This window comes from Polypterus senegalus, chromosome 7 (genome assembly GCF_016835505.1).
Source record: "Polypterus senegalus isolate Bchr_013 chromosome 7, ASM1683550v1, whole genome shotgun sequence".
Taxonomy (NCBI): Eukaryota; Metazoa; Chordata; class Cladistia; order Polypteriformes; family Polypteridae; genus Polypterus; species Polypterus senegalus.
Window position 1 is genome coordinate 105,578,812 of NC_053160.1, and position 72,089 is coordinate 105,650,900.

Consider the following 72,089-nt stretch of genomic DNA (forward strand, 5'->3'; position numbering starts at 1 on the left):
ATTGGCGTCCTTCAACATCTGCAATAAGGTGCTGCAGATGTTCTACCAGACGGTTGTGGCGAGTGCCCTCTTCTACGCGGTGGTGTGCTGGGGAGGCAGCATAAAGATGAAAGACGCCTCACGCCTGGACAAACTTGTTAAGAAGGCAGGCTCTATTGTAGGAGTAAAGTTGGACAGTTTAACATCTGTGGCAGAGCGACGGGCATTAAGCAAACTCCTGTCAATCATGTAGAATCCACTGCATCCACTTAACAGTGTCATTTCCAGGCAGAGGAGTAGCTTCAGTGACAAACTTTTGTCACTGTCTTGCTCCACTGACAGACTGAGGAGATCGTTCCTCCCCCACACTATGCGACTCTTCAATTCCACCCGGGGGAGTAAATGCTAACATTACTCAAAGTTATCGTCTTGCCTTTACATGCATTTTTATTACTATTTAATTAAATATTGTTTTTTGTATTAGTTGGATTATGTGAATTTCCCCTTGGGATTAATAAAGTATCTATCTATCTATCTATCTATCTATCTATCTATCTATCTATCTATCTATCTATCTATCTATCTATCTATCTATCTATCTATCTAGCTATCTAGCTAGCTAGCTAGCTATCTTTCTTTCTTTCTTTCTTTCTTTCTTTCTTTCTTTCTTTCTTTCTTTCTTTCTTTCTTTCGGCTGCTCCCATTAGGGTTTGCCACAGCGGATCATCTTTTTCCATATCTTTCCGACTTCTGCATCTTGCTCTGTCACACCCAACACCAGCATGTCCTCTCTCACCACATCCATAAACCTCCTCTTAGGCCTTACTCTTTTTCTTTTGCCTGGCATCTCTATCCTTAGCATCCTTCTCCCAATATACTCAGCATCTCTCCTCTGCACATGTCCAAACCAATGCAATCTCGCTTCTCTGACTTTGTCCCCCAACCGTCCAACTTGAGGTGACCCTCTAATGTACTCATTTCTAATCCTATCCATCCTTGTCACACCCAGTGCAAATCTTAGCATCTTTAACTCTGCCACCTCCAGCTCTGCCTCCTGCTTTCTGGTCAGTGCCACCGTCTCCAACCCATATAACATAGCTCGTCTCACTACTGTCCTGTAGACCTTCCCTTTCACTCTTGCTGATATCTGTCTGTCAAAATTCACTCCTGCCACTCTTCTCCACCCATTCCACCCTGCCTGCACTCTCTTTTTCACCTCTCTTCCACAATCCCCATTACTCTGTACTGTTGATCCCAAGTATTTAAACTCATCTACCTTTGCAAACTCTACTCCTTAAATCCTCACCATTCCACTGACCTCCCTCTCATTTACACACATGTATTCTGTCTTGTTCCTACTGACCTTCATTCCTTTCCTCTCTAGAGCATATCTCCACCTCTCCAAGGTCTCCTCAACCTGCCCTCTACTATCACTACAGATCACAATGTCATCAGCAAATATCATAGTCCATGGGGACTCCTGTCTAATCAGGTTGACTGTCTAGTCTCGTCTGTCAACCTGTCCATCACCATTGTAAATAAGTAAGGGCTCAGAGCCGATGCTTCTTACAGTTAAATTTAAATAGTTAAGGGATAAATATAACACTGTGATAAAAACATCCCTAAATATTTAAAATACTTCTGAAACAATCAGATTAGTAAGATTCAGTGAAGTACAAGTGTTCAAAAATACACCCTTCTTAGACATAGTTTTTAACAAATAATAGAGACAAAATCAGAGAGGTTAAATTGCGTTTTTCTGGACATGTGCAGAGGAGAGATGCTGAGTATATTGGGAAAAGGATGCTAAGGACAGAGAGGCCAGGTAAGAGGAAAGGAGGAAGGCCAAAGAGAAGGCTTTATTGATGTGATGAGAGAGGACATGAAGGTGTTGGGTGTAACAGAGCAAGATACAGAGGACAGGAAGATATAGAAAAACATGATCCTCTGTGGCAACCCTTAACGGGAATGGCCAAAAGAAGAAGAATGGAAATCTTTAAGCCTGTAATATGGTCCTTTCAAAATTTTATTAAATGCTGGAGTGCTGAATTGTCCTACAGCCACTTTCTCAGGCAGTTCCTTCAGTTACTTTACAACATTAAATATGTAATAAACTATGTTCTTTCAGGTTGACTGAGTCTCACAACAATACTTACATCCACCTTCTCCATAGCAGTTTTTTGGCCGAATGTTGTCTGATGGAAAACAGAGTTAAGTTTCTTGGTTTAGGACAGAAACACAATAGTAGAAAATTCACATTTTGCAAAGTTTTCTGCCTCACTCAGCACTGCCCGTGCAACGCTGCTGCAGAGAGCTTAAACAACTTGGCACATCCACATAAAAAACGACAAGGGTTGAGTGAGCTTTCTTGAAGGCTTTTATTGGATGGATGTACCTCGTTGTAAACTGAAATATATACAAAAGAAACATACAGATATATACAGGTGTACAATCAAAGAAAATAAAGCATGATTTACAAGGCAATACATAACAGACAGTATACATTAAACAATAAAACTTTAAAAGACACTTACAAGGCGAGTGATTTTCACGGTTGGATCAAGACAAAGAAGTGCATAGACAGAGGTTCAAATTGCTGTGTACCACAACTAACCAGACCTACTGGTTTATATACCTTAAAGATACACTTCGTACTTGACCGAAACAAGAAATAAAAGGGGGGCCTACGTGAGACACACGGAGTGTATTGTATTCAAATGCTTATTATGGGACTTACTGTATGTGCTTTACGTGAGTTTCATAGACTTTTATAGCACCATTGTGAGTGTGGGACGTGACTGACTGGTGTGTTAATAAATGACAAGATGAAGAGGGAGCATAGCTCAACAAATAACAGCTAACAAGATGTGGGGCAGAACACAAAGGGTTACACAGGTGATGTATTTCACTTTTATATTAGCATTTTCTTTTGTCTAATAATCAATACTAGCTAACCACATAATCAGGCCGTTTTTTAAATGATTTTTAAGCACAGGGAGAAAATTAACATTTGAAAAATCGGTAATTTAACAAATCAGCAAGAAATGCAACATTGTAACAATGCACGGAACGAACCAACACATAATCGTCCGTGACTGAAAACTGGCGGACCAATCTTGTTGATGTGAGCGAAGGTAATGTAGATGCTCGCCTTCTGTTCTGACATATGCATCGACGATGTATTGCTGGAAGAGTTTTCCACTGGAATGCAAGACACTAAATGAAGATCTCATGGCAAGCCTGAAAGCATAACATTGGAGCCGTGTGACTCGCTTTCTTTTCGCGGTTTGCTTTTACTCATCATGGGTTAATTGTATGTGCCAGCCTGGATCTCCGAAAGGGAATAGCAGTAGAAAAACCATGGGGTCACAGTTCATATGGAGAACAGAGATACGCTTGCAAGCATCTCCCTTTGGATATATGCATATGTTGTGTTGTGCAGGAAGTTCCCCGTCTTCACCTACAAAGCAGCAACATCAGTTTGACAGGACGGCGTTATACCTTCTCATATCCTGACCTGGATTTTCCTTGAACACCATTCGTACAGCAGTAACAGAGTAAACGTGAGTGATAATGTCATGCATTTGCATGTAAGACTTTGCGAAGGGATTAACCTGGCGTATCATGTCTAGTTGAAGCAACAAAATGTCACTGCAAGCGCTATTACATTCCTTTTGCAAACGTTGACTGGTAGCCTCAGCAGAATCGAAGATATATAGATGACCATATTGTGGTGACGTGGCAGGATTGTAATATAAAGGAGAGACCTGGTGATAAATTTGACCGTGGATTCTGAAAGCATACGGTCCTTGTCCAGATAGTTGAGCGATGTGTGCGCACATTGACGCGAAAGCTAAAGCAGAGTTGTATTCCCTGATATGATCACAGTAATTTCGGGACAGCGGGTTTTTGCCAGTCAAGAGGTCTTCAAATGAAAGAGGGGGCGTGGATAGTGGTGGCAAAGACACTTTGCCGGCATGACAACACCTAGTGTAATGTCCAGATTTGTTGACCTCTGCTGGCCAATGAAGAGCATTGCAAGAAGCACATAGTGCGGTAGGTAGGCCAATGTTATGTTCTTGGACGTGAATGGCGGTATCTTATTGAAAAGCTGCAGAAAAGTGAATATGATGTTTGTGCATGAACGATTTAGTGCTGTGTTGACAGTGAAGGGAAATGGAATGAGTTGTGTCGAAGCATTGCTGGCAATGTTCACATTGCATTATTCGTTCAGTGGAGTGTGTTTTTAAATGCATGTTGAGAAATCTCTGCACTCGGAACGTTTTTGAACAAATCGTACATTCAAAGATCTTTTTGGAATGTTTTCGTTCAGCGGAGTGGGTGTGTAAATGTGCTTTGAGATATTTCTGGCGTGTGAAGGTTTTGGAGCAGTGTTGACACTGAAAAGAATTCATCAGGGAATGTGTTTTGAGATGGTTAGTAAGGTATCTGCGTGCGTGAAAGTGTTTGTCGCAAATTTTGCATACAAATATTTGCGTTGAATGGATCTGCAAATGGTTGTGGAGATCCATCTCACCTGTGAAGTCCTCGTTACAAAATGTGCAATTGAAGGTGAGAGTGGAATGAGTTCGTAAGTGTTTTTTTGAGAGCACGAGTTGTCTCAAAGCATTGTTGGCAATGTTCACATTGCATCATTCGGTTAGTGTTGTGTTTTTTCAAATGTGCGTTCAGATATCTGTGCACTCTGAAGCTTTTGGAACAAAAGGTGTATTGAAAGTCCTGTGTGTAATGCGTGTGTTCAGAGGAACAACAACATTTATTTATATAGCACATTTTCATACAAACAGTAGCTCAAAGTGCTTAGTGTTAGGAGGGTGTCTTTAAATGTTTTTCAGGAAGAGGAGAGTGGGCAGGTGACGTCACATTAGTGTTGCGAGCAAGTGGGTGTGCACGCTGTGTACACATACCGACAGAGTCAAAAGATGTCACCAGAAGGTAATCACATGGTTATTTGAGAGGCATGAGAACCTCGTAATGCCCATGATCCAAAGGAACGCTAAAGAGCAGGGATATGAAGAGACGCTGGGCCGGATTGTAAACTCGAGGAGAGGCATGAGGACGTTCTTGAAAGTAAATGCTGATAGTAGCTGGAAGGATTTGGGACATTGCCACAATTTCTGCCTCGCCACCATAGACTCCGATTATTCATGTAATCAGCGTATTGTTGAACAGACTGTATAACAATGCCTCTGTGACTAAGAACAACGGACACCACGTCACTGAAGTTATCCCAATGTTTCCAAACAAAGCTAACAGCCATGTTACGAAGTGTGAGAGCAATAGTTTCGTCAATGACATTTCTCCAAAAAAACCCGACTGACAGAAACAAACAGTTACCTGAAGAAGGAATTTCTATAACATTGAAAGAAGTGTTGTTTCCATAAGATACATTTGAAACAGTAGCCATGGAGGGCAAAAGAATAATCAACGTGGCGCAGAGCTGGGTTTGGACCGCAGCACAGACCAAAGCGAGTGAGTATGTGTTTGATGAGCTGTTTGATTTGGCGGGCAGTGATCTGAGGTGCGTTCCTGAGCACGTGGGAGGAGGGGTAGAGTTTCTGGGTGGGGTTCGTTGTTCCTTTCACATGGTTTTTCATGGTGGATGCGGTTGGGTGTCGAAACCGAAAAGAATAATGAAAAGTCAACGTGGCTTAGACGTGCATGTGGACTCCTAGCACAGACGAAAGGGGCTAACTGGGTGGTTAGTGAGCTTTTGCGTCCGGGCACATGGGCAGGCAGTGTGAATGCCTAGAGAGCGAGGGTAGAAGCGGGCCGGTGAAAAAGGAGTGTTAGTGGGCAGGGAAACGTTTTCCGTATTTCTACAGGAGCATCTAAGAAGACGCATGTTTGTCGCGGGTGCGAATTGCTGTATGTAGCGTGGAAAACATTAAACATTTTTCCATGGTGCATGCGGTCGTGCGTTGTAACCGAAAACTTGGTTTTTAAAGACTGCTTACTTCATTGTGTTTTAACCTCAGTTGTAAAGGATTGTTTTAAAGATCCCATGGGATACCCCTCGCAAACCGTTTTACACGCTGCATATGGCGATTTACCTCCGCGAGAAACATGCCTCTATGAACAGTCAACAGTCACCTGCCACAGAGGCAGGGGCATGTGGCCTCTACGACAGACGAATATAAATGACGCTGTTTCTTCTGTGTCGTCACGTCCAAGTTGGTGGGCATGGCTCTGCGAGTTATCGTCGTATCCAATGGTCTTGGAGTTGGTGGGCGTGGCTCCTTCCTGCGTGCGCCATAGGTGTCTTGTCGGCGGCTCAATGAATCCATGCCCCTTCCGGCGTGCTTTCCATGGTTGTCTTGCCTTAGTGAATTATATATATAGATGTTTTGTTGAAATTCAGTACATGTGTAAATTTCAGTCAGTCAGTTATTTTCCTACTCATTATATCCTAACACAGGGTCACGGGGGTCTGGTGCAGCCAATCCCAGCCAGCACAAGGCAGAAACAAATCCAGGGTAGGGCGCCAGTCCACCACAGGACACACACACACACACATACCAAGCACACACTAGGATCACTAATGCACCTAACCTGCATGTCTTTGGACTGTGGGAGAAAACCGGAGCACCCGGAGGAAACCCACACAGACGCAGGGAGAACATGGAAACTCCATGCAGGAAGTACCCGGGAAGCAAACCCAGGTCTCCTTACTGCGAGGCAGCCGCACTACCACTGCACCACCGTGCCGCCCGTATGTAAATTTCTTTGTATAAAATGTCAACAAACCTCATGCTTTGTTTTAAAAGTCTGTTTAGAAATTTAATTTGCAGTACATACTGAGCTTTAGTCCCTTATCCTCTGTGGAACTTTTCTTTAAGGCTATCACCTTGCCTAGAGAGTTGTGTATTCAATTAAAACATTAGAACATTACAACAATCTAGAAGAGAACAGGCCATTTAGCTCAACAGAGCTCACCAGTCCTATCCACTTCAAAAATAACATTATGTCAAATTTTGAAAGTCCCTAAAGTCTTACTGCCTACCACATTACTTGGTAATATTCCAAGTGCCTATCGTTCTTTGTGTAAAGAAAAACTTACTAATGTTTTTGTGAAATTTACCCTTAACACGTTTTCAACTATGTCCCTTTGTTGTTGATGAACTCATTTTAAAATAACAGTCTCAATCCACTGTACTAATTCCCTTCATAATTTTAAACACTTCAATCATGTCCTCTCTTAATCTTTTTTGCTTAAACTGAAAAGGCTCAGCTCATTTACGCTATCCTCATAATTCATCCCCTGTAGCCCTGGAATCAGCCTAGTTGCTCTTCTCTGGACCTTGTCTAGCGCTGCTATGTCCTTTTTGTATCCTGGACACCAAAACTGCACACAGTATTCCAGATGAGGCCTCACCAGTGCATTATAAAGCTTGAGCATAACCTCCTTGGACTTGCAATCCACACATAGTGCTATATAACCTAATATTCTGTTTGCCTTCTTATTGGCTTCTGAACACTGTCACACACAGTCCACTATGACTCCTAAATACTTCTCATAAGGTGTACTCTCGATTTTCAGACCACCCATTGTGTATTCAAACCTAACATTTTTACTTCCTATGTGTAATACTTTACATTTACTGACATTAAATTTCATCTGTCACGAATCTGCCCAAGCCTGTATGCTATCCAAGTCCTTCTGTAATGATATAACAGATAACAAATTGTCTGCTAATCTACTTATCTTGGTTCTAGCAAAATACCCGTGCTTCGCAGCAGAGAAGTGTGTTAAAGAAGTTATGAAAAAGAAAAGGAAACATTTTAAAAATAACATAACATGATTGTCAATGTAATTGTCGTAGGCTTATTTTAATATTGAAAGTGAATTTGATGATTGTAAAGAGTTTAATTTATGATTGTAAATGTTGTTTATGAGAAATGCAAATTTTTAGGATGTAAGGATCTCTTTGTAAATGACAATTGCAGTTTTGCCCTCTGGCTGTAAAATGACAAAGCTGTTTGCTGAGCTTACTCTTGAACGTTGGCCATGTGAGAAGCAATCTTGTGTCAAGTCAACACCAGCCTTTTTAAGAGTCTGGCCTTGTGACTTATTTATTGTCATAGCGAAACAGACCCTTACTGGAAATTGGAGGCGTTTGAATTGGAATGGGAGGTCAGGGGGTATGAGAGGGATGCAAGGAATAAATACAGCCTCCCCTGAGCCAATTCCAGTAAAGACCGTTACCTCAATGAGGTTCTTGTGCAGAGATTTGATCTGAAGCCTGGTGCCGTTCCAAAGTTTTGGTGGTTGTAAGTTTTGTAGTAACATAAATGGTGCACTGACCTTCAAAAATAGAGTATGTGGAGGCATGCCTGGAGGATTAAGGGTATGAAGAAACTCTTATCGGATAGTGCACCATGTCCTCTAGCTCTACAAAAGAGTCACAATAACAGGCTTGAAGCGGTGGAATAAAGAAGAAGGGAGCATTGAGCATGATGAACAGCTGAGGAAAGTAAGGAAGCGAGTCAAGAGGCACATGAGTGCGGGATCTCATTTATGTATATAGGCAGGAAGCCAACCACGTGGTAGGTGTGTGGACAGCATCCATGCGGAAAAAGGAAGGGGGACTGGGGGTGGCCCTTGTGCGTCTCTGCTGTGAAATAAATTGTCTGTTAATGGAAATAACGAATGGAACCGCCAAAAGAAGAGATCAGTTCCGAAAGTTCCTTACGACATTATGGTGAGAACCACCAAAGAGAAGACGTTATTTTTGAACGTTTGTAATAGGGCACATTGCAAAATGAAACATATTTAACGTGTTTAAGTACAGTGTAAAGGATGAGCATGAGAAATTTGGGCTTCCTACGTATATTGGAAGTCGCAGAAATAGTGAGGAGGGGTTTCCCCTAAAGGAATGAAACCGCCAAAAGGAAAGGTCAGTTCCAAAAGTTCCTTACAGCATAATGGTGAGAACTGCCAAAAAAAAGACATTATTTTCGAATGTTCGTTATGGGGCACGGCGTGAAACGAAACATACTTAACGTTTTTAAGTACAGTATAAAGGATGAGCATGGGAAATTTGGGCTTCCTAAGTATATTGGAAGTTGCAGAAATAGTGAAGGAGGGGTTTCCCCTATCTATATATACAGTTTAGGGGGTATGCCCATTTACCCCCCTTGAGTGTTGCAATAGGACATGAAACATACCTAACTTTTGTAAGTACACTGCAAGGAATCAGCACACGGAATTTCAGCTTTCCACCTATATGGAAAGTGGGAGAATTAGTGATGAGTCAGTGAAGGCTTTGCCTTTTATATGTACAGATGATCAACAAACTTAACCAGCTTATTACTTATTTTCCTATCTAAATCATTTATATATATTAAAAATAGCAGCGGCCCTAGCACTGACCCCTGTGCAACACCACTCAACATCAGCCAATTCTGATGAGGTTCCTCGCCCCATCACCCTCTGCTTCCTGTGTCTGATCCATTTCTGCACCCATCTAAAAACATCACCCTGAACTCCCACTTCTTTTAATTGTAGGCTAATTCATTCTCTTTTCACACACCTCTTTGCCACAGTCTGGTGCACATCTCCATAGTGTAGTATTCTATCAGGTTTTCAAATCTAATTACGAACTAGGTCTTAACGATGGATACTGACATCATTTTGCCAATTTTTTAAAAGACAATATTCCGAATCTGTGTCATTCTTTATCTTGAATAGTAATGAATTATTCTTGAAATTCAACATTTAGATATAGGTGGTTTTTGGTATGAGTATGGTAATGCTGCAAAAGACACTATAATAAAAAACATTTTTTTTTCTTTTTACACTCAGCCTGGTGAAAAGGGAAAAGTTCCTTTAGAAGTGGGGCTACTGAAGCGGGTCTGTGCTGTACCTGCCGGTCCAAACATTATCCAGATGTCTGAATATATCCTTGGACGCAGATACATGTTCATATTCATGGAGCTCCTAGAGTCCTACACGAGCCTTGAAGATGTTATATACAAAAAAACTGGACCTTTGAGTGAAGAAAAAGCAAAACATGCTTTCCGCCAAATTGTGCAGGCAGTTTTGCACTGCCACTCACGTGGGGTGTTTCACAATGATATCAAGCCCAATAATATCATGTATCAGACAACCACTGGCCAAATTAAACTAATAGACTTTGGTTATGGTGATTTACTAAAGGAGAAATACTATCCACATGCACCTGGTAAGTTTGCATTCATAAATATATTTTTGCCTAATGATACAATGCATATAAGGATTGTTTTTATGACTTTTATATTTTTCAGGCACACCTGCATACTGGCCTCCAGAGTGGTATTTATTCAGGAAGTACAAAGCAGAACCTGTTACTGTCTGGACTCTTGGTATCACCCTTTTTGAGCTTTTGTGTGGAAACAGGCCATTCAAAGAAAAAATGGAAATTCTAGAGTGCAAAATCTCATATACCAATGAGATCTCGGGAGGTAAGAAATAAATGTTGTTGACTCATTACTGAGGATTTACAATATTGCAAGCATGGCTTTTTAACATTATAAGAATATCAAAATGACCACTTCATATTATTCTGTTTCTAGAATGTAAAGATTTGATTGAGAAATGCCTATGTTCTCATCCTATTGATCGCCTCACCCTCAAAGACATCTCAATGCATTCATGGCTGCGCTGAAACACAAGAGGTGATTATAGTATTTTTGAAAAATATGCATGAAATATAACAAGTATGTCTTTGTCAGTAACACAACATACCACCATAGTCTTGTTTATGTTCTTTTTTAAAGATTATATTATAATAAAATAATTAGATTCAACTTTATCATCATTGTACACAGTACAAATACCATGACAAAAATTTACAGAGCCAAAAAATAAAAAACTTCATGTAAGACTTGAGCGCAGGTTTTCGTTTTTCCTTCATAACTCTTTTTTCGTACTCTTTACCAAAGCACATGCAACTGTTAACGTAAACAGAGTACAGACAATCATACCATTATATAGTTTCTGCCCTCTTGAGAGTTGAGAAAACCTGCCCTTATTACACATCTGCCTGTTTTTCTTTCTTCTCTTTCTCTCTTTTATGTAGCTGTCCCTGTTTAATAGCTTTCGAGGGCATCTAACACTCTTACTGCTGCTTAGACAGTCATTGTCCCCTTGACAATATTTGACCTCTTCCCTATAATTATTCAGATACGCCCATGTTGACTTGACTCCCCAGTACCTGAATGTAAACTGTACGCAAGCTGTTGAATACCTATATTCATAATATTCTCATTATTGTCAGCTATCAAACAAAAATACTGCAAGTATTTTTTATGCATACAGTGTGAAAGGTAAAAGTACTGGGCAGGACATGACACAACACATGCCCGAAGCATAGTGGCAACCATATTGTAGGACGCATGTGAGAAACTTCTGCACGTGGCTCATACGGCTCTGTGATGTAATGCTGGCTTTGCAAAGTATCATGAGGCATTCTGAAAACACTGTTCGCTTAAGCCGGCCACATGGCAAATTTTGAGGAAAATATTTGGGAACAGAGTTAACAGCAAATACAGCATATTTGCTTCAAAAAACACTGGCAAATTTCGCCGATCATTAATAGTGATAAGTAAGACCATTAAAAGAACTGAAGTGGAAGACTAGTTAACCTTGTCTTAACTATAAAAGGCACCTACCATCAAAACCAATAACAATTAAGGTTTTCTTAAATAAACTGATGGTGTCAGCTGTTCAAATGAATGTAAGGAGCTCATTCTACTATTGAGTAGCTACGTATAACAAGGTCTTGAACTGAAATTTAATGGTATGTAGAGGTGGCATCTGACCTGAATTGACAGGAAGGAACATAGAACCTACCGTAGTAAAAGCCTCAAATTAAGTAGGTTTTAAACGACTGTCTGCCCTGTAGGCAAGCATTAAAGCATTAACTTGATGGGTGCTACTACAGGGAGCCAATAGAGCGACCTGAGAAAGTGAGTGACATGTTCCTGTTTCAGCTGGTTGAAAAATGAGTATAGAGATATGAAGTCCCTGAAGAACTGTGGTTGTAATTTTGAAAGTGGATGGATGCTTTCAAAGTTGTAGCTTATTCAGGCTATGGCAAATGTCAGTGACATGACCCTTCATATATATATGCAGGATGTTAGATCTATATCTATCTATCTAACACTGTATTTGCCGCTGGGGTAAATACTGTATGGCCTGTTACATAAGCTCAACAAATACTTAAATTAATATTATGATAATATAAAGATGAAAGTGGCTATGAAATCACTATACAGATAAAAAAATTACTTTTGCCCTGCACATAGTAGATGTCTTAAACGGTATGGTAAATTTATAGTTTGTTAGTATAAAATCTGTTTAGAGGGCTTAAAGTGAGTTTTACCCTAAGTGTATATAAACATCTGACCTCAACTGTACATATTCTAATATGGGTAGCAACTTTGGCTGTACTATTTCAAAATTAGAAGCTCTGAGTAATTCAGTGGAGGATACTAATTTTAGTAATAATGCTAACTAACAAAGGAAATTTACAACTCCCTCAATGAGCTAGGAATTTGAGGCCTTGAAATCTCAAACTCCTATACAGATGTCCAAAATCAAAACTATATATATTTCCAATCACAATAAGCAAAGTGCCATATTACACTAATTTACATTTTACATTGTTTACTAAGCTGCTGCTATTATTTTCCATATGGATGTTGAATGAATTGGCTTGTAGGAATTCTAGATCATATCATTGACACTAGATGGCACCAGAGTCAAAAATAGCAATAATTTGCTATTACCAATGCCATCTGTATATTCATATTATGATCCATGTATCCATCTGTGGGTTGTGGAGTGTAAGTGGCTCTCACTAATATTTTAATCACAGTAAAAATCTGAATTCTCAGAGAATTTGATATTTTATCTTGCATATGTTATCAATTTATTTGTGTCTCCCATGCTGCTTATCCAATTGCTTAATTAACATTACTTTAATGCAGGATTGCAGAATTGCATTCATGAATCCATAAAAAAAACTTTGGGACAGTCAACCATTTGAGTAAATATATTTTAAGTATTTTAATATTGTGATGTCAGTAGAAAAATAGTTGTTTTCCAAGAAAATGTTAAAAATAATTAAACAATATAGGGTAATAATTGTAAGAAAAAGACATATTTACAGATATATCCCTTTAGACCAATACAATATGAAAGTACTAAAATTAATAAAGCATTGCATGTACATTATGTCTGTTTCAAATTTAAGCACCCGTTAGTCACTGATCCTATGCAGTCATGCTGCCACTGGTTATGTCAACCCTTTTAAGAGGAGAGTGTGCTTAAATTCTTCAAGTTCTCATTTTATTTTTTTGTTTTCAATTAGCTTTGAAAGAAACATATAACAATACTTCTTCAAAACTAAATCCTAATGCTGACAACTGAACTAAGCAAATACATTTTGAAAAATACACATATTTCCAGGAAAGTTAGAAGAGGTCAGAAGGGTTCATTGTACCTAATTTGACTTAAATGCCCTCTTTGTTGTGACTATAAATTCAATTTACACTGCACAACTCAAAGACAGACAACTGGTATTATGCATGCTTAAAAATCATTTCCTATATAATATACTTTCGTACTGTACTTGCTTCAGTGGCAATTAAAATATACTGTGAAGTGAGGGTATCTGATCTGATTTGAGTAAATATTTGATTGGTTTGTAACCAAAGCATTGTAATGCAATTTTTTCTAGCAATAAAATTAAGCAAGAACAAAACAAAATTTCTATAGAAATTTATGTTGACATTTTTAAGCGAAATCTAATTGAAACCTCTTTCTTGCACCGACAACCAAAACATGATTCTTTTGTGCATCACATGCCAAACTGTGAGGAGATAAGAATATTTCATACAGTAGAATCATATGTCCATGTTACAGTGGATGTATACCTGCATCACTTTAAATTGGTAAAAGAGACCCAGAAGTACCAATGAGATAATCTTTATGATAAACTAATATTGATAGTGACTCACCATGTGCCATGTCTTCTTCTTTTAGCTGCTCCCATTAGGGGTTGCCACAGTAGATCATCTTTTTCCATATCGTCCTGTCTTCTGCGTCTTGCTCTGTCACACCTATCACCTGCATGTCCTCTCTCACCCATTCATAAATCTTCTCTTAGGCCATCCTCTTTTCCTCTTGCCTGGCAGCTCTATCCTTAGCATTCTTCTCCCAATATACTCAGCATCTCTCCTCTGCACATGTCCAAACCAACACAGTCTTGCTTCTCTGACTTTGTCTCCCAACTGTCCAACTTGAGATGACCCTCTAATGTACTCATTTCTAATCCTGTCCATCCTCATCACACCCAATGCAAATCTTAGCATCTTTAACTCTGCTACCTCCAGCTCTGTCTCCTGCTTTCTGGTCTGTGTCGCTGTCTCCAACCCATATAACAAAGATGGTCTCACTACCGTCCTGTAGATCTTACCTTTCACTCTTGCTGATAACCGTCTGGTCACAAATTACTCCTGCCACTCTTTTTCATACATTCCACCCTGCATGCATTCTCTTTTTCATCTCTCTTCCATAATCCCATTTACTCTGTACTGTTGATCCCAAGTATTTAAACTCATCCACCTTTGCCAACTCTACGCCCTGCAAACCTTTACCATTCCACTGACCTCCCTCTCATTACACACATGTATTCTGTCTTGTTCCTACTAATCTTCATTTCTCTCCTCTCTAGAGCATATCTCCACCTCTCCAGGGTCTCCTTAATCTGCTCCCTACTTTCGCTACAGATCACAATGTCATCAGTAAACATCATAGTCCAAAGTGGGCTACTGTCTAATTCTGTCTGTCAACCTTTAACTATCTGGTCACAAATTACTCCTGCCACTCTTCTTCACACATTCCACCCTGCATGTATTCTCTTTTTCATCTCTCTTCCATAATCCCCATTACTCTGTACTGTTGATCCCAAGTATTTAAACTCATCCACCTTTGCCAACTCTACGACCTGCAAACCTTTACCATTCCACTGACCTCCCTCTCATTTACACACATGTATTCTGTCTTGTTCCTACTAATCTTCATTTCTCTCCTCTCTAGAGCATATCTCCACCTCTCCAGGGTCTCCTTAATCTGCTCCCTACTTTCGCTACAGATCACAATGTCATCAGTAAACATCATAGTCCAAAGGGGGCTACTGTCTAATTTTGTCTGTCAACCTGTCCATCACCATTGCAAATAAGAAAGGGCTCAGAGCCAATCCCTGATGTAATCCCACCTCCAGCTTGAATGCTTCCGTCAGTCCTACCACAGACCTCACCACCGTCACACTTTCCTTGTACATATCCTGTACAACTCTTAGATACTTCTCCGCCACTCCCGACTTCCTCATACAATACTACAACTCCTCTCGACTCACCCTGTCTTATTTTTTCTCCAGGTCCACGAAGATATAATGCAACTCATTCTGGCCTTCTCTATATTTCTCCATCAACACCCTCAGAGCTAACATTGCATCTGTTGTGCTCTTTCTTGGCATGAAACCATACTGCTGCTCACTAATCATCACCTCACTTCTTAACATAGCATCCACTACTCTTTCCCATAACTTCATGCTGTGGCTCATACATTTTATCCCCCAGTAGTTACTACAGCTCTGCACATCCCCTTTATTCTTAAAAATCGATACCAGTACACTTCTTCTCCACTCCTCTGGCATTCTCTCACTTTCCAAGATTCCATTAAACAATCTGGTTAAAAACTCCATTGCTATCTCTCCTAAACACCTCCATCCTTCCACAGGTATGTTTTCTGGACCAATTGCCTTTCCATTCTTCATCCTCTTTATAGCTGTCCTTACTTCCTCCTTGCTAATCCGTTGCACTTCCTGATTCACTATCTCCACATCATCAAACTTTCTCTCTCTCCCTCCCTCATTCTCTTCATTCATCAGCCTCTTGAAGTATTCTTTCCATCTTCTCAACACACCCTCCTCGCTTGTGAGTATGTTTCCAATATGCAGACAACCATGTGCCATGTCTATTTTAGAAAGAAATTATTAGGAAAACAGTTCAAATACAAATCAGAAATTTGCACGGCTAACCATTTTTAGTGTTTTCTCATGTAATTAATACATCAACAATCTGTAATAGATTAATAAAAAAACTAATAGATTCTAAAGAACACAAAAAACTAAAAGTTGTAACATCACTATTTCAAGAACAGGATACACATAAACCACAAAGCACAAACACAGCAGTGAAGAAAGATTATACATGTTCTACACTTAAGGAGCAACATTTGGAATACTGCATGAAACTTTGGTCTCTATTTTACCTGGAAGACATTGTAACATTAGATAATATCCAAAAAATGTCAACTCAATTGATTCCAAACAGTCAGTCATTTTCTAACTCGTTTATTCCTGAACAGGGTCACGGGGGAGCTGGACCCAGTTCCAGCTAGCCTATGGCACAAGGCAGGAACAAACTCTGGACAGGAAAGCAATCCATTGCCTGGTGAACACACACACACTATTCATATACTATGGTCAATGTAGTAACAGCAATCCACTTCTCTTTGGACTGTGGGAGGAAACCAAAGCACCTGGAGAAAATCCACGCAGCCATGGGGAGAACATGCAAACTCCAAACAGGTAGAACCTAGGAAACAAATCCTGGTCTCTTTACTGCGAGGCAATACTGCTACCATTGCCTCACTGTGCCACCCTGATTCCAAATGGGGAATCTAAAAAGGTATAAGCAAAAACTGAAGTAGCTGATTAATTTCAGCCTAAGCAATAGAAAATATAATGAAAAACTTTAAAATTACGAAGGACATAAGGGTAAGGCAGCTATTATTTAAAAATCTGATCTACAACAAGAAAAAATGCACAGTAATAAGTTAAGAGTAAATTTCACAGAAATAAAAGTATAATAGATGCTTGGGAACCTATTGTATATAAGTCAATTTGCCATTTTGCCTTAGGAATAATACAAGGTGAATAGGAATTAAAGACCTGTGCTATGCTAAGCCATCTGTATCTCAAATTGTATGTGGTTGACATTGCACCCTAACAATGTCATAGCTTTCTTATTATTTTAACTGAGCTTTTTTGTAAACTTGACAAAAGCTTAGTGGCAATTGAGAAGACAGACAAAAATATCACCAGAATGATATACTGCCTAGATAAAAATGCCTAGATATCTTTGGTCACTGTATAATGAATTTAATAATTTTAATTTAATAGCCGGTTAACAGAAAGCTGGCAACTAGTGTAATATTATACCCAATAATAAAAAATAATTATGTCTAGGTTAATTTTGAATAAAGTATTTTTGGTCATTTTCATCTTAGACAGCTGTGTTAGAAATTTTTTTAATCCCAATTCCACTTTTGTTGCAATGATTTCATCATGTTCATTTAAAACCAGAAACCAGCTTCATTGTTGACCACAGCATTCAAATTACATTTTTCTCTGTGCAGTATATACAGTATGTTGATAACCATAACTGGGGGCATGGATTGATTGACATTCAATCCTAAAGTGTAATGTCATTGATCCGCAAGTCAAGGAGCAATTCTAGAGGAATGTCACACTTGTGAAACTGATTTATGTCCATACTGGATAAATTTGGTTTGCTGCAGGCAACTTGTAAAGGCAAATAAGTACTTAATCCATAAGATTCACATATAGCCTATGTTATAATAATAATAATAATAATAATAATAATAATAAAACATTTTATTTATATAGCACCTTTCCAATGCTCAAGGCGCTTCACAGAGTCTTAGAAAAACAGCAGGGTATATGTAACATTGGATACAAATGTTTTCCTGAATAGAACAATTAAACAGATAACAAAGCATTAAATAGAATAAAGAACAATAAAATACTAAATTCAGTACTAAAAGAAAAACCTAACAAATAACCTAATTTGTGATATAACAGACACACAAATTATCCTGAGCACCTGGACAAAGAGTTAAACTGAAAGAAAGGGCAGAATGTTATGTTAAAAGCTTTCCTAAACAGATGAGTTTTAAGTTGTTTTTTAAAAGAATGAATGTTGTCAGCTGATCTAATTAATTTCAGGATGTCATTCCAAAGTCTGGGTGCTATGGTGCTGAAGGCCCTGTCACTCATAGAGTGCAAGTTATTGTGAGGCACAACAAGATTACCAGAATCAGAGGACCTTAGTAGGCGAACAAGAGCATAGTGATTTAGAAGGTCACTGTTGTAGTCCGGTGCAAGGCCATTTAAAGCTTTGTAGATTATTAATAGAATTTTATATTCATCCTGTAAGATACAGGGAGCCAATGAAGGCGAAGCAGGATGAGTGTGATGTGCTCACTGTTGCTGGTTCGGGTAAGGACTCTTGCAGCAGAGTTTTGAATGAACTGGAGCTGTGATAGAAGATTAGAATGGGCACCTGCCAGCAGCAAGTTACAATAATCGATGCGGGATGTAATAAAAGCATGGACAAGTTTGTCAGCATTAGAAAAGGAGAGGAATGAGTGAACACAGGATATGTTACGGAGGTGAAAGTAACAAAGTTTCTTAATGAGGTTTATGTGGGCGGAATAAAAAAGGGAGAAATCAAAAATGACACTTAAGATTCCTTGCATCAGAAGGTCTGATGAGATCACCGTCAAGAGTGACTGAAAAGGAGCTCATTTTCTTAAGTAGCGCTTTAGTGCCAATTTGCGGGAGTTCAGTTTTGTTGCAATTTAATTTTAAAGAGTTCTGCTTCATCCAGGTTTTAATTTCACAGAGGCAAGTTGTGAGCTGAGAAAATTCTGATGAAGTTGCACTTTTGACATTGAAATAGAGTTGAGTGTCATCTACATGAAAATGATAACCCAGTCCATAGCTCTGAATAATATGGCCAAGGGGAAGCATATAAATACAGAAAAGAAGAGGGCCGAGGACAGAGCCCTCAGGAACTCCTTGTGTGGGTGGCGCTGAGTTGGATCTGCTGTTGCCAAGACTAACAAACTCTTGCCTATCAGTCAGATAGGACTTGAACCACTGGAGGGCAGTGCCAGAGATACCCAGCATGTTCTCCATTCTGGACAGTAGAATGTCATGTCTGACAGTTTCAAATGCTGCACTGAGGTCTATCAGAATTAATATGTTGGTTTGTCCAGAGTCTGCTGCCATAAGCAAATTATTGGTTACCTGAAGAAGAGCGGTTTCACAAGTGTGCTGCGCCCTGAAACCAGACTGAAAGGGTTCCATCAAATTATTAGAGGTTAAGTAATTGGTGAGCTGGGAGGCTATAACACTCTCAAGAACTTTTGACAGAAAAGGTAAGTGAGAAATAGGCCGAAAAATTGTTTAAGATTCTCACCATCAAGACCAGACATTTTTAACATGGGGATTACAGAAGCGATTTTAAAAGTGGCTGGCACGAACCCAGTGTTGAGGGATGTATTGATTATTGTCATAACAGTTAGGTTTATGGCATGAAGGCAGGATTTAAAAAGTGTGGTGGTGATGGGGTCCAGTACACAAATAGTTTGCCTCATCTTGCAAAGCAGGTCATTAACAAATGCTGATGTGACTGGTGAAAATTTAGAAAAGGAGCTGGATGGAATGGGAAGACAGGGAAGGATATAAATGGATGACAGATTTGTATTAGTTGAATTATTTAGATGTTTAATTTTATTGCGGAAAAAGTGGAGGAATTTTTTACAGACTTCAGTAGAGGAGGTAATTGGGTCAGATGCAGGTTGAAGTAACTAATTAACTACAGAGAATAAAACTCTTGGGTTTTCATGGCCACTTTCTATTTTTCTGCCATAATGTGTTTTCTTGGCTGCAGTTAGTGCATCCCTGTAAGCCCTTTGATGGTCAGAGAAAGCCTGGATGTAAACAGTGAGGCCAGTCTTACATGACATTCTCTCAAGGCATCAGCCAGTTGCTTTTATAGATCGTAGCTCTGAATTATACCATGGGGCTGAATGCTTAAAGGAAACCTCCTTATGTTTTAAAGGAGCTGTTTTATCTATTGCTGAATGGAGGGCTGAGTTATAGTAGTCAACAAGACTATCTAGTGTTGATGGAATAGATGTAGACAGAAAAAGATTAGAAATGGATCCAACAAGAGGGACAGATAGAAGTTTGACGTTTACAGGTAAGAGGAGGCAGAGGTAATGAGACAGTGAAAAGCACTGCTTTATGGTCAGAGAGTCCAAATCACTGCTATAAGTGCTGCTGACAGATAAGCCAGATGTGCAGATCAGGTTCAGTATATGAACACCAGACGGTGAGAAAATCAACATGCTGCATCAAGTCAAAACAGTCCTGTAAGGATAGGAATTCATTTCTCAGTTTACATGTAGTAATGTCAATATGGATGCTGAAATCACCAAGAAGAATGACTCTCTGGGAAAGTGAACTTAAGTGAGTTAATTCAGTCAGATCAGATAAAAAAGACGCATTGTGTTTCGGGGGACGATAGACAACAATAAGTGAGACAGGACCAGATTTTGTTAATAGCTTAAAAACCAGACACTCGAAAGACAATGGACCGTCAGTGGGGATTCTTTTGATGTTTAAGTTCGATTTAGCAATTACTGCGACTCCTCCACCTTGTCTTGAGCTGTGAGGCTCCATGAAGTGAATGATTCCGGGTGGGGTCACCTCTGTGACAGATGTAAAATCATTTGATTTTTACCAAGTTTCTGTTAAGCGTAGCAAGTCAAAGTTTGAGTCTGTAATGAATTGCCATTAAGAGATCTTGAGTTAAACGGTGCAATATTAGGATATAGCGAGTTGGATGATGAATATTAGCCGATGTGGGTTTGTTGTGCGCAGATCCATGACCAGAGTTTATTTTAACATATTACAGATTTGGCACACTGTGAGTAGGATGGCATATTCCTGAGCAAATGCTGCCGGTGAATTTTTCATTCGCAGCCTGGCTGTGGCGGCATCCTGACCTGCGATGCAAATATTTCGGGTGACGCACAATACCATTGTCTTTTAGGACATTCCAGTCTGACCATTTGCTCTGGACAAACTGTTTAATATGAAGGAGTTTGTCACAAGAGTATTTTATCAAAGTAGAGAGCAATACTTACCTGATAGTAGCAGAGAAGCAGCACAGCGGAGAAGGTGAGACAGGAGGTGCAGATGAGCGGCCAGCAGCAGAAAAAGCGTAGTAGGAGATATCACAAAATGCACAAGAACATACCAATATTCGGAAGTTCCAACATACAGCCACATACATACTGTATAATGCTGGCAATTACAGGCGGGATATCCCAGCTGGGTGTAAACCTCAGATCATTTCTTAATCATTAAGCACGTATAGAAGGGATCAAGAGCAGTCCAGTGTATAAAATATAATCAAGAAGACAGACCATTCCCAGATCATAGATCGTCACGGTGCAAAGAAATGTCCATAGGGCTCATCCAGTGTGCCACAGAAAGATTTGGTTGTTGCTGAGGCTACAAACCCAGTCAAGGCAAAGTCCATAAAAGTAAATCCAAATCAACACAGTTCGAGTCAACTGCATCCATGAACTATACATACAATAAAAGAAAGTGAACAATTGCAAAAAGTTTAGGTTTAATGCAAATTTTAACGAAAAGTGTTGATGACAGGGAAGAGCAGCAGTAACATGTATGCGCCAACGTCCCCTCCACAGTCAGGTAACCAAGGTAACAGTAATATTGTAATCTAACCAAAGCAGCCCCATAAGCCGTAAACATGAATTTGTTTATTTGAATGTGGCTTCTGTCTTCTGTGGTTTATGTTAATGTTTGGGTTATAACGCCTGTTTCAGAATAGGTTTACATAATGCAGGGTCCGTCTTCCACAGTGTCTCTCACCCATGATAACAGGGTGTGTATTTCTGTCTTCTTTAGAACACTTAATACTCACAATTCCTTTCATATCTTCCCGTAAATGACTGCTCAACTGGCTGTGTCGTAAATGAGTTCTTAAAATGGTTGATAGTGTTTCTCAAAATAAATGCTCCAGGCATAATCTTTAGAGAGTCAATATGCATGGAACTGTTACCTGCATATCTTAACACTGGTGAGATGAGGAAGAATTCAGACCTTATTGTGCTCATGTGTAGAAGAAGTTCTTTATGCTGAAAGCGCCTTTCCTGTTTTGCAGTGGGCAGAGTTATTGAAACCCCCCACCCCTTAGTTTTTACTGTGTTGGCATCTATTTGTGGTCTCTATTTGTGATGTTGGTCAATTTTGAGTTTGAGATGTTTTACTGTACCCTGCCAATGGATGTCTTTGTTAAACATGGTGAGATTTTCAGATGGGACTTGGTGTCTCCTGCTCACCAAAGATGCTGAGCTTATGTCTGGATTTATTTCTAATTGGCACTCATGCAACCAGGTTTCAAGAGCATCCACCACCTCTTGTAACCTTTTGGAAACTACCCAGAATTTATTGGATTTCTGTTGCATTGCTTTATCATTAGCATATTGAACAAACATGATTCCTCCTACTTGTGCCATATTGCTGTCATAAACAGTGAGATCGTGTTTTCATTTGAATAGATGACATCCAGTTTAACTTGGAAGGTTCTTCCTTAAAGGAAAAATCATATTAGGCAAGCAAGATATGAGGGAATCTTCTTGAGATACATTTTGTGCACCTGGCCTGTTAATTTGTTTGTGTTTAGTCCTTCAGTGTTTAGTTGACAAGGTCTCAGAAACCATGCCATTCATCATTGATTGTTTCCTTCTCCGTTACACTAGCAGAGTGAAATGCCCATCTATAATAATAGGCACAATTGTGCAATAGTAAGCCTGTCTGTTTTGATCACTATATGCATCATGCATTTAGTAACCTCTGTTCAACAAACATCCCTCTTTCTTTGTGCTTCTTGTTGCCTTTGCTTATCTGATATTGCAGGTCTCTTATAGATGCTACAGAGGCCAGGCATTTTGAAGTTTTATATAAATAGATGTTTAAATAGACATTGTAGCATAGATTGTATATTTAACCTACAATTTTTCACAATGTACTCATCAACGTGTGGGACAACTAATACATCTGCATTTTTCCAGCACATTGGAATATGTCCAAGTCTCATCAAAGCATTAAGAATATTACAATATCTTTTGCAGGCAAATATCTCAAGGCTTTGCTGGGAATGTTGTTGAATCATGTTGTTTTCTTAGTGTTTGTTTTCTGAAGTACTTTCTTGGTTTCCTTTGTTGTGGCAAAATTGCAATATCTCACTAAGTGCCAGTATTTGCGGTGAGTAACACACAAGTGGGAAATAATGAGCAAAGTTTAGCTTTTTATTTCTGTATCTCCATCTAAAAAAACTTTCTCTTATGTATTATTATGCAGGCAAAACCTTCAAGGACTGCATAACAGCAACCTGTGAGGGTCAAAATATATGTGAATACTTAACATATTCCTCCACATACAGAGAAATTGAAATTGAACTGTTAAAACACTAAATGAAATAATAATCAAATTCAACAAACAAAACTCAGGGAAATAGGGTAGACTGCCTCTATTCTCAGACATAACCCTGGGGATTATTCTGCCCCAGTGCAGAGAGTTAGTCGATAACTAATAAACGAGAGAATCAATCTTCCTCGAGGTCACCTGTTTCTGAGAGGACACTGGCAACTTGATGATATCAACAAAATACATTTATCGCTGTTCAGTGTTTGTGCAGATCTTGACTCAAATAGTGCTATGTCATCAAAGAGCATCCTCGAAGGTGATAATGGGTGGCTCTATAGCTATTGTCTCAGTAGTTTTTTTTTCACTACTGGATTTAGATTTCTTTGTTGATTTTGGTCTTCCATATTCATCAAAGTGAGAAGTAATTGATCAACATGCCTTCTCTATATATTTTGATATTGCTGTAGTTTCCACTGTGTAAGATACTGGACCAGTTTGTGCAACAGTAGTTATAGGCATGGACATTGTGTCAAACTGTCAATCAAAATTATCAATGACCTCTAAGCCCCTATGACGTCATACTGGAAGTCCCACCCCGTCGCCCCCTGATGACGTCACACTGAAATTCCTCGTCCCGCCCCTTCACATGACCCTGCCCCACCCCCTGGCGGTGGATTGGTGGACACAAACGGATGCACCGCCCAGACTCCTCCTTGAACCTCCCCCCCTGATTGGTTCACCAAACTGTCAAGGGCAGTTTGATGGATGTCTGCCCCCATCCTTGAACTGGTTCACCAAACTGTCAAAGGCAGTTTGATAGATGTCTGCCCCCATCCTTGAACCCGCCCCCAGCACCTGATTGGTTCACCAAACTCATTTGATGGATGTCTGGCCCCTCGTTGAACCCGCCCTGCACCTGCTTGGTTCACCAAACGGTCAAGAGCCGTTTGATGGATGTCTGCCCCCTCCTTGAACTCACCACCGCCCCCCTCTCCCCAGGACAAGCCCGGGCATGTTACAGCCTTTACCTCGACAAGCCCAGGGTCTGCCTTGGCCTCCCTCTTCCCGGATCCCTTCTCCCTAACACAAGCCCAGACATGCCCGGGGCATGTCCTGACAAGTCCAGGCAGATTGCTGCCTTGGCCCTGCACAAGTCCGAGTACGTTCCTATCTGTACCCTGCCGACCTGAAGGGCCTGCCTCGGCCTCGGTGAGGCAGCACCTGACGGTCGGCCTCCCCACACTTCCCAGTCCTCTCTCCGGAGGACGTGTGCTCCTTGCCGAAAGCCCTTCTGAAAGGGCGGTATAAAAAGCGAAGCATTTTGTTCTATCTATGATTTTAATATGAACATGAAATTAAAAAATCTCATCTTTGCTTTATGACTTGCGGCTCCAGGCTTTTTTCCAGACCGCGTCTTTGATCTGACAGTTTGTCATCTTGCCGCAGCAATAGGCACATCCAGAGAGAAAGAAATGAGGCACACCAAGACCTGCTTACAGGGGCTGTCAGGTGGATGAAAGCAGGTCTCGGTGTGCCTCATTTCTTTCTCTCTGGATGTGCCTATTGCTGTGGCAAGATGACAAACTGTCAGATCAAAGACGCGGTCTGAGTCAGTCAGTGTGATTGCACCCTGTTTTGGCCCCCCGGGGTCAGGCCACACTTAACGGGTGGCTTTCCACCACTTCCCAGCCACTTCTGAAAGGGCTGTATAAAACAGTGAAGCATTTTGTAAAGACTCTGACCAGGAAAATGGAATCTAGGACCAAGGTCCCAGCATTCCAGCCTGGGCGAGTTACCTTATAGCTTCTCCTGCTTTGGGTAAGAATCCCTGTATCTATTATTTAAAATATCTATCTAACCTTTGCTTAATCTAAATCAAGCTGCCTTTCCCATATCCCTGAAAATCCTTGCACAGAAAGGTCTAATCAATCAGCGCGCCCGTTCCTGCCCCCTTCAGAGCGCTGACACGTTGGGACGGTCTCTCCCTCCCCAACCGATAACCCCACATACAGAGCGCCCCAGTGCCTGTGTAATCTATCAACTCTGCAGACCGCCTGGAGCTGTGTATCTTGTCACTTCAGTTGTGCAACTGCCCCAGGCCACTTAGGAAAATTTTTTTTTTTTTAGGCACATTGAAGCCGGCGGTGTCATTTTTCATCTCTTTTGATGCCCGTTCCTGCCGCCTTGAGAGCTCTGACATGTTGGGATGGTCTCTCCCTACCCTCCCGATAACCCCACGTACACAGCGCTCCAGAGCCTGTGTAATCTATCAACTCTGCTGACTGGGTGGAGCTTTTTAGCATCTCACTTCAGCTGTGTGCTGTAATCTCCTACACAAAATGCACCCATGGCACTCAGGAAATTTTTTTCAGGCACTTTTCATCTCTTTTGAAAAAAAAATGTGCTGATCGCCCCGAGGGTCTATATGAACTTCTTAGAAAATTTTTTTCTTTTATCTTTGTATAGGATTAAATGAAATATAACTATTCTTCATGCAGACTATTCATGATTATTATAGGCGCCAAATTAGTATGTTTTTAAGAAAACGGATGGCTGAATACTTAATATCAATATTTATAAAGTTGATAAAAAAATAGTATGAAGAATGTTAATATTGCATTTTAGCCATTACAAATTACAAAGTAACGTTAAAATGAAGACAAACCATTTTGAGAGAAATTCATCTTGTCTTTTCTTGGCGGCTTGCAGACATGTGATAATGAGATCTAGTCGCGGTGTTATTATATACGACAGCACAGGAATTTTTTGAAGTTTGAACGGTCATTTATAATCACAGATATGCCCCATCTGCCAGACAATTTACACAGGCAGTTTATGGAATATGCCTGCTCAAAAGGTACTCTCTGCATCTGTAGTAATTTTAAAACAGCTGTCTTTTCTCTGTTTAGACAGAAATTTCATATTATAGATTTTAGGGGTCTGTTTAGATTTGAACATTCCATCTTCGTGTTGAGTGTCCTGGCTTCATCCCGAGTAGTATGGGCTTGGTTTGGGTCATCAGTTAACTTTTGCATGAGTTTTGAATTTTGGCGTAGTTCTAATGCAGTGCTTTTATTGCTAGTGTGTGTGCCGACCATCTAGTGTCTGAAAAGCCTTTCAAAGTCTTTATCCTGTGGATCAGCATTTTGTTGCTGACTGGATGAAGATTTGACAGACTTGAAATATCCAGTCAATTTAGAGATTTTCTTTAGCTGTTCTTGGTTACGCTGTGCTTTCTAGTTGTTGTGCTTTTCATTTTTGTGCTCTGCTATCATATTTTCTTTCGGGCATTTTGCTGATATGCTGTCCAGTTACCCAGAATAACACAGTAGTGTAGTATGAACTCAAAACAAAATTAACCTTAACCTGGTCACATCTACTCAATGTTTCTTATTGGCCAATGGGCGTCAGGGAGGCAGTTTTCTTTTAGTAAATTAAAAAAATAATTAAAAATAGTTTGGCCAATCCTAGGCCCCTGTACACGTGGGGCCCTTAGGCTAAAGCCTAGGCCAGCCTGTGTATTAATCCGCGCCTCCATTGCTATTTTTCATATATATAAATGATTTAGATAGGAATATAAGTAACAAGCTGGTTAAGTTTGCAGATGATACCAAGATATGTGGATTAGCAGATAATTTGGAATCTGTTATATCATTATAGAAGGACTTGGACAGCATACAGGCTTGGGCAGATTTGTGGCAGATGAAATTTAATTTCAGTAAATGTAAAGTATTACACATCGGAAGTAAAAATGTTAGGTTTGAATACAAAGTGGGTGGTCTGAAAAGCGAGAGTATACCTTATGAGAAGGATTTAGGAGTCATAGTGGATTCTAAGCTACAAACTTCCAGTGTTCAGAAGCCATTAAGAAGGCTAACAGAATGTTTGGTTATACAGCATGATGTGTGGAGTACAAGTCCAAGGAGGTTATGCTCAACCTTTATAATGCACTAGTGAGACCTCGTCTGGAATACTGTGTGTAGTTTATGAATATTCACTATCAATTTCTGTATTGGTTTGTGTCCATATATTATCGGTTTGTACGTGAACTATATCCTCCTTCTTCTTTCGGCTGCTCCCGTTAGGGGTTTCCACAGCAGATCATCTTCTTCCATATCTGCCGGTCTTCTGCATCTTGCCTGTCACACCCATCACCTGCATGTCCTCTCTCACCACATTCATAAATCTTCTCTTAGTCCATCCTCTTTTCCTCTTTCCTGGCAGCTCTATCCTTAGCATTCTTCTCCCAATATACTCAGCATCTCTCCTCTGCACATGTCCAAACCATTGCAGTCTCGCCTCTCTGACTTTGTCTCCCGACTGTCCAACTTGAGCTGACCCTCTAATGTACTCATTTCTAATCCTGTCCATCCTCATCACACCCAATGCAAATCTTAGCATCTTTAACTCTGCCACCTCCAGCTCTGTCTCCTGCTTTCTGGTCTGTGCCACCATCTCCAACCCATATAATAGAGCTGGCCTCACTACCGTCCTGTAGATCTTACATTTCACTCTTGCTGATACTCATCTGTCACATATTACTCCAGACAATCTTCTCTACCCATTCCACCCTGCCTGCACTCTCTTTTTCACCTCTCTTCCACAATCCCCATTACTCTGTACTGTTGATCCCAGGTATTTAAACTCATCCACCTTCGCCAACTGTACTTCTTGCATCCTCACCATTCCACTGACCTCCTCCTCATTTACACACATGTATTCTGTCTTGTTCCTACTAACCTTCATTTCTCTACTCTCTAGAGCATATCTCTTTGCATTTATTGGCTTGTGAGTGAACTGTATCAGTTTACACTCGCATGTTATCAGTTTGCATATTAACTTTTATTTGCTTGCGTTCTGTGCTGATCTAACAATTGATTTGTATATGCACTATATTGGTTTCATGCAGGTCTCGTGTGGGAAACATGTCGGTTTTACACTTGAACTCTATTGGTTGTATGTTTGTACTATATCGGTTTCGCATACGAAACGTACTGGTTATGCGTACGCACACTATCGCAACTTTGTGTATGCACTACAGTATATCGGTTCTCTGTGCGAACTATAATGGTTGTTCACGTGATCTTTGGCAGCAATGGGAGTGGCAAGAAACAGGAACTCAAGCGCCACTGGAGACATGGAGCTCAAAGACATTTTTTAAATGAGCATTTGCATCTCAAGCTTTGTTTAGTCTGTAATAAAGGTGATTACCATTTTGTGCGTAAACAGTGAGAACTTTAAGTTATTTTTAACTTTAAGCAGTCTAAAGTTTACCTTGTACCTGTGATGTGGGTTTGCTACATGCTCCCATCTGCAGAGCAAGGGGATGGTGTAAAAGTGTCAAGTGCTTTTATTTAAAAAATAACAAAAACAATGTGTTCAAAATAAAGTGCAGTGCATTTAAAAATAGTTATTAAATAAATAATCCATAAAAATGAGTGCTGAACGTGGAGGTTAAAAACAATAGAAAAAAGACTTTTTTAAAACAATGAGGTTAAAACACAATGCAGGAAAACAGTCTTTTAAAAACACCACAAGGTGTCTTTTTACTTGCGGATCCCCTGCTTCTACTGTGTGGGCTTCTCAACAGGGTAGTCACCCTACATGCAGCTGACCTTCACCCTGCCTACTTCAGCTGTTCAGTTTGCCTGTCTCATCCCTGGCTCCGGTAGGTTCATCCTGACAGTAACTTGGAATCCACAGCGACCAGGGCGCCCATGCTGAGGAATACCCGTCCCAAGTCCTGACTCCCGCTGCCTTCCGTGGTCTTATGCACTCATCCGTCTTCCGGTCACTCCCGTCCTTCAAAAAAGCAAACTCTGTGGGAGCGACCACAACCTGCTGCTCCCCGGGTGTAGGCCAAACACCCAGGCATCCTGCACAGCTGTAAGTGAGCCTTCACTTGCTCGCTCGCTGTCCCGCACCGGCTTTCTCTCTCTCCCCACTGGTTCCAGCTTTTCTCTACAACCTCCGTTTTCTTCTTTCTTTCTCTTTTTTTTTCCTTAACCATCTCAGGCTTCTCTTTTATAATGGACGTGGCAGCTGTGGCAATCAACAGTTCCCGGGGAACAATTACGGAGCGGATCATCTCTAACCTGTGCACTTAGGTGAGAAATATCTGCGGCACAAATCCACCCAGGAACTGCTTCAGCCACACTACCATGCCCCCTTGCTAAGCCGCGAGCGATTATTTATTTAAAAGTGTCTCTTTCGTCGTGAGCTGTGGACCCACTGCACCACAGTACCTTTTTTATTTTCTGCCCTGTTATACACAAAGGAGTGGCTGCAGTAGCTTAAGCCCCATATCACTGTGCTCTAATTCTCCCAAATACCGTCTTTTCCTGTTAGGACCTAATTCATCACTTCGAAGCACACATGTCAGCGAAAAGAAACATGTCCTGTTAAAGCTATATAGGCTACTGTTTACTGTCCCATAAGGAAAGATTGTTTATGATATAATTATTATTAATTCCACAAAAAATATTACAAATATTAGTGTGTTGGTCCTATTGGTTTATATTATATTGACATGACTACGCAGAAGCAGCACATATTTATTTTGCTTATAACACCAACCTTTGTACTTAGGTTATTATAATTATTAGCCACCTCTAACTCTCAAAAGATTTATAAAATAACTGCTTTTCACCATGCATAGCATTTTTTGCGTAAGAACTCCAGGGCATTGCATTCAAAACAAACATTGTAAAACCACGAATATCTCTAAGAACATGTCTCTGTGTCTGCCTCCTCTCGGCACCTTTGTCCTCCTCCTCCCGACTCTGGCGCCTTGAGTGGTGGGTGTCGATTTTTCTTATAGCCCATCTGGAAGCGCTCCAGGTGATAATTGACCTAAATTAGGCTATACTTCTGGGTGTGGCTGCACAGCCCAGACGGGCTCAGGAAGTTGTGCAGCTCCCCCTGGCGGTGGCCACGGAGCCCAACAGGGATGATCTCCGGTGTAACACAATTGTGGCCCCGATGCAACCCAGGGGGGCTGCCACCAAGTGTTCCGGGGGATATAGTGTGCATTCCATTGCTGCTCCCTCGGATCCAGTGTCAAAGGGGTTGTCTCGGACGGGCATCGGTCCCGGCCTTCTGCCACAATATACTTACCCAAACAATACTGCCTGAAAGAATACTGCCTGAGCAATGTTGGACAAATTCAGTGAGTCTGATGCTAATTTAGTTCTTCTAAATTGGGTTCAGTTGCTGAAAATCAATGTTGCATTGGCTCTATCACAAGCAACTGCTAAATAAAATTTTTCTATGTTTAATTTAGTTAAGTTCAAACACAAAACTCAAGCTCTCCGATCTTCTGAGTCTGCCAAGAATTTTTAACAAAGATGAAATCACTGAAATACATCACAAAATTGGATCCAAAAAGATTTGCCATAAAACACAAAAGCGGACAACACCCAGAAAGTTAAAATGATTTTTGTTTTGATTTTGATACTGAGAGATCTTAATACATACTGTAGCATTACTGTTCTTTACATCTCTCTTTTAGTTAGTGAACTGTCCTTAAAAGGACTTGATAGCTTTATCCTTGCTGGTTGTAATTCTTTGGCAATCTGACCATTTTATTATCTCTCCTGCTGCTGTCACTGAAGTTGCTCATTTGCATGATGGAATGCCAGCCCATTCTGTTGGTAGCTCATTCTTAGATTGAGGCAACTTGTCTATTTGCTTCAGGGTTCTGGCTCATAATAATCTTTGCTAATCTTTACTAAAAGCTTAATGCACAAAACCAGTGAAGATATATGTTACAAGACAATCATTTCTAGAGACTTTCTTGCTTATTAACATGCAATAGGCACTTTATGAGGAAAAAATATTTGGCTTGACATGTTGTGATGTGAACAGCTTTTGGTATTTCATAATGCTAAAGGCATGATGTGTAAATGGATACAAAACTGGTACCAAAAAAGTTTTGGTGAGGGAATGTTTTTTAAAATTATGTGATATTAAAAGTGGTGTGCCTCAGGAGTAATTACATGTATGTGTTCCCTTTGAAACAGGAAAGACTGTTCGATGGTGTTGGTCTAGTTATCTTTATAAACTGCTCCTCCTCAGCTGAGCAAAAATAAACTGGTGCTGTTGCAATATATGGATTTCTGGCACTGTCAAACTGACCAGTGTTCACTGAGAAATATTTTTGAAAATTAATTTTTAGTGTAATATGTGCTATATAAAAAAGGAATTTCAGTGATTTATTTGATGTTAACACTTTTGTTGAAAGCCATCAGGTTCCCAGACAGAACAGTATGTACTTGTTTTAATCTCCTGCCTGATGCTGTCAACCATATGTAGTAGATGTTTGTTGTTGTACTGTGACTTCAAATATAATTAATTTAACTTTGAAAAATGAATGTTATTGAAGATTGCCAGTCTAATTAAAAAGGTTTTATTGTTAAACTTTTTAGAGAGCTTAAAATTGTTGTCTTCATTAAAATGATTCTATTCTCTTTTCTGAGTTTAAAACCCATCCTTTGGAACAGTACTCGGAAAAAACAGGATTTCTTAGCTATTATTTTGATATATTTGACTGCTTTAATGACAGCAAGCAAAGCACTGTTTTGTTTGAGACACAGTTGTTTTGATGCCAGGGCTTCCCTTTGTGCAATGCTATGCAAACTCTTTAGATGAGGTCTGTTTCCCTGCCATAGTATGTGCCCCATCAGAGCAGATGCCCAAACAGTTATTTCATTCCAAGCCCTTAATATGGTCAGTTAGGAGTCTGTTATAAAATGTTTGTCAGCCTTTGCTGTCTTTGGGATGTATTTACAAAAGAGCAAGTCTTCATTATATTACTTTGTGTATTGACATACTGAATATCTCTCTATTATAAAAGAAAATCTTGAGACAGGACAAGGTTATTGCCAAGAGATTTCTTCAAGTTGGTCTCAATCATTTCCAGTTGATGACCCACGGCCACAGTCCTCTCACTTCTCATTTGTGTGAATGCTTTTGTCAGACACACTTCCTGTGCTCTCACCTCTCATTCATTTAAATGCTTTTATCACCTCTCATTCGTGTGAATGGTTTTGTCAGACAGAAACAAAAAGGAGTGTGGCATCCAAGAACAATTTAATTGCAAAAATGTTGCTCGATTAAATATTGTATCACCAAAAGATATTGAACAGTTTCACATGAATCAAAATGAGCAACTTCATAAAAAGATGTTCTAACTGTAGATGGAACTATGTATGGTACTTTTCAAGAACTGGCACAAGCAGCTGGATTATGTAAATCGGATGAATATATGTTTGAAATGATTTCTGATGCTGCTTCTGTAATGATGTCTGACAAATTAACAAACTTCTTTGTGTACCTAATTATGATGGGTGAAGTTGATGCTTTAAAATTAAGCGTTCAAAGGACGCTTATACGGAAAGTATAATGAAAAAAATCGGTTCTTTCAATCATCAAAGAATTGTTAGAAACAGAAGATTTACTGATGCAGCAATTTGGACTTCAAGAAGAAATAGATGAATCTCAGGTAAAGAAAGAAATAACAGCAGATGAAGATTTAACTGTGGAAGGCCATGGAAAATTATATTGGGAAATATACTCACAATTAAACGATGATCAAAAAGCAGTTTTCGACACAATTCAAAAATGTATTCTCAGTGAAATTCATCAGCTGTTATTCTTCATAGATGGACCTGGCGGCACAGGTAAAACATTTTTGTATATGTGTTTAGTCCATTATTGCAAACACTTATGCAAAAACATTGCATCGATAGCATGGACAGGTATAGCAGCAGTTCTTCTTCCATATGGTAAAATGGCTCAGAAAACTTTTAAATTACCTTTAGATATCATGGACAAAAATGTTACATTGAAATAGAAAAAGAAGTTGAAGCAAGAAATGCAAAAGACCCAAATATTTATTTGGGATGAAGCGTCAATAATCCCACAAACAGTATTAAATGTAAAAATTGTCGATCAGTTACAGGGCAAATTGATTAAATGTGTATCAATAGACTATGATAAAGCAGTTAGTGGTGTGCAGAAGATTAAAAGATCAATTTACAATATTCTGTAAAATATATTTAAACATTAACACCATCTGGTCTTCCACCAGCTAAATTACTGTTGAAAGAAGGATGTATCCTAATGTTATTGCGTAATTTCTGTATGAGTGATGGGCTATGCAATGGTACAAGATAGTTGTATTGAAAATTGGTCGATCAATTCTAACATGTAAAATTTTAACAGGCAACAAGAAAGGTAACGTCGTATATATTCCGAGGGTAACATTAGACACCAAAGGAGATCTGGATATGCCATTTGTATTAAAACGTTTATAGTTTCCCATCAAAATAGCTTTTCCTATAACAACATATCACAGGGAAAAACATTCCAAAAAGTCAGTTTATTTATTAAAGAGAAACAAACAATATTTACTCACAGGCAGTTATATGTTGCATTGTCACGATGTAAGTCCAAACACAGAATCAAAATTCTATGTTATATTGAAGAATAGTTAATTCCAAATATTGTTTTTACCGAAGTTTTACAGTAAAAGTGTAAATTTAAAAGTATTTGTGTATTCATTTCAAAGCCAAACAGAGCAAAAACATATAACTCAACAAATACCTCTAATGCAACATGAAACAATTTTCTTTCAATTTATTACGTTTTACTATTTTTTACTATGGTTAATTACTCACTGTAATGTAAAATAGTTAGTTCTATTATGCATATGTAACAGTTCCTATGAAAATAATAATCTGTTTAAATTGTACATCCGCTTACCCATACGCGAATAAATAAGGAATAAATCAATGTACTAAATTGCAACTCCACAAGTTCATCAACAGTTCATCATGGTGCACTAAAAGCAAATAGAATTCCTTTACAATTAAGCCATGGGGTAGTCCATTGTTTATTGTGTAAACTGTAAACTTGCCTTTTAATAAGACCCTGATGAAAGCTATTAACCTCATAAAAATCATTGTGAGCTGGAATGTTAAAGGTCTGAATGACGAGTTAAAGAGAAAGAAAGTATTCTCTCACCTAACAGGTCTAAATGCTATAATAGTATTTTTACAGGAGATCCACTTAAGATAGGATCATTTTCAGCTACACAGAGACTGGACTGGCCAAATATTCCATTCCAGATTTACAAAAAAAAAAACTAGAGGTGTGTGAATTCTTATACATAGAACAATCTTATTTGTAGTATCAAATGTTGTATGTGATCCTGAAGGGAGATATGTGATTGTCATTGGTAATTTATTTAACTGTAAAGTGATTTTGATAAATATCTATACACCTAATGTGGATGATAGGGACTTCATCCAAAACATATGTGAACACTCATAAAGTTATAATAGGGACTTAATTGTGTTTTAAATCCAGACCTAGATAGGTCTCCCGCCACAGGGGCAATGATATCTAACATTGCAAAGGCAATTACACAATTTGTAACTGATCACAACTTATCAGACCCCTGCAGAATTCTAAACCCAAACTCGAGAGCATATTCCTTCTACTTACCAGTGCATCGCTGCTTCTCAAGAATGGATTATTTCTTTATAGATAACAATTTTTTCACTATGATAAGTATGATGCTATTGTTATCCCCAACCACACCCCTGTGTGATCATGGAGCTAAAATCATTATGCCCCACTTACTCATCTTGCAGTTGGTGTCTTAACCCACTTTTATTAACAGACGAGAACTGTACAGAATTTATATCCAAGCAAATCAATTTTGTTCAGAGACAAATACATCCTCAGAGGTTTCTGCAAGAGTACTCTTTGGAAATTCTTAAGGTTTTTTTAAGAGGACATCTTGTATCTTTACCACAAAAGGAAATGGGAAACCAAGAAGGTATCAGAGCTAATCAGTGAAATTACCAGAATAGATCAAGAACATGCCAGCTGTCCGAATGAGGCTCTTCATAGGAAAAGACAAAGTCAGAACTCAACCTCTTGACAACTAAAGAAACAGGACATTACTATGAACATGGGGAGAAAGCTAATAAGATCTTAGCTCAACAAATCCACAAGCAGGAAGTTCGCAATGCAATCCCAGCAATCAATAACACAGAAGGACACAAAATCATTGAGCATAAAAGTATAATCCACACATTTAAAGACTATTATAAGTCCTTATAAGCTAATAAGTTTGAAGAAGACAAGACACAACCCAATGCATTTCTGGATGAATTACAGACACCAAAACTAGATACTCTCAATGCAGAGGAATTGAATAAATCTCTTGGCACTATCAGAATTACTAGACGCTATAAACTCACTTCAGAGTGGGAAAGCAGCAGGCCCGGGTGGCTACTCTGCCAAATTTTATAAAACAATTCTCAATTAAGTTAGCTCCCCTTTTATTAGCAACATTTACAGAAGCTTAGAGACAGTACAGTTCTACATTTCACCAAGCATTAATTACCAACCTTTCCTAAGCAAAATAAGGACTTATTACAATGTGCATCATACACACCAATTTTACTTCTGAATAATGGATGTTAAGGTACTCTCCAAAGTCCTAGCTATAAGGATTGAGAAAGGGTTTCCTTTAGTAATAATAAAGGAGGCCCCTTGTCACCACTGCTTTTTGCAAATGCCAGTGAGCCTCTGGCAGTTCACTGTCGAAATGCTTATGAGATAAAGGGGATTATCAGAGAAGGACTTGAACAGAAAATGTCTCTATGCAGATGATATGGTACTGTATATATCAGATCCACAAAATAATGTGCATGTAGTCCTAACAGCAGTAACAGAATTTCAAAAGATTTCTGGTCTCAGAATTAATTTGAATAAAAGTATTTTCTTTCCAGTGAATTATCTGTCAAACAATATTAGATTGGACACCTTCCCTTTTATCATCGCAGATCAGTTTAAAACATAGGGGTAAACATCACAAGTAAACTTAAAGCTCTTTATTGACAAAATTATGCCATCTGCATGGAAAGAATTAAGCAAGACTTGCATAGATGGTCTACTCTTCATCTCACTTTAGCCGGAACAATTAACATTGTATAGATGGTCTACTCTTCATCTCACTTTAGCCGGAACGATTAACATTGTCAAGATGAGTATCCTTCCCAAGCTTCTTTTTCGATTTCAGAACATTCCAATATACATCAATAAATAATTTTTTAAGAAATTAGATTCAATCATAACATCATTTATTTGGAATTCAAAACATCCATGTATCCAAAGGGCAACCCTACAAAGACCTAAGGCAGAAGATGGCATGACTCTACCTAACTTTCAATTTTATTACTGGGCAGCAAATATACAAGCTATAAAAATCTGGACATTGACACAAATAGATGCACATTCACAGGCTTGGTCCGCAATAGAAATAAAATCCTGCAGTACTTCTTTATATTTCTTGCTTTGTACCCCAATAAGTCATCGCCAATATCACAACAACCCAATTGTGGTTTACTCACTCAGAATATGGAACCAATGTAGGAAGTATTTTAAGATAAAGAAGCTTTTGTCTGTGGCAATTCTGCACGAGAACCACCTTTTTCCACCCTTTCAAAAGCACACAATTTTTAATGTCTGGAAAACATTTGGGATTAAATCACTTAGAGATCTGCGCATAGACAACATCTTAGCATCCTACAAACAATTACCCTCCAAATTGAATTTTCCGGCAACACATTTCTTTCACTACCTTCAAATTAGAAACTTTGCTAAACAAAACCTGCCTGATTTTCCGCACCTCCCATCTATCTCTATTCTGGAAAAAATATCGATCAGTCTTAGTATAATACTGTACATAAAACCATTTTACAGTCCCAGAATACACTCAGCATCTCAGAAAAGGAGTAGAAGGTAGCAATGCACAGAATTCATTTGAACTCCATACAAAGCATACAATTATTCAACTTAAAATTATATATCGAGCACTTCTGCCTCATTTAAAATTGTCCAAAATGTTTACAGCGCAAGATTCAACCTGCAAATGTTTCAATCAAGTTCTAGCCTCATTGGGCCATATGTTTTGGGCGTGCATGAAATTAACATCATTTTGGACCAAGATCTTCAAATGCTTTTCAGACAGCCTTGGTGTCACAATACCTCCTTATCCACCAGCAGCTGTGTTTGGTGTACTTCCAGATTGGCTTAAAGTGGAGAAGGACAAACAAACTGTGATTGCCTTTAGTACACTATTGGCATGTAGACTTATCTTGCTCAACTGGAAGAATCCTAAATCACCTCTTTTAAGTCAGTAGGTAACTGATGTTATATATTATCTGAAAATGGAAAAAATGTAATTCACACTTAGAGGATCTGTACAAAACTTTTTCAAAAACCTGGCAGGATCTAATCAATACCATTCTAGAAAAAGCATTTAAATTGAGGAAATAGACTCTCTCCTATCTTTTTTATTTTATTTATTTGTATTCATTTATTTATTTATCTATTTACTTATTTTTACTAGTTTAAATGGCCTAGCTCTCTTTCTCATGGGTGGGGGTTGATTTGTTTCGAACCTAGATTGTTAAACTTGACTTGCTTGTATGGAATTTTATTTGACTTTAATAAAATCAATGAAATGCTTAAAAAAAATTGTACTCGGTACAGTGCACTTTTTATCATTAGCTCAATTTCCATTTTTAGATTATGAAGTGAGCAGTCAGTGTCTTTCTTTCAGCTCTGTAAGTAACTTGGTGTGCGCCCTCAATGATACTATCTAAAGCATTTGTTTGTTAAGAAAATAAATGTGTGTGTTTTTAAGAACCAGAAAAAAAAATTACACTTCCTTTTGGCTTATCCTGAAAACACATGCTTGTCCAGAGAAGTAAAATGGACTTGGCCAGGTGTCTTTAGATATACAGTACATTACAGATGTACAATAGTTTCCAGTGTCACACATTTGGAGAGGCACAGGTCTAATTTACATTTTGAAGACTAGGGGGCTCTGCCCCTGCTCACTTCAGTTTCCAACCCTTGTGTTTGGTTAATCGATATACAATTTTATTTATTTTTTCTTTGGAATTGTTTCAATTTCAATATTTGCACTTTTACTTTAAAGCTTCATTAAAAACAATATTTTTTGGAGACACATTGTGACAATGCAATGTATAACTGCCTGTGAGTGAATATTGTTTGTTTCTCTAATAAATAATCCGACTTTTTCTAATGTTTGTCCCTGTGATGTATTGATTGTCATAGCAAAAGCTATTCGCACAGTAAACTGTAAACATTTTAATATGAATGGCATATCACGATCTCCTTTGATGTGTAATGTTATTCATGGAATATATACATTGCCTTTATTTTGGCCGGTTAAAATTCGTGATCATCAATATACACCTGACCGAATTGTGTATTCTTTGAAATTCAACTTTGTCGTTGCTTTAACTGTTGCGGGACCACAGATTCTCATAGCATTTGGTCTATTATTGTGTGAATCCACTTTTGTGCATAAGAATGATGCAAATGCGAAAAGACTCTGCTCTTTGCCTTTTATTTCTGACCTTGATTTGTCCTGCTCTTTTTTCAGTTACACCTGGTTCTGATGGTTAATCACCTTTTGTTTTGCGGTAATGCAATCTTTTTTTTGATACTGTAGCGACTGACATGATAAAGTGTCACAAAAGTTTTACTTGAACAATCGATGACTTCGTAAGCCCAAACACAACTTTCTAGCACCCTCTCCAATCCCTCATTCCCCTCGTCTCGCCCCCCCCCTTACCACATCAATCAATACCCCATTATCAGTCTTCTGTGCTGTACTCCGCCCTCCATCAATCGGACAGAACAGTCACTTAAAACCAAAAAGGCCTCAACCTAGCTGGGACGCTACAATACTTTAGAATTTTACTGGTTTCATAATCTATCTGCCTTTTTTTCTCTCCAACGCCTTTGGTGTCTATTCTCTGTATTGTTCTTATATGCTTTATATGTGTTGAGAGCACAGGATGTGTGTGCACTATGTGCTTTTACACAACTGACTGTTTTTTGATGCTTGTGGTCTTTCTTGTATGATATGTGTTGTAAATAGTCTTGCAAGATTCTCATGTTCCACGTCCCCGCAAAAACGGCCCTGAGACAATCTCTTGGCACCAAGCCTCCTGTTTACAGTCCCCGCGAGACGCTCCATGGCAAGTGTCTTTTGTCTCGCAGGTCTTTTAAATGTCTTCCGAGAGAAGATCACATATCGTAGCCTTGCTTTTGCATTCCAGGATTTCTTTTTATAATAGAGAGATGGAAGTGATGTGAGTAACATGATTGAATATTGGAACTACTATTGGTATTATTTAATCTGTAACTTTTGCACAAATCATCTTTACTTTCTAAACTGTAGTTGCAACCAGGACATACCGTTATCAAATCAACTACACAATAGACATTTACATATACTGTATTTGTATATGGTGATTTATTTTGGTGCATCCGTTCTTAGCTTTTTTGATTTATCAGGTAGAATTAACCTCTATATTATTGTGTCAACTAGAAGAGTGTTTGACTTTATACATGATTATAAAAGTGTGTATGTAATAACTTTTATGTTATTGATAAGGAAATGTGATAACATTTGTACATATTGCATATTATACCTGTGTTCATGAACATTATTTCACGTATATTTGTAATTTCTGTGTTGATTCGGGTCTTTACTTGATCTCTGTAGCACTACACTTTCTCTTTTTGTTGTCACAAAGTCTGTAAATTATTGGATCTTGCTTTAGGAGTTATTTTCTCAAAGGGTGGCCCATTTTTTGAAAATAGAAAAAAACACACAGTAACATACATCAGTCCTTAGGAGTGAGACGCAGAAATACATATCAAACCCTGGGTTACAATTTTTTTGGTAACCTAGACCAAAAATAAAATTTTACTCTGGTACTAGCAGACAGGATTTCTACAGTATATAATGTGCATTTATACAATATCATTTATGTGTTATAGCCTCTGTTTTAAAACTTGTTAATCATATTAACTTGTCTTTGGGCATATAGTAATTGAACAGTAAAACAGTATTTTTTGAAAAAAACAGAGAAAGAAAAAGAGAACATGTCAAGTAGCTACCCTCAGTTAATTTTTGATATCTGCGCTTTTTGCAGATTTCACCAGTTGTGCCTGTTGTTTCCATAAAATTGAAAACCTGTTTAATCCTTATCTTATACTCCATTGGATATAGTAAAATATAATGCACATTTATTTCAAATACCTTCTTCAGTATAAAAATTTAATTGAACTACAGTTGAAAATTTCACCTTGTTTAAATGATAGTATGCATTGTGAAGCATCTACTATATGTTAAATTCAGAGCATAGCAAAAAATGACTTAAAGCTCTTAGCTTTTCCTCAATGCAGCCACATATATCTATGGTTGTACTATTTAATGTAACCATTAGTCGCCTATCCTCCAATGTGTGAGGTGAGGAAAATTAATGATACTCACAAACAAGTGAAACATGATATTATATTGATAGAATGAGATTAAACTAGAGAATGTGGTGATTTTACATAATGTAATGTTCATCAAATAAATGCATCATAATTTTATTGTAAAGTAGTGGAATCATCCAGTATACAGATTCAGTAGTTTCAGTGGTCTGAGCTCTTGACTTACACAACAATGAAAATCTTGGTTAATTTTTTTTTATATATTTTTTGCTTTATTTAATAAGCTTTGACTTTGTGATAATTTACAGGTTATGATTTTATGATGTTTTGTCTTTCCATTCACAGAAACAGCAATCAGTGTGGTAATGAATGTTTCTACCAGCCACTGCCTAAAGGCCAAGATAATACCACATTTTATTACATCTTTTAATTTTAACATTGATGTAACATATTCCATTTGGGAAGCAAGGACTGCTCATTTATTTAAGCTGTTGACTTTTCATCTTTTTTTAGCCATAGTTAACTTCCGGAAGATTAGGACAGATTGTTTTAATGAATCTAGTATGATTTGTTAGTCAGTCGTCCAGAAAAGTGTACCTTATAACAACTTTTATAATAACTTATTTTGTTCCATGTTGCAACCTACTAAAATGACTTTATAATCTTTTTGACTGCATATTTTTTTTGGCTGTTGTGTTTTTCAATATCTTTTAAAATGTGATTTCATATTATATGCCCATTTTTTTCTGCATACAGCACATTAACTACTGTAATGCTAATAAAATGTAAAGCCAGATATTTAAGTCATTGTTCATGTTTTCGTGTTTATTTATAACTGTTGTCGAAGATGGCTGGGGTGGTGACCCGGCCAGGAGTACTGGAGGAGGGCTTATGCCTTCCCCAGATCATGTGGGGGCAACCGCCCTGGTTCCTTTGGGGGCTACAGGTACAGAGCTTTGAAGCTCTACCCTGTAGGGGCTCGTGATCACCGGCAGGGGGCGCCCCTGTGCCTTTGGAGCCCTGGACCTCAGCACTTCCACCACATCCGGAAGTGCTGGTGGGGAGAGGACTGGGGACACCCAGAGTGCTTCTGGGTCTGCAGCCGGCACATCCGCCACACTGGGGTGTGGCAGTGGAAGGTTCCCGGAACACACCTGTAGCACATCTGGGTGCTGATAAAAGGGGCCGCCTCCCTTCAGACAACGGCTGGAGTTGGGAGTGCAGAGGACGAGGTCTCTGGAGGAGGCAAGGAGGCGGCCTGAAGAGTAAAGGCATTGTGTTGTTTTGCCAGGACTTTGGGGTTTGTGAGCACTTGAACTGTAAATAGTAGTATGTATAATAAACGTGTGTGGGGTGATTACAACGTGTCTACCTGTCTGTATCCGGGTCATGTTCCACACTGTATTTAATGTTATTTTCTGTTCTGTCATTGGGAGATATTGTGCATTCGTGACCTCAGGTACATGATAGAAACTAGGATTCATTTGTGTTTTAAGGTTTCCAGTTTACACATCTTAGAACAGGTTGTTTTAAATGAATCAGAGATGGTTTGATTCTCAGTTTTGTTCTTTTATTTATATACATGGTATATTTCTCTTTATGCTTACTATAATTATCTTCTTAAATTTAGTAGTGACTCCACCTTGGGAGGCAGGTCCTTCAGTGTTATGGCCCCTCAACTCTGGAACTCTCTTCCTCAGTATCTCTGAGATTGCTCCTCTTTTTCCACCTTTTAATCTCTACTGAAAACTTTCCTCTTCTACGAACTTTTATCTTCTGTGTATTTTTTATTGTTATTTTTATTTTTTTTTTTTACTCTTTATGTAAAGTGACCTTGGATTTTTGAAAGGTGCTCTTTAAATGCAACTTATTATTATTAGTGCTATTGCACTAGGGCTGTTCCCATTTTAGTCCTTCTGATGTGGGGAATCTAAGTCAATGTACTTCAACAAAGAGAAACCTTTATAAAAAAAAACAAACTTTACTATCACTTTCCATTATTTTTTCTCTTGAAAAAAGTCTTCTGGTATATTAAACATTAATTTTTTGTGCACATACTTTTTTAACATACTGTAAATATACTTGAGACACATTGATTACTGACAACTACTTAACCCTAGCACACCTACACAAATGTTTCTGTTGTTAGTCACCATGGAGAATGCCTCTAAAGCAACAAATGCACGCTTACATAGTGCGACAAGTCATGAATCACCTAGCCTTGTTCTCCTTCACATATACTTTTGATGGTCATGCTTACAATCTGTTATTTATATGTTGATGTGTGTTTCTAGCAAGTGGCCTCTTGTTGTTCCAAACTCCTGAAACTCTTATCACCTATTCGGGCCTTCTGCATTATGTAGACTCTGCTCATTTTCTCCTGATGTACTACTCAGTTTATCCTCCAGTACATCAACTCCGACATCTCATTCCTTCCTCCTATGTAAATCTCCACATGCAGACCCTCTTTGCTCCCTCTTACCACTAGACTATTGTTATGCCTGAAAGTCACAGCTCTTATATGTATATGTATACCACACAGTCGGGTGCCAACTTTAGTAAAGAACCTTTCAGCAGCTGTGTAAAAGACCACGTTTTTCTGTAAGGTCCACTACCACTAATCGCTAGTGTTACCTAGCAGCATACTTCCTGTACGTCTGCATGTAGCTGGCCCCACCTTTGACTCATACACTGCCTCAGTTTCTCATTCTCCATGAAGTACACAGTGCCAGGCAGATTTTCTGGCATTTTCATAATTTGTGCCATTAACAGGTGGGTGGGGAATGCAACCCTGTAGACAATGGCCATTATAGGACTTCCTCCTGCGCAATACCAGCTCCCAATCATGGGCTGCTTGATCATTATGTCTCTTCCTAATAATGGCTGTAAAGAACAGCATGACCAGAGAGACTGAGGCACAAAAGAAAATGAACAGTTCAAGCCTTTAAACAAAATTATTATCATTATTTTTATTTTTTTAAATATAGGAAATCACTTTAACAATAGTGCACACTAGCAAATGTACCTATTGTTAGGGGCCATTGGGAGTATCTCCAAAGCATCAAATACATACCTAGACAGAGGGCCAAATTGTAGTACACCTTGCCTAGTCCTACTTCATGTACACATGATGATTGCTCTTGCACTCTGTCTTGCACCTCAACATACAGTATATGGCCCACTCTTCCATCTAATGTGCGTTGTCTTATTCCTTCTAACACCTGATCATCCTTGACCAATTCCCAGATGCTCCTACACCTGGTTGCCAGAATAGCCTGGCGGCTGTTGTGTTTCTATTTAAATCACCAGTTACCAGGTATGCAGCACACAAGATTCCCCCAGGATGTTAAAGGACAATTTTAAGGTCTCTATCACATTGGCTGGATGGAAATTCTTGGTGCTGTTGGACTTTGGTAGCAACCTCTGCATAGTCCACCGTGACTTGCTCCAGCAGATCCCTTATAAGGCCACAGACAAAGTGAACATCCACTGCATCCATGGGGACATTAAAACACGAAACGGAGGTTGTGGTTTCTATGTAGACCTGAATGGATGGAAGTTTTAGAGCTCCCGTTTTGCCTTATTAATAGCAGCTCAAAGCAAGCCTAAAATGACATCTTCAGCATTTATTTTGAACTTAAAATATTACTTCATATAAAAATAGTGGCCCAGTGATGCTACCAGACTTCGTTGGTACCTTAGAAAGCTTGACACGAAGAAACGAGCATGGTGCTTCCAAAGATTCAACTCTGATGCCTACACACCTCTCTCAATCTCGTAGCCTGTCCCCTACGCCTTCACTGGTATCTGTTTCAACGAAGGTGTAAAAATGTCAGATACATAAACTACTGATCAACCCATTGCTGAAACAGGAATGATTCTACTTCTAGAAGAGCTCCGTAAATCTATTTGTTCTGATGTTAAGAAATCTATTACGGCACTTAAAAGAGACATAGCAGATATTGCAGAATGCACATCATATTTGGAAACAAGAATGTCTGACATTGTGAAGGTGCATAACGAAATTGTAACAGCTTCAAATGAAGTGGAGGAGACGATAAGCAAGCTGTCTGGTAAGATTTACAATTTGGAAGATTGCTCCAGATGGAAAAATGTTAAAATGAGAGCAATCCCGGAAGATATAGATAATATGCAGCTGCTGTGACTCTTGCCAGTCCTTGAATTACTGCTCCTGATGATACATAGATGCCATAGACTGCCTAAACCTAAACACGTTTCTGCGAATTCACACAGGGATGTTATATTTCAGCTGCACTTTTATCACATTAAAGAGAGGCTGATGCAAATGGCAAGGAGCAGCAAAACTCTTCCAGACCCTTACAGTGAGATAACGATTTTCACGGATCTTTCACCAGCCACTTTTGCTACAAGAAAGATTTGAGACAGTTCATTGTTAATGCTGAAGCTGCAGCCCTGTTGAATAAATGGCATGTTCCTGATATTCCCCTTATCCCCACTACAGGAGAAATAAAGGTTCTGCAACTACAGAAGAACTGGGAAACAGTTAATTGACCTGGTAATGCAACTCCCACCTCAAACTTTATCTAAATCCAGGCTTAACTATTTCATTATCTTAGAAGTTTAAAATTTTGTAGACAAGAAGGCATTGGACAGTGGTGCACTAAAGGTTGACTGTTTTGGTTAAAGTGAATATATAACTTCACTCCCTCCTACTTTCTTCTCCTATAATGTGTGTGCTTTTGACTGTATTGTCAATATACACACTCATTTGAGGTTTGCACAAGAATTTACTCATCAAACTTTTGATGGGCATATACTTTTTTAAAAAATATTTACTCAGTTGTTTCTATTGGCTATAATAGTTTTGATATTCATTAATTTCATGTGTAATTATTATTGTACACTGTGGTAGGTTGGCACCCTGCCCGGGATTGGTTCTTGCCTTGCGCCCTGTGTTGGCTGGGATTGGCTCCAGCAGACCCACGTGACCCTGTGTTCATTCGGATTCAATGGGTTGGAAAATGGATGGATGGATATTATTGTACAGCCCCACCAATTTTCAATTGCATATATAATCAACTAAATTTTAATCTGGGTTTTAAAATTTTCTTCGTTTGCCTCAAATATTTTGATAAATATGGTCCTAAAGGTACTTTCTTTCAATGTTAGGGGTCTTAATTCCCTTTTCAAAAGGTCACTTATGTGGAAGAAGGCATTATTAAGTGATTGTGATATTTTATGCATCCAAGAAACTTAGTTTTCTAGATATAGTTATGTTAAGCATCTCTATTCTTTAACTGAACATAAAAAAGGAGGGGTTCTGATAGCAATTAAGAGCTCCTTATCTGTTGTGATAGGGGCTTGGCATCCTTACCTAGCTGGGACGCCCCTGCACACTATATTCAAGGGGAACAGCAGTAGTTATAGGCATGGGGTATGTGTTAAAATCGCAATTAGAGCTGTCAATCAAAATGATTAATGACTTTTAAGCCCCACCCCATGACGTCATCCCGGAAGTCCCGCCCCAATGATGCAAGACCGGAAGTCCAGGCCCGTCGCCTCCTGGTGATGTCACGGCGGCACTTCTGGGTGTAACGAATTGGTTGCCCACACGGGCTCAGGATTCCCATATACAGCGCCCCCTGACGGTACCTGCAGAACCCAACAGGGCTGCACCCAGCTCCAATTCCCAGGATGCCCTGTGGGAACCCGTGACACTGTTCCACCCCAGGGAGGTGGCTAGCTAGCATCCAGGGGGAGGTATTGCAATGTCCATAGCTGTTAGTAGTTATAGGCATGGGGTATGTGTCAAAATCGCAATTAGAGCTGTCAATCAAAATGATTAATGAAGTTTAAGCCCCGCACCATGATGTCATACCGGAAGTCCCGCCCCGATGCCACAAGACCGGAAGTCCTGCCCAGTCGCCTCCTGATGACATCATGCCGGAATTCCCTGCCCCTCCACGTGACCTAGTCCCTCCCCTTTGGCACCACCCCTGGAGGCGGATTGGTCAAGGACCCCCTGTCCCCGCCCAGACTCCTCCTTGAACCCGCCCCTTGCACCTGACTGGTTCAATAAACTGTCAATGGGCCGTTTGACGGATGTCTGCCCCCTGGTTGAACCAACCCCGCACCTGCTGGGTGAAATAAACTGTCAAGGGCCGTTTGATGGATGTCTGTACCCTGTTTGAACTCACCACCACCCCCCTCTCCCGAAAGACAAGTCCGGGCATGTTACAGCCTTTACCTCGACAAGCTCAGACATGCCCGGGTCTGCCTTGGCCCCCGCCCTTTCTCTAGCACAAGCCCAGACATGCCCAGGACGTGTCCTGACCAGATCAGACACGCCCAAAGTCATCCCGCACCAGTCCGAGGACATTCCCATCCATACCCTGCCGGCCTGAAGGGCCTGCCTCGGCCCTTGGGGTGAGGCAGCACCTGACGGTTGGCCTCCCCACACTTCCCAGTTCCCCCACACCCCCCAGTCCCCCACACTTCCCTGCTGAAAGCCTAAGAAGCGAAGCATTTTGTTCTACAATTTTAAGATGACCACGCCGTGAAAACAATTCATCTTTGCTTCAAACTAAGTCAAGCTGCTTCTTTCCATCTCAAAGACAAACTGTGAGATCAAAGACACGGTCTGAGTCAGGCTGCATTTAACCATAGGCTCCCCACACTTCCCAGCCACTTCTGAAATGGGCGGAATAAAACAGCCAAGCATTTTCTAAAGACTCTGAACGGGAAAATGGAGTCTAGGGCCGAGGTCCCAGCCAAGCGTCGGATCCGCAGAGTGAAAAGATGTTTGTTGCCTGTGTTTCTTAAAGCCGAAGCGGCGGACCCGGGTCGGACCAAGTCGTATTAAACCAAGGTAGAACCAGACGGTGACGATAAGGGAAACCCAACGTTAGTTTACGCCAAGCCCCTCCGTTTTACCCTAAATACTCCACCTGTTAGTCCCAGGATCCAGACGGATGATCAGACCTCAGCATTCTTTAAAGCTTTTAGCGCTCTCCGCATATCGACAGCTACAGACTCTGAAATGACGGAGGTCGTCGTAACATCCTCAGGGTTTCCGCCTGAGGCTTCAAAGCCTGAATCTTACCAATTTTATAACTCGGGCTTGACGGAGAACGTGACCCGCGTTATTTTACTGTACGATCTGATTACACTCTCTGGGCTACAGACCTTGAGTCTCCAGGGCCGGTGAGTTCTTACCCCATCTTTGCTAATGGTGTTCAGACGGAAACCTCTTTCCTAGCTCCGGGACAACCTTGGGTGAACAAACAAGTTCCAGAGGAACCGATGTCGATCGGACTTTTTGAGACAGATATGGACTGCCCTGATGGGGTGCTGTCTGACACCTGGGAAAAGGCCCTGCAGCTTATTAAAGGACTGATGACGTCTCTGCTGGACATTATTGTCTACTACAACCAGAAAAAGAATGTCAAGGGTGTGTTATAAAACATCCCGGACAGTCTAGGCATACTTGCCTCTTTGAACCTGAAATCGGATACCGACAAGGTCGTTTTCAGAAGATTTTGAAGATTTTCCGTAAGTCTTGGCTGAAGCGATTGGCGGTGAAAGTTCTGGGGTATTATAATATTCTATTGCCGATTCCCAAAATAGACACGGTGGTTGAAAAGACTGTAGATGAATTTGAAAATACCAGCTCTACAGTGCATCCAGAAAGTATTCACAGTGCATCACTTTTTCCACATTTTGTTATGTTACAGCCTTATTCCAAAATGGATTAAATTCATTTTTTTCCTCAGAATTTTACACACAACACCCCATAATGACAACGAGAAAAAAGTTTACTTGAGGTTTTTGCAAATTTATTAAAAATAAAAAAAACTGAGAAATCACATGTACATAAGTATTCACAGCCTTTGCTCAATACTTTGTTGATGCACCTTTGGCAGCAGTTACAGCCTCAAGTCTTTTTGAATATGATGCCACAAGCATGGCACACCTATCCTTGGCCAGTTTCACCCATTCCTCTTTGCAGCACCTCTCAAGCTCCATCAGGTTGGATGGGAAGCGTCGGTGCACAGCCATTTTAAGATCTCCCCTGAGATGTTCAATCGGATTCAAGTCTGGGCTCTGGCTGGGCCACTCAAGGACATTCACAGAGTTGTCCTGAAGACACTCCTTTGATATCTTGGCTGTGTGCTTAGGGTCTTGTCCTGCTAAAAGATGAACCGTCTTGCCAGTCTGAGGTCAAGAGCGCTCTGGAGTAGGTTTTCATCCAGGATGTCTCTGTACATTGCTGCAGTCATCTTTCCCTTTATCGTGACTAGTCTCCTAGTTCCTGCCGCTGAAAAACATCCCCACAGCATGATGCTGCCACCACCATGCTTCACTGTAGGGATGGTATTGGCCTGGTGATGAGCGGCGCCTGGTTTCCTCCAAACGTGATGCCTGGCATTCACACCAAAGAGTTCAATCTTTGTCTCAACAGACCAGAGAATTTTGTTTCTAGTGTCTGAGAGTCCTTCAGGTGCCTTTTGGCAAAATCCATGGCCACTCTACCATACAGGCCTGATTGGTGGATTGCTGCAGAGATTGTTGTCCTTCTGGAAGGTTCTCCCTCCACAGAGGACCTGTGGAGCTCTGACAGAGTGACCATCGGGTTCTTGGTCACCTCCCTGACTAAGGCCCTTCTCCCCCGATCGCTCAGTTTAGATGGCCGGCCAGCTCTAGGAAGAGTCCTGGTGGTTTCGAACCTCTTCCACTTACAGATGATGGAGGCCACTGTGCTCATTAGGACCTTCAAAGCAGCAGAAATTTTTCTGTAACCTTCCCCAGATTTATGCCTCGAGACAATCCTGTCTCGGAGGTCTACAGACAATTCCTTTGACTTCATGCTTGGTTTGTGCTCTGAGATGAACTGTCAACTATGGGACCTTATATAGACAGGTGTGTGGCTTTCCAAATCATGTCCAACCAACTGAATTTACCACAGGTGGACTCCAATTAAACTGCAGAAACATTTCAAGGATGATCAGGGGAAACAGGATGCACCTGTGCTCAATTTTGAGCTTCATGGCAAAGGCTGTGAATACTTATGTACATGTGTTTTCTCAATGTTTTTATTTTTAATAAATTTGCAAAAACCTCAAGTAAACTTTTTTCACATTGTCATTATGGGGTGTTGTGTGTAGAATTCTAAGGAAAAAAATGAATTTAATCCATTTTGGAATAAGGCTGTAACATAACAAAATGTGGATAAAGTGATGCACTGTAAATACTTTCCGGATGCACTGTATTTATGACACAGTAATGCAGTAATTTTATGAAATGGATGAATACTCTTACTGTGTTACCCGCCGTGTGGCAAATGAGTTTTGTAAATGTAATATTAATCATGAGGGTCATATGAATCTGTGGACTAAATATGACCTGGAATTTGATGATATGATAGAACTGATGGGGCTTTCTGAACCTGAAACCGCAGCAGTCTGATCAATTCAGAACCCTAAATAAATGTTTTCTAAGTTGTTAAGTGTTGTCAGTGTCAGTGTCATCACCGGCGATGGAGCAGGTCTTGGAAAAAACGTATTATAACTCTGAGAACCCCGGGGCTGGGGGGTAAAGAATCCTTGAAAAGAGCTCTCTTGCACGCCGGACACTGCATTCGGGACCAAGAGGTATCCGACTGGTTATCGGGGCAATATGCCTACACGATCCATAAACCGGCCCAAATCCATTTTAAAAGGAATAAAGTGTATGTTTCCAATATAGACGGGCAATGGCAGATCGATCTGGTGGATATGACAAACCTGGCCGAGTATAACCGAGGCTACAAGTATCTACTTACTTGTATAGATATTCTTTCTAAATACGCCTGGGTCAGGGCTCTGAAAAACAAAACGGGTAAAGAAGTACCCTGTGCATAGAACTCGCACTATAACATGGCGTAAGCACAAAAGCCGAAATGTGCTTACGCACAGAAAAATCCAGATGCAGGAATCTGTGCGTACTCCAACTTCCACGTTCTTCCGTTACATAAATCCCGATCAGCGTGAAAACTAACGCTCGTGCACGCGCATTATGTAACGCCCCAAATCATCCCAGAATTACGCCTATTTGAATATGCAAATCAATATAAATCGCCCTTAAGCGCAGCCTTCTGTGAAGAGACAATGGGAAAAGCACGGGGAAAATATAAGAATTTCAGCGAATACCAAGTGGAGGCAAAGGAAAAACATACTATTTGTTCAAATAAACCGTGGAATAATCAACAAAATGAAGTTGATCGAGTGACATAGCGTGTTGGAGGAACTTGAAAGCTCACATTCACAAAATTGCACAGTGCCGGAAATAAAAAAAGAAGTCACATATCAAAGTTGCCGTGAAAAGAAGAGTTGTAAGCCCACTGTCTGAGTGTCATATGAAAGTTTATTAGGGTACAGAGAAAAAAGGCACACGGTGGGGAAAAAGCACGAAATGTCAACTTCAATCTCGACATTTCCACTTTAATCACGTAGTTTATTTTGTCATTTAGTAGAACATTATAAACTTCATCTTAAAATCGTTTAATTAACCAGTTTCTCAAATCACATCGTAATTAAAGTAGCACGTTAAATGCTTTGTTTTGTATTTGATCTTCTACTCGTATGTGCTCTATGTGTGTGAATCACTACTTGCTTCTTAAACTGGCTCTCTTCCTCCAACTGGACACAGAATCCATTACATTCGTGATATTACAGCTCTCTGAATAACTAAAATACTGAGATGTATACGTGATGTCATTTTCATGATGATAGGAGTTAAAGCACGTTATTAAACATGTGTTTCACTTCGATGAAGTAATTTATTGTCGAAATTTGTCGCTGCGTTTTTAGCTGTGTTGTTATTTTCTCTTTCTGTGTTATATTCAATATATATTGGCGTAGCCGTCACTGCAGTCAGTGCTTTTCTTTCCCCAAGTAACCGATGCCATACAATCAGCTCTGTAATAGACGTTAAGCCATCTGTAAGCTTAGCCGATTCTTCAAAACGTTTAAAGAACATTGAAATATCTTCGTAGTACATGTTTAATTATTCTATCCTTCACGACACTCCCAGTGAAGAATATAGATTATTTAAATGAAGTTAAAGTTTTATCTGTATAATTTAACAAACATATTTTGCTGCATTTCACCTTAAAAATGATATCGTCATCATATGTAAATACGCGCTTTATAAAGTGGCTCAGGTTGTGAGATATTATAACTGTAGTGCAAGTTTACAGTGGGGTGATTGTACTTATAAGTACAAACCGTTCTACAAGGAGCAATTGATTGAGTGCATTTAAAGTTCTTGGGATGAAACTGTTTCTGAACCGCGAGGTCTGTACAGGAAAGGCTTTAAAACGTTTTGCAGTGGCTGAGACAGCGTGTCCTTGAAGCTGTATACCGATAATTCTCTTTCCGATCAGCTGCTGCTGTGATTCACACTCAGATACAGTGATATAAATACTCCGAGTCGTGCAGTGAGAGAAATATGGAAAAGATGATCCGCTGTGGCAACTCCTAACGGGAGGAGCTGAAAGAAGAAGAAGAAGAAGTGAGAGTAACAACGCTAAAGCAGTTATGGTATTTGGAATACTATGGCTGTTCCCTGAACCATTATATTGTTACGAGTTAATTACAATCAGATGCATTACACTAATAAACAATATGCGGTTAGTTTCTGTGTATTTATAAAGCCGCGTCATGAAAATAATGAGTAATCACACAAGAACAGTACCATTGCTTTGACGCTGGGTGCCGCCAGTTTGCAAAACCGAGCGGAGAACTTGCGTACGACAAGGCATGAGGTACCGTGGAAAAGTGCGTGGCTTTACGCCAAGTGTAGGTTTTATACATCGCGATTTGAACATGGAAAAGTTCTTACGCAACATTTCTGTGCGTACGCACCGTTTATACATGAGGCCCCAGGGCTTTTCGAGATATTTTGGAGGAAGGTAGAGTTCCCGTCAAACTTCAGACCAATAGCGGTAAAGAGTTTCTCAATCGGGAATTTTAAAGCCTGCTCCGTAAACACGGGATAAAACATTTCACCACTGCTAGTGAATTAAAGGCTTCGGTGGTGGAGAAGTTCAATCGAACTTTGAAAACCAAAATGTGGCGCTATTTGTGGCGCTATTTCAGCTCCCGCAATGCCCGGTCTTATCTGCCGGGGCTACAGGACTTGGTGAAATCTTATAATCTGAGCTATCACCGAGGCATAAAAATGGCCCCTGCCGAGGTGAACAGTTCCAATTCTTGGAAAGTCTTTAAAAACTTAAAAACTTAAAGTCTAACTAAACCCAAAACAAGTGTAAAATATAAATTCAAAGTCGGAGATACGGTGAGAGTGTCTAAAGCCCGCAATCCTTTTACCAAGGGCTACAAACAAACATTTTCAAACGACGTATTTACCGTTTCTGAACTAGTCCCTAGGGATCCGCCCTTCTACAAGCTCAAAGATTATGACGGCGAAGACATTATAGGTTCCTTCTACGACGCGGAGTTACAAAAGATTCGAGGGCTGGACGTCTTTAGAATCGAAAAGATTTTGGCGAAAAAAAATATCCGTAGAAATGTTTTGGTGAAATGGCTCGGATGGTCCAAAAAGTTTAACAGTTGGATCCCTGAAAGCTACGCGCAAGACGTTAAATACTGAGAATGAAAAATAGTATTTCATTCACCGGCTGTTCACAATGGAGAGAAAAAGCTTTTACGTAGTTCTTCCCAGCAATTCTTCCCGGGATGTTTTCCCTAATAATACCATCGCCGAATTTACCGTCAAATTAGCTGCCCCCATCGAACTACAGGGTCCCTGGGAAGTTGCATTGGCCGAAATTCAGTATCCACACACCTGGAATACCCTAGATAAACCGGATAATAACTTTATCGTGGTGTCCCTGCGAATAGTTAAATTTTATACTATTCCGGCGGGTTATTACTCTAGCTTTAGAATTAGAATTAGAATTAGAACAATCTAGACGAGAACAGGCCATTCAGCCCAACAAAGCTCGCCAGTCCTATCCACTTGCTTCCTCCAAGAAAACATCAAGTCGAGTTTTGAAAGTCCCTAACGTCTTACTGTCTACCACACTACTTGGTAGCTTATTCCAAGTGTCTATCGTTCTTTGTGTAAAGAAAAACTTCCTAATGTTTGTGCGAAATTTACCCTTAACAAGTTTCCAACTGTGTCCCCGTGTTCTTGATGAGCTCATTTTAAAATACAAGTCTCGATCCACTGTACTAATTCCCTTCATAATTTTAAACACTTCAATCATGTCACCTCTTAATCTTCTTTTGCTTAAACTGTAAAGGCTCAGCTCTTTTAATCTTTCCTCATAATTCAACCCCTGTAGACCTGGAATCAGCCTAGTCGCTCTTCTCTGGACCTTTCTAGTGCTGCTATGTCCTTTTTGTAGCCTGGAGACCAAAACTGCACACAGTACTCAAGATGAGGCCTCACCAGTGCATTATAAAGGTTGAGCATAACCTCCTTGGACTTGTACTCCACAGATCGTGCTATATAACCTAACATTCTGTTAGCCTTCTTAATGGCTTCTGAACACTGTTTGGAAGTTGATAGCTTGGAGTCCACTATGACTCCTAAATCCTTCTCATAAGGTGTACTCTCGATTTTCCGACCGCCCATTGTGTATTCAAACCTAATATTTTTACTTCCTATGTGTAATACGTTTAATTTACTGACATTAAATTTCATCTGCCACAAATCTGCCCAAGCCTGTATGCTATCCAAGTCCTTCTGTAATGATATAACGGATTCCAAATTATCTGCTAATCCACCTATCTTGGTATCATCTGCAAACTTAACCAGCTTGTTACTTATATTCCTATCTAAGTCATTTATATATATTAAAAATAGCAGCGGCCCTAGCACTGACCCCTGTGGAACACCACTCTTAACATCGGCCAGTTCTGATGAGGTTCCTCGCACCATCACCCTCTGCTTCCTGTGTCTGAGCCAATTCTGCACCCATCTAAAAACATCACCCTGAACTCCCACTTCTTTTAACTTGATGCCCAACCTCTCATGTGGCACCTTATCAAATGCTTTCTGAAAGTCCAGATAAATAATATCATAAGCTCCACTTTGATCGTATCCTTTTGTTGCCTCCTCATAGAATTCCATGTTAGTAAAACACGACCTCCCCCTTCTGAACCCATGCTGACTGTTCAGAATAACTCCTGTCCTTGTCATTTGTTGCTCAATCTTATCCTTAATAATTCCTTCCATTAATTTTCCTGTGATGCTTGTTAAGCTTACTGGCCTATAGTTGCTTGGATCTGCCCTGTCACCCTTTTTATATAATGGGATGATATTTGCCATTTTCCAGTCCTTTGGAATCTCTCCAGTGCACAGTGACTTCCTAAAAATATGTGTCAAGGAGAAAGTAACCTCGAAGATGAATGAAGCGTTGTTGAAAGAACCCAAAGCCTTCGCACGCGGCTCAGCCAACACTCCAATACCTGACAACACCATGAGATTCCACTACAGCGCTATCGAGCGAAGATTCTACGTCGTAAGCACCGTCAAGGATGAAAGGGACAGTTGGCGAGGCTTTTAGGAGCTCATGGGGACGTAAACATAGGTCTGGTGAATGGAGCTCCTTACCCCGCGGATATCAGAGCGGGGTTTTATACCTTGTACGTCTACAGCGACATTGTGTCTCACCAAAGAGTTGGAGACAGCTACGTCCCTCTCTTGAGATGCATACATATTGAGGATGAGATGAATAAGATTACCACAATCACCTACGACAGGCCGCACTACGCTCCGGTGAGCAAAAGTCAGTTTGATACTTTGACTGTTGAAATAAAGACGGATCAGAACAAACTGGTTCCATTTCAGTTTGGTAAAGTCATTGTCAAGTTACATTTCAGACCCTGTAAAAGTTGCATACATGACTAATACAGAGATGAGATCTTACCTGGACCCTAGCCCCTACATGCAGTATTATGAAGCCCAAGGGTTTTCCGGGGCCCCGGTGATATACGGTTCCGGTATCGGTGGAATATTTCTTGGATTGTTTAGGCAGGCATTGCCTCTCTTGAAAAGAGGATTCGAAATTGTCAAACTCCACATTAAATCAGCCGCTAAGAATATTGTCAAAGACATGGTGGCAGGGGCCATGTCGGGAGCGATGACTCGAGGAAGCGAAGAAAATCAATCGGGGTCGGGTTTGCTGGTGATGAGGAAAACTAAGCGTAAGAGACCACCCGGATCACGAGCTGCCCCGATCATCAAAAAGATGCGCCGTTCAGCTTTTACGTCATTTTCTTCTCTCCACGCCCGCACTAAAAAGAAATCGAAAAACATTTTTTAACTCAAGATGTCTTTCGTTCATCTAATTTCTCAGGAGTGTGTGAAATCTGAACTGGACTTGTTTACGGTACCCTATACTCAGACTAGCGTAGAGAAGAGCATCTACGTCGAGGTCCCCCCTCTCTCAGCTCTATCGGAAGTCGCCCCGTTGGAGTTTCTAATTACCGGGAATGGGGAAGACTACTGTCAGATCTTGTGCATGAACGACACTGGGAAAACTGTAGATGTGGATGTGAGTGGTGTGCGTGATTGAGAATGACTGTTGATGTCAATTTTTTTATTCAGTTTTATTCTTGAGTGCTCCTGCTTATGCTGAATTAGTGTTCACCTTCTGATCCATGATGTCAAAGAAGCACTGACAAAAAAGAGAGATTTAGGTATATATGACATTTAGAATAATTCATTTTATGACCTGTATTGTAGATTTCGGAAAACGTTGTTGCACTATTGCAACATTATATTAATTTGCATACCTTCATGCGTTGTAGTCAGTGACAGCATTTGTTTTTTATTTTTTTGCTTTTTTTTTCTGAACTTGACCAGTGTCCACATGTGCTGAATGCTGGTATTTCATTTGAACTCCAGGAGATGCAGAGGACAGGATAGTACAGAGAGGAACAATGCAGCTGCACCAGGCAAGGAGAAAGATGCCACCATTTGAATACAGGATGAAGTCCGGCATCATCCTGCCAATCACCTGTCCTTGAAAGAAACAGCACGGCTTACAGAGCTTGCCAACGCTACACCGTCCAGATCTAAACACTAGTATGGTGTATGTGCCCAAAAAACTGCATTCTTGTACCATTGCTCGTGTACTAAAGTGTCAGCAGGTATTTTTCGTGGCATTACATGTGTAATTTATGAGCATTCCCTTGTCGATCAAACCCCATTTCGCATACACGGGTGCCTATCTTGACAATATGGTCACTTTTAGTAACGACTGGAAACGTCATCTTGTCCTCCTTCGGGAGGTTCTTGGCAGTCTGTGGCTGACTGGGTTGACGGCCAACCCTAAGAAGTGCAAGCTGGGTATGTCAGAAACCCACTATCTGGGATATTCCATGTTGCCTCAGGTGGAGAAGGTGGGGGTGGTGCCTTCCTCTGGTTCTCAAAGTTTTACACAAGGTTCAATCTCAGTTTTGTGCACCGGGCCTCCCCTCTTATGGACTTGACAAAGGGCAGAAAGAATTGTAGTGTTGTATGGACTGAAGCATGTGAGAGAGCTTTCACTCACCCAAAGGCCACTTTATCATCATTCTCAGTTCTGCACAATCCAAACTTTTCAAAGGAATTTATTCTGCCAACAGATGCTAGCATTTTCAGTTTAGGAGCAGTGCTTTCACAGTGTTTTGAGGTTGAAGAACACCTCATTGTGTTTCTCAGCAGGAAGCTACTACCCAGGGAGCGTAATTATTCCACTGTTGATAAAGAGTGCTTGGCGATTAAATGGGCGGTGGAGGCCCTCAGTTACTACCTCTGGGGGCAACGGTTTACCCAGGTGACTGACCATGCAACGCTACAATGGTTGTACAGTACAAACAGAAAGCTACGAACACGCGGCTCACTTGGTGGTCTATTAGTTTTACAGATATTTGCTTTTGATGTTTGCCAATGTCCCGGGGCCAAACACACTAATGTGGATGTTCTCTCCCACCTGGCTAAACCAGGCTTGGACAGTTATTTTGCCCACACTTGTTGCAGACAAAGCTGAGGGGAGAGATGTAAGGTTTCTAAACTCTTTTAGGGCTACCCCCAAAGGGACAACATTGGAAGGAGACGTCTCTGGAAGATAGCCTGTCGGTTGCCGGGACAACGGTGGGATCCCACCACTGTAGCAGTTAATCATGAAAACAAATCTGAAAAGATCGGGGTCATGCTATGAGCACCTGCCATCGATGGCTGATGCAAGGAACAGTTTAACTGCAGGGAACAGTATTACTTGGACACTAACCTGACTATGACCCTGCCTGATTGTTGTGTCTCTTTGTATAACAGAGTGGTAGATCCCGCTACAATAAATAACCATGCTGTTCCTGTTTCATGCTGAATAGAGTTGGTTTTGTAAAGTACTGAGACTCAGCCTCGTGTTTTGGGGTGAAAAATAGGGACGCACACATGTATGATTTGAAAAAAGTAAACCTTAACTTTTTTTGCTTATATTACAGGTAGCTCTGCTTGTCAAACATGCACAGTTAATTGAAGTTTTGTGTGAAATGTATGGGCATAGTAAGCCCCTGCTAGGAGACAGATCACAATCTGGCAGATTTAAAGCTTGATTGACTCAGATTAACTGGGAAATGGGTGGGGGTGACACTGTCTAAGAAATTACATTTTATTTTCTTAGAGCAAAGTTACCAGTTCAACTAAAGAAATGGTCAACCCATATCTATTGAGGTTGATGATAAGATAGTGTTCCTAACTTAATATTCCATGGTGTGGAATATTAGAATTTCAAAACTACATATGTTTAGCAGTACAGTGCAAGGCTTCCCTTGTACCAAGCTTTTGAAAATTGATGACTAAATTGGACTTCTTGGACAGCGTACATCTTAACTCTTCATGTCGACACAAATTATATTGGATTACAATAACACTAGGGTACTGAAGAGAAACTTCATTTCATATCTGCAGTATGTAAATTGTTAGATCTTAACTGTGCCTGCCTCCTTACTAAGATTATCCAGAAGGAGTGCATTCCCCTCCTTGATGGATATCAATATTATGTGCAAATAAATGCCTTTGTGAACATTTAGGGTGATCTTTGGGAAATCCTGTGGTGGGTGTGGCAATGTGCTGTATCAGCACATGCTCCCAATCTCTCTCTCTTTTGAAAGGGCCTGGATTTTTTAGAAGAGGTGCTGTTAATCCTAACTGATAAGGATCTGTTTTTAAAAAATCTTTACTGAAGACAGGATAATGAATTTTATTCGTAATATTATTCACAAAATTGCCTGAATGGCTAATCAGAGCATAATCTAGTCCAAAGCCTTTTTAACTTAAATCAGTCTTTTTCCTAGCCAACCTGTTATTCTTCTTTAGATGCTCCCATAATTTCAGTATCAGGGTATCTGGAAAAAATATTTATGCAACAAACTATAAATAAACTGAGAGCCTACTAACAGAGAGAGCAATATTAAAAACAGAACTGAAATCCTCCACTGGTGTGCCTAAATAAAATAAGAAAAAAGGTCCAAAAAGTCTTTCTTCTTTAAAATGATATTTTAAATTTGATATTATTCATTCAGTTACCATTCCATTTATTAGTTTTAGCTTTCTTTTTATATCAAGATATATTCATTAAGAAGATGGCCTTGGAATAATTGTTTGTGATTATCTGGACATGGCTTCTAAAAATACAGACGATCTTGCATAAATTGTGGTCTTTAAGTTATATATTTTAAAACATTCTAGTTATGTTATAGTACTACTGTATAGACTACATGGGCTATATTCATCAGTGTAGCAATAAATTGTTGATCATGTAGTGTTGATGGATGCTTTCTATATTCATACAGACACCATAAGCAAAACCTAAAGCATATTTGTAGAGTTTCACAGTTAGTTGTCTTCTTGATCTCATTTACCCATAAGAACAAGGGTATATTATCTTTTCTATGGTGGAAAACATACAGTAATAAGGGCCTGATGCTGAGATCAAGATACATTCATTTAGAATTCCACAAGCTCAAAGAACAGCCAATTTGTAAAGAGATGAGGCAAATACTGTGTAGTGTGGAAATAAAAGAAAATGATCTAAATCAGTTAGGGGAAATTACTACCCATCCTAAATTGAGAAATATCATAGGCCACAGGCAAACTGACTCTCAATGAGCATAGGGCGGTCATTGTCTGACAAATCAGACTTGGCTCCTGAAGAGAAGTCCTGGTGAGATATAAAATAATCTATTCAGTTGATGCGAGAATTAGACATGTAAACCTTTGTATATAATAAACAGGACTGTACTATCCAGTTTGAAGGATTACACTGTGAACAAACAGTTCAGTGCCAATATTTCTCAAGCATTTCAGAATTGCACAAAAAGTCTGTATAGGAGAAGAATTTATGATACCCCAGAATAGGACATTATAAATAGTGTCACACATGCGTGTTTAGGAGATCTAAAGTGCTTGAATAGATGTAATTTCACACTGGGCCAGGGGGTGGCGAAGTGTACTAATTCTCTCTCTCTCAATTCCTTGCAGACGATTCTCCGGTTCCATTCCTGATTACATCACTTTCTTTATTGGCCTTTAAAGCCACCATCTTGCTTCCAGTATATCAGTTCTGTTTTGGATTCAATTGTGTGAACATGTCTGTTCATACTAATCATTTTTGCAGCCAGGAAATATTATACAGGTGGCTGCCCCAAACTTTCGCAATGTCTTTTTGTTGTTCTTGTGACAGTGGTGTAGCCCGCAGGATTAAAGAAACCCTGAAAAGAACGGGACCGGACCTGAATTATGACCAGGTGGGAGAGTACTGGGGCCGCGTTTCCAGGTGGAGGGGTTTGTCCCGGATTTTGGAAAGAACCAACTACCCAGTGCAGACTTCACTGCCTTTGTCTAGTTCCAGGCCACATAAAACAATTAGGGAGAATGTCGATGGGACACACAGAAGTGGGCTGGTTTCTGTGGGGGAAGTGATAGGAACTTATTGTGCTTTCTCAGAGGAGAGAGTGGTCCTCCCCGAGGGGGCCAAGGCCCAAGAACAAAATGGGGATTCCCCCTACCAGCAGGTGAGGATCTTGCAGGGGTGGAAGCTGGATCCTGAGAGATCTACCCAAGAGCAGGCTGATGTTCTTTGGGAAACGGTGGTGGGACGGTTAAGGCCCACTGAGTGCTCCACCTCCCAGATAGTAAAGAAGGTAACCTGCTTCTTATTAATGAGCAATCTTCCTGCCCATTTCATCCAGCCAGTCTGGGGAGAATTTACTTCTATGAACGAGCTCATCAAGCTCGTGGAAACATCTAGGACGGCCTCGCAATTTGGGAGAGTAGAACAGTCCTTTAGTGGACACTACGGAGGTTATGTCCCTCCTAATCTGCCTCCTCGGTATAAAACGGACTTTGCACTGGAGTCCCTGATTCCGCAGGCGTGGCCCTAACCTGGGAGTGAGGTGGAATGAAAGGGGGGGGGGATTGTGTGCACTTTCAAACCCCCTGTCAATGGTTTATATGAGAGTGGTTGTTGTTAATGGATTTAAGGTGGAAGCCTCTCCCATTTCCATTGTCGATTGCCGGTATGTACTGCTGCGACAGTGGTTGAAAGTAAAGACCAGTATAACATGTGTACTTTAAGTCCGCCAGATGTTTCATCAGCCAGGAAGGATGAGTTAAGAAACTCACTATAGCGGTCCTCCCAAATCCACCTTTCGCTGTGATTCTCAGGCGGGACTGGTCTGATAGTAAAAGTGGTGAAGTACTGGCCACCCTCAAACCTAATCTATCGCAGGTTGTCTCCACACCATGTACTCAGCCAGCGTGGAGAGATATGGGAGGCCAAGAGGAGGATGAGGAATTTCACGGCCTGTCGCAGACCCACATCTCAGTGGAGTGGGATGACTCCCCGCCCCTTGAGGTCAAACTGGACCCTCTCTCAAAACTAAGTTTTCAGTTTAGACAAATGCCGGCCTCGTTTAAAAGGGAACAATGAAATAATTAATCCTTTAAATTTGCAAAGAATGTAGCCATACTAGTCAATAGTCAAGACACCCATCAGCCCATGCCACAGGGCCCCCATTTTGTTATTGAGAATGATTTATTATATTGGGTTAATGAACACGAGGGGGAGGTACGGAAGTTGCTGCTGATTCCACGAACCTTTCGGAGGCAGGTTTGTGAGCTAGCGCACGCCCACCTGGGCGCTGAGAAAACGTGTATCAAGCTCTGATTTTACTGGTTGTGAAGCCACAGTGGTCTAAAGTAGATGCCATTTTGAAATGGCCCTTGTCCGCGAACCAAGCGGCATGTCCAAGCATTTCACGGCTTAGCTGGGTACTACCGCTGGTTTGTATCACAGTTTTCGGAGAGAGCTGCGCTCTTGAGTGATTTAACAAAGAAGAGGGCTCCCAACATTATGGTACGGACCAATACGACAAAAGCTGCATTTGGTGACTTAAAAAGGGCCCTGATGTCAGCACCTGTTTTGAAAGCACCTGACTTTTCGCTTCCTTTTATCCTCCAGAGAGATGCTTCAGACACAGGCCTTGGAGCAGTGCTGAACCAAAGCGTTAATGGTGCTGAACACCCCGTTATGTTCCTGAGTCAGAAACTGCTGGATCGGGAGACCAAGTATGTGGTGGTTTAGAGAGAGGCTCTTGTGATCACGTGGGCGATAAGACAGTTGAGGTACTACCTCCTGGGTTGGGAGTTTACACTTGTCTCGGACCATGCAACTTTACAGTGGATGGCCCTACACAAGGAGTCCAACCCTCAAGGTGGTTCCTTGATCTGCAACCTTATAAGTTTTCACTCGTTCATCGGAAGGGGTCTCTCCATACCAATGCCGATGCTCTCTCTCATGATCACAACCTCTGAGTGCAGGTCACCCAACCTGACCAGGTGGGCTGAGGGGGGGCCCTGTCACACACACGTGTTTAGGAGACAACTAAAGGGCTTGAATAGATGTAATTCCACACCGTAATTCCAGGGGGTGGAGAAGTGTACTAATTCTCTCTCTCAATCCCTTGCAGACCATTCTCAGGAAATCCCGCCTGTTTCTGGGGCAGCCAATGATATCACTTCCTTTACTGGCCTTTAAAACCTCCATCTTGCTTCCAGTATATCAGTTCTGTTTTGGATTCAGTTGTGTGAACATGTCTGTTCGTACTAATCATTTTTGCAGCCAGGAAATTTTATACCAGTGGCTGCCCCAAACCTTTGCAATGTCTTTTTGTTGTTCTTGTGACAATAGTTATGAAACATCCTACACTTACTTCCAGATAGGAGTGGGACCAATTTACTAATTTACAATTATTCACAATTAAAAAGGATCCCGAGCCACAAAGTGGCACTCCTGAAGACATTTTATTACTTTTCTTGGAAATGAGGATTACATTTTGTAGTTTTCTGATATTAATGATAAGGATTCACCACAAAGATAATATTAATAATAAAAGTAATAACAATATTCAAAGAAAAAGAAGAACAAAAAGGAAAACATAATAAAGTAGGATATTGCACTAACTTCAAGAATTAATACAGTATTGAGCACAACCTTTCCAGGCTTATAAAGTGTAATGAGAATGTTCCAGGGTATAATGAAATACAAAACTCATTTTACTTGTGTGTCTCTTAGCTGTCAGTCACCCATCCTGCCCCACCTATCTTTTAGGTAATATTCTAGTTCATACAGTGCAGTTTGCATCCATGACCACCTGTGCATTGATACTGTGATATTGCTTGATATCTTCACTTCAGGCAATGATCTTTATGTTCACACTGATTTGCATTAATACGACTTTCTTCAACATTTGCTCAAGTGGAGTGGTTGAGAAAGAAAAGGTGTGGATCTGCATAGTACCTCAAGCATTGTAAGTGCATTCAAAATTTGGTGCAAAGTTTGAGAAATGGTTGGTTGTAACATACCCACATCATTGCTATTGCACAATTGCATTTTCCCTGAGGCCAGAAAATATAATGTTTCCAACACTTTTATTCCATCGGACAGCGCATGGCTTTTCTGGATAGATGGAGTGATCATGTGACATATAAGATTTGTTACAAATATTATTTCATTTCTAAAACATTCTGTCTTTCCCGAGATATGCATGTTGATCACTGACTGGCAGCTGCTAGTGAGTTAGGACAGCTCACAAGCTCTCCTAAATACTGGTGGTTAGGAGCAGTTTCCTAATTTAGGAAAATTAATACAATGAATTTACTCCTCATCCTAAGAGTAGGATCAAATGTACGTCACTCAGCTTTTTGAGTGAGTTACAACTATATTCTTACTCTATAAAATGCTTGATAAATACAAATACAAATACTGTAGGACATACAGTAAATGCCAGAATGATCAAGCAGTTGGTACAACCCCCATAAAAGAGTTGAGGTAAGCATTGTTGGACTGGGGGAATGGCACTGTGTGCCTATATTTGGAACAAAGGCCAAGTATGATTTTGAAAGAGATTGGAGCAGAAGTAGCATTAATACAAGGCATGTTTGCAGGACCTCAAATATCTATCAATCAGTAGGTACTGAGGGGCAGAAACACCAGAATACATGTAAAATTAGTCATAGCAATAGTGGTAATGGTGTTGGAAACCAATGGTTCACTACTGTAATCTGAATGTGAATATGCCCACTCTTCAAGCCATAGTGCCAGATGTAGTACCCATCACTGATCAAATAAGAAGAATGGCACCCAGTAATAGACAGCAAATATTTTGTTTTCAACGCCTATAGCTAAAGAATTGTACAACTAGTTCACTATTAAATGATAGTACACTGTACATTTATTGCCCAAGATGTATTTATATAATTCAAGATCATTTCAATGGCTAATGACCAAAAACTGGACTTAATTGATAGGATTAACAGATGGAAAGCCTATTGATGACAAAATGCTGACAAAGGCTGAGGAAACTATATATGCAGCTCTTCCCAAACTGATAAGCTACAGGAGAAGTAGAGGTTGGGCAGTTAATAAGGACAAACAGCAGGGCCCTGCGTTAGAAGTAAAATTTCTAGGAACATTATGGATAGGGCCAGAGTGAAGGAAAATGATTGATAATATTTTGAAAATCCTGATTGATAATATTTTGATTTATAATATTTTGAAAATCCTGATTGATAATATTTTGAAAATCCCAGCCCCATTAATAAAAAGAGAAGTCTGATCATTTATTGGCTTGTTGGGATATTGGAGAAGCTCCATGCCTCAGTTGGTACTGATCATGAGACCCATAAGAATGTATCTAAGTAAAAGTCGGTGTGGCAGTGGAACATAGCCAGAAACTGGAATTTAAAAATATAAACCATAAAGGAATATCAGCATCTTTTACTGATCAGCCATGGATAATTGTTGAGACAGGACAAATAAGTATACATAGGCATCTGGAGTAGTCAAGACTGTTGGTTTGCACCAGAAATATAGTTAATTAGAGAAGCAATTACAGCCTCACACTGTGCCCTGTTGCACAAAGAAACTGAGATACAACACGAGAGAGAAGGACAAGTACAGAATAAAGTTTTTTAGATACTTGTAGGTACACACTATAATGAAGGAAAAGTACGAGTGCCCTGCAAGGGCAGATGACATGAAATATAATGTTTGAAGACCATACCGGATCTGAGGAATGAACAAAGTTGCAGAACTGACCATTTCTAGAGGCTCCCCTTACCATGATACCCAACCTGAGTTGAAAGAGAATGTAAGGCTCACAGATTGCTCAGCAAAGATAGCAGGATGTAAGACAAAATGGAAGGTAGCAGGTGCCCTACAACACACCATCATTTTGCTGAGTCAGGGGATACACGATGTAGTTAGTGGGGAAAGCTAAAAGCACTATCATCTGTGTAATGAAACAGTCAAGTATGGCAACTGACAAGTTATACAGTGTCAACTATATAAGCATGGTGAGTCTATTGCTGGGTTGCATTCTAAGACATACTGGGGAAAAGATCAAGAGTAGACACATTCACTAATGCAAACTCCACTTCTCTCCTTAGACATGAAGAAAATCCCCTGAAAAAGAACCCTGATTTTAAGTTTACAGCCCAGACCTGCCCCTTCCAGTACCATTAACAAAAAGGCAATGACTAAAAAGTGGGGATTTGTTTGAGCAATGTGGCTCATAGAAGTAATTCAGCTGTTTCAAAAGCCACTCTTAGTGACTGTTGCTGTCTAACTTTTTTCTTAACCATCACAGTTATTAAATTGGTTACCCAAGTTGGCTCTCAATGATTATTTTTCAAAAAAAACATTGAACAATATACCAAAGGATGGTGACACCCAAATAGAAGTATGATGGATGGATGATCTGAGACCATCTCATTTGGGGTGATGCTGAAGTGTTGGACCCAATCTGGATTGAGCTGAAAAGGAAGAGTATACATAGGCCAAGAAGCAGAAATATTCTTGTGTGCCCAAATCTTGCTAGTCTACTGTGTATCCTCATAGAAAGTATCCTTGAATATTTAACTGTTCCTTATTAGGAAAGTTAAATCATCATATTATGTAACATCTGCAAGATGCAAGGTACCTTTATTGTGGTTGTACAATATAATGAAATAGTGTTTGTACAATATAATGAAATAGTGTTTGGAGCATGCCTATAGATGGCTTAGATAAAAGTATATAAGGATAAACAATAAAAACTCAGTAAGCATTAAACTATGAGAAGCACAGTTACTATTAACAGGTCCAAATATATACAGAGTTAAAGTAAAGGTAAACATGTTGTGACGGACAGCCGGGTCCCATGCCCGGCAGGGACGCCCCTGCTGCTTCTGTCCCGGGGGATTCGCCATGGGCAGTCCAATACCTCCCCCGGGACGCTTGGTGGCAGCCTCCCTGGCCGACGATGATTCCCCAACCGCCCGCAGGGCTCCATGGGAGATGGAGTCCTCCACAGCTTGGTTGGGGCCCAGCATGGCCGCTAGGGGGAGCTGCCTGCTTCCCACAGCCTGGCTGGACGAGTTTTCAGCCCCACCCGGAAGTTCAATTAGGACCAGGTGGTTAATCACCTGGAATGCTTCCGGGTGGGCTATAAAAGGCCCCAGCCACCACCACTCAGGGAGCCAGGGTTGGGAGGAGGAGGACTAAGCTTGCGGAGAAGTGGTGGAAGAGAAGGTGGAGAAGTGAGTTTTGTGGCTTTGTGCTTTTGGGACTGTGTTTGGGCTGTGTGGCACGGGGAAGACGTGTCACACAGCTGAAGAAAAATAATAAAGCCTGAGTGTTTTGTACACGTTGCCTCTGCGTGGTCTGTGCCGGGTCGGGCGCTATATAGCGCCTTTTACAATGTAAACATAAATAGATGAATAATAATTGAAGTCACAGTGAAGATTACCTGCTAGAGGGCAGAGAAGTAAACAAATGCTATGGCCAGGGTGGGTTGGATCTCCACAAATGTTCTTTACTTTTCTGCTGCAGTGGGTAGTGAAGATAACTTTCCCATGATGGTAGCTGAGTGCTAGTAATTCTCGACCTGTTTTGACGATATGCGGAGGGTCTTCCTGTTCTCCAAGGTGCAGCCAGAGTACCACGCTGTGATGCATTACGTAATGGCAGACTCTATGGTGCACCTGTAGAAGTCAACCAGCAGCTGTTGTGAGAGTTGTTCTTTTTTCAAGTTCTTTAGAAATCGAAGCCTCTGAAAACCTTTCTTGGCCATTGCTGTTGTGTTTATTGCACATGACTATTCCTAGCTGATCGGACTCCTAAGAATCTGAAACTCTGGACTATCTTCACCTTAATGCTTATGGGATGATGATCACTCTAGTTCAGTGTCCTGAAGTCCAGAATTAGTTCCTTTTTTTTGGAATTGAGAACTAGGTTGTTGTCCTGGCTCAAACTCTCCAGATTCTCAACCTTTTCTCTACCGGCTGCTTCATGACTATTGAAGATCAGGCCTCTCACTGTACTGTCATCTTCAAACTTTATTATGATGTTAGTATCATAGGTAGGTTTGCAGTCATTTGTAAAGAGGGAGTAAAGGAGAGGGCTTTACACAGCCCTGCGTTACCCCAGTGTTCAGTGTTACTGATGAAGAGAAGTGCTTACCCCTGCGCACAGTTTGTGGTCTGTTAGTGAGGAAAATCTAATATCCAGTTACACAAGTGTGAGTTTAGACCCAAACTGTATAGTTTGATAGCCACTTTGTTTTGGGGGTGGGTGGTGTTGAAGGCAGAGCTGTAGTCGATGAACAACATTTGAATATAGCTGTCCCTCTGTTCCAGGTGTGATAGGGCATTGTGAAGGGCAAGTGCAACATCATCCTCAGTTGACCTGTTTACCCTGTAAGCGAATTGATATTGGTCCAGGGAGGTGGGAGTGTTCCTTTTAATCTGTCTGAGGACAAGTTGTTCAAAGCACTTTGTAAAAATAGAGGTCAAGTCCACCAGGAGATAATGGCTCAGGGACTTCACCATTGCCAGTTTTGGAATAGGGACAATTGTAGCAGACTTAAGGCAGGTGGGGACAGGAGTCTTTTCTAAAGGGATATTAAATAGGCTGTTGAACAGTGCTGTCAGGTGTTCTGCACAATCCTTCAGGACCCATCCAGGAACCCCATCAGGGCCACCTGCTTTATTATGGTTAATTTGGCTTAGAGTTTATGTATTATCTAATGTAAAACATTTGGTAAGTCAGATCATATTTGGGATCTTGTTTGTCAATAATCTATCATGGGTAATGTAATACGTGTACAGGCAAATTTGAATGTCTAATGTTTACCATTACACAAAAATGCTCAAATACAAAAGCCATGCAGTAAATCATTGGGTACTGTGATTAGTGAATATGCAAAAGTGAGTGTTAAAAGTAAATACACAGAATTTTAAGTATACAAAAGATACACAATAATTCAGACTAATGAGTCTGGGAGTTTTCTTTGTGTAAGTGCTTACAGGGGTGTAGAAATGTTTTGATGTTATGAAAAAGGTGTTATCTTTAGTAAGTTGACAGATAGCTCCTTTGGGAGACAGTAAGTAAAGAACATTGCCATGATTTAATTATACTAGATCAGAATTAAAAGAGCATTTGTTTACACAATAATACAAAAACTTACCACCTTTGCTTTTTATTGAATTCCATCAAAACTAATGTAAAGCTGGAATACTGTTCCGGCAGCACCAATTCTTAATATTATAAAGAGACCTGGTATACAAGCTTTTCTAAGATGTTACCCTGCTTTCTCTTAAAAGTACTTTGGTTTTACTGTATAGTTTTTTAATTGTTTCTTGATGATCAATAGTGTTGAGCAGCAAAATTCGCCAAAGTGTTTTTCAGAGCGAAAATGCTGTTCTAGAAGGTTAACCTGTTCACCAAATATTTTTCTGGAAATTTGCCTTGTGGCCTTTTTTCCCCAAAGAACTTTGATGCTTTGTGAGGCCAGCATGATATCACAGAGCTCTACCAGCCATACGCAGAACTTTTATGCATGCCTACTGTAAAATTGTTTCCGATCTGCTTCATGTATGCAGGATGTCACAACCCAATCAGTACTCCAGTTAAGTTAAAAAAATATTTATATTTTTATTTGAGGGATACATTAGTTGACCATAATGGGCACTGCCAGTGGATGTATAACACTAATCCCTATTTGCTAGCAGCACAGCACTGCATGCATAATTGGTCATGTGCCCAACTATAATCTTAAAGCAAACTTTAAAGAAATCCTTCATCTCCTCATGTCAGAACCCTGTTAAATAGTAACAAGAACATAATATTTATTCCTATTTACAAGATGCTTCTTTCTTCTTGATGCAAAAAACAAGTGTGAAACATTTGCACAGCTACATGGAAAAAAAAAGATGATCCAGCTGTAGCCAGAGCTGCAACTTCAAACAATGGAACAAGACAGTCCTACGCTGCCACTTCATGGCACGGCCAATGTGTGCTCCAATATTGGCACTCTGTCAACACAATGATCTCCATTTTATTTATTTCTTGTTAATCTGTGGTAATTTGTTATATTTTTCTGGTATTTGTTTCATCTGCATTTTTGTTGTTTGAAGCATGGTTGGGCAGTTGTTAGCACTGCTGCCTCACAACTTGCATGACATTTTTTGGCCACTATAGTTTATTCAGCATATTTGGAAGATTCTTCCCTAGCCCATAGGGACACTTAGAAGACAACTGCACCATTATAATCCACTCAAAACTAGATCAGTTCATACTTCCCCATTGAATTCAATGCATGTTGATGACTTTGCAAACTTACCAAAAATTACTGTGGTTTTGCTGAACTCGCAGGGTTCGCTCCTCACTAATGACTACTAATTTTGCCTCACATATTGGTTTTGCCAATCATTAAACCCTATTTTCATCCAGAATATACATATGAAATTGATCATAAATCTTTAACCTAAGGTACTCTGGTACTAAGTACACTTATGACCCACCTTATGTTCGAACAATGTGTTTTGTTATGGACAAACCATTCCTAGCACAGAAGTACAATACCAAAATACTGATTGGGCTTACATCATGGAGATTATTCCTCCCAATCACACCTCTCCAGGTCCATGTATAACGCCATGCGTAGAAGTCAAACTAAAACATAGTGTATAGACAAAGGTGGAAATGTGCATACACAGAAAAAAATTCAGATGCACAAAACCGTGCATAAGCCAACTTCCACTCCAAAAATTCCAGTCAGCGTGAAATGCAATGCACGTGTACACGCCTGCTGCCCCACCACCCAGAATTACGTCCCTTTGAATATGTAAATCAATATAAATAGCACTTTATGTTCAGCATTTTGTGAAAAGAGAATTGCAAAAGCATGGGGGAAAAAAAAAAACTTCAATGAATGTGAAATGGAGGTCCTGCTACGTGAGGAAGAGGCAAGGAAAAATGTACTATTTGGTGGCTTAAGCAGTGGAATAAGCAATAAAAGGAAATTTATGGAGTGGCATAGCGTGGTGGATACACTCAAAAGTTCAGGGTCAGAAGAAAACCATACTCTTCCCAAAATAAAAAAGAAGTGGTCTGACATCAAAGTCGCCATAAAAAGGAGCATCACAGCCCACTGTCTGAATGCCAACACTACTGGAGGAGGTGGCAAACTTATAGGGCTCACACCGTTTGAGCAGCGAGTTGCTGCAATTATTGGTGACACACTTGTTATTGGCATTTTACCAGAGGGTGATGGATATTCTGACATCACCGCAGGCAACAGTGAGTTGTAATTTCTGTTTTGCTTACCATTATTCATACTCATGTAAATAATTTGCATGTGTAATAAGACAAACAAGCAGGCAACAGTGTTAGTTACTGTTTATTCAGTTCCACACAATATTACAAAAGCTGACCACCCCCTCCCCCCAAAATGCCAAGGGCGTGCCTGCCTACAGGCAACAATGGTGCTGCTGCTGTGCCGACCACATTTTCAGGTGCTGGCTGCTCATACACCACTGCATCAGGAACCTGCTGGGCGATCATCTGGCTGTGTGCTGATGGATGCTGTTCTGGAATCACAAAATGCATTAATGGATGCAGTTAGAGATGCAGCCAATGAATAACAGAATATAAAGGCAATACTGGGTTATACTGACCACAAATTAAATGCATCTGCTAACCTGTTTTTACACTCTGTTAATTACATTCAATTGAACTTGTAACACTGTCCGATGTGATTGATCATTTGGTGGTTCAGGGTCAGGTTCATCATACCACATCTCTTCACGTACAGGCAAGCGAAGATTGTGTGCCACATTATGCAACATGCTAAATGCTTGTACAATTCAGTAAACTTTTTGTGGACTATTGAGTAGCACTTTTATTCAGGCTCTTAAGCTGCCCATAGTACGTTCTACCACTGCCCGGGCCAGAGAGTGGAGATCATTATAATATCGTCTTATGCATTACAATTTATTTGAGAAATTCCAGTCTGGTTTCCGCACTGATCATAGTACAGAAACGGCACTAATGCGGGTTGTAAACAACATTCCGATATCCTCTGATGAAGGAAACTCCACTGTAATTATGGTTTTAGACTTAAGCGAAGCATTTGACACCATTGACCTTTCTGTTTTACTGCACAGACTAGAAAATTATGTTGGGCCTTACAGGCACTGTGCTCGCTTGGTTTAGTTCTTATTTATCAAATCAATGTCAATATGTACAGACATGTTACGACAGTACTTTATCATTATACACAGAAGTTCAATATGGTGTCCCACAGGGCTTGGTACTGGGACCTTTACTGTTTTCAATTTACATGCTTCCAGTTGGATCTATCATTAGGAAATATAATGTTAATTTTCACTCGTATGCAGATGACACCCAGTTATACCTTTCATTTACATCAAATGAAGTTTCTCCGACGTTGTCCTTAATTAGTTGTGTTAGTGACTTAAAGTAGTGGATGGATGAGAACT

The 72,089-nt window shown here is 40.1% G+C and overlaps 1 protein-coding gene across 1 annotated transcript; it reads left to right on the plus strand.

Moving 5' to 3' along the window:
- The first annotated feature begins 8,330 nt into the window (after positions 1 to 8,330).
- Positions 8,331 to 48,170, plus strand: LOC120532048 (serine/threonine-protein kinase pim-2-like). The gene is made up of 5 exons (XM_039757960.1): positions 8,331 to 8,348; positions 9,806 to 10,184; positions 10,267 to 10,443; positions 44,600 to 44,800; positions 47,893 to 48,170. Exons 1-5 carry the CDS (start codon positions 8,331 to 8,333, stop codon positions 48,168 to 48,170), a joined length of 1,053 nt encoding a protein of 350 aa, XP_039613894.1.
- Positions 48,171 to 72,089: the final 23,919 nt, after the last annotated feature.

Coding starts and splice junctions, on each gene's coding strand:
- LOC120532048 (XM_039757960.1), top strand. Junction 10,444..44,599: donor TACCAATGAGATCTCGGGAG/GTAAGAAATAAA, acceptor TTGCTGAAACAG/GAATGATTCTACTTCTAGAA. Junction 44,801..47,892: donor GACGATAAGCAAGCTGTCTG/GTAAGATTTACA, acceptor TCTGGGCTACAG/ACCTTGAGTCTCCAGGGCCG.